Consider the following 65,586-nt stretch of genomic DNA (forward strand, 5'->3'; position numbering starts at 1 on the left):
TGACAACTAAAAATCTGGTATGATTACAGGTTTCAGAAGCGATAAGGCTTAAAATAGATGAAATTGTTGGGGGAGCCCTAGCCTCCCTTCCTCCACATCCTCTTTAGGTATCTAGGACCCGAAGTCTTATCAAAACAGGACCCTTATTACCTGCTAGTCACAACCTATCCATATGAACATATACATCGGCATGGGAAGTTTATCTGATTGTCAAACAAGATTGCTTTGCTAAAGACATTCTGAGTATCTGAAGGCAGGAGGGAGAGATAATTGTAAGACTTTGAGTGCCTCCAAAATCCTGCTAGACAGTTGTTGGCTTCAAAAAAGGGCACATAGCTTCTGAGGTCATATTATTCTATCAGTGGCATTGCTACAGCCTGCTAACTGATTTCACTGCCCACACGCTAACGTTTTGTTCTGCCATATCTGATGGGGATGGGTTGAGCCACCCAGGCATGGAGTGCTAGATGTCTTCTGCATGCCAGAAGAGTTCATTACTTAGTATTTTAATCCTTCATTTACCTAATTTGATTTATTTATTTATTTTTGAGACCGGGTCTCCTCTGCCACCCAGGCTGGAGTGCAGTGGTGCTATCTCGGCTCACTGCAACCTCTGCCTCCCGGGTTCAAGCGATTCTTCTGCCTCAGCCTCCCGAGTAGCTGGTATTACAGGCATGCACCATGATGCCCGCTAATTTTTGTATTTTTAGTAGAGATGGGGTTTCACCATGTTGGCAAGGCTGGTCTCAAAGTCCTGCCCTCAAGTGATCCACCCGCCTCAGCCTCCCAAAGTGCTGGGATTGCAGGCATGAGCCACAGCACCTGGCCTTTCATCCACCTTAGTCATCACTTCCTTTCTTCTCTTCCAGTTCAATGCAAGCACCATGGGAACCACATTTTGGATAGCTGGAAATTCAGCCTTTTTGTTCTCTCTACCCCGTTAAAGCATGGAATGGCTGATCTATCACAACCTACTTTTTGAGACGAAAGGATCATACACCTGTCTGATTTGGTTACCTCAAATCTAATCCTGTTGCCCAGTATTACCTTTTGTTCATATGTCCTTGTTTGGCTCTTCCCTAGAACTCTCTTCCCTGGGACTAAATTGTAGTGGGTTTTAGTTTAAGATACCACATTAAAATTTTTAAAATATTTTAAGTATTTGTGAGTGCATAGTAGGTGTATATTATTTACCTCTTTTATAAGAGATCAGGTAAATAATACATAGAGGAAGTAAGGAAGGAGAAAACAAAGGTGAGAGAAGAGAATAGATGGATCTCAATGCTTTATGATTAAGAATAACTTTTAGTACTTCTTTTCAGTTTACAAAGTGCTGTGTATATTACCTTTTGTGAAGCTCACATTTCCTTGAAATAGATGGGGTGGTGTCTTATCACCATTTTATAGACAGGGAGGCAAAATAAGGATAAGGCTGATCATGGCACACCTGAATCCAGGTTTACAGGATTTCCCGACATCTTGAGACTTGATGGTTCACGGTTGACTTTGTCTGGGTCCCTCAGAAGGTAATCAGGGCAGTAACAGTTTCAGAATTTTTGTACTGAAATGGGGGCTAGGGATTTGTCTTGAAGCTCTATTTGGATTGTATTTCAGATAAAATTGAAAAAAGAAATCTATTGTCTGATAAAATTTTAAAAAATTCAGACAAAATTGAATTCAGATAAAATGGAAATATTCAGATAAAAATGAAAAAAAATTCTATGGAGGTGCTGATGTTGGAGATCTGTGGAGAAGGCTCAAGTCTCTTGGTCCCTCCACTTCTTTTGAGTTTTACTATTGTCCTGAAGAGGCAGAGAGCTAGAAACTCAGAACCTCTGATTCCCTGTGGCACAGGCTGCTAGGTGTTGATCAGAATTGTTCCTCCTATGTCTGGGTACATGGACCACATTTCTCAGAATCACTTGCATTTTTTATGGCCATGGTGACCAAGTTTTAGCCAATGGGAAGTGAGCAGAAATGAAGAGTCCACTTTTGGGCCAGGTCACTGAAACTTTAATGCTTTTTCTTCCAATACACATGACGATCATGGGAACCATGTGGACATGATGGTAGATCCATGAGGTGTAAGGACCCTGGATCGCGGAATCACCAATTAATGGCATGATGTCTGCTGGTCAGGAAAACCTCCTCTGAACAAGAATGAGCATTGGTTTACTATAAAATTTTCAAATAATGCAATATTCTTTCCCATGGTTCAGTCTACATTTTGAGAGGTCTCTTCTTTAACTCTTTAATGTGTATTATTTTAAACATTTTCCCATGCTTTAGTATATTTCTCTCTATGTATACATTCTCGTACATACACGTATCTATAGGTTTTTAAGTGAATGAGAAAGCACAGTATCGGTATACTGTTTCCTCACTTCACATTTGATGAAAATTTTGCTTATGGTAATATTAGTTTATATGTTAACTGTACATTAATATCTAATTGGATGTTAATATACTAATAAAACTTATATTAAGAGTGGCATAATATTTCATTGTATATATTTGCAATGTTTTATTTAATAACCTCACTATTGATATTAGGTTATTTATCAATATTACAAATATTGCTTCTGCTTAAAATATATTTACATGTGTATATTTATGCATATGGGTATATTTCTGTAGGATATGTTCTTAGAATTGGAGTTGCTGCATCAAAAGGCATGCACATTTTATTTTTTGAGGCCAGACACAGTGGCTCATGCCTGTAATCCCAGCACTTTGGGAGACTGAGGAGGGAGGATCGCTTTAGCCCAGGAATTCAATACCAGCCTGAGCAATATAGTGAGACCCCATCTCTACTAAACAACCACAACAAAATTAGCCAGGCATGATGGCTTGCAGCTGTAGTTCCAGCTACTCGGGAGGCTGAGGTCAGAGGATACTTTGAGCTCACTGTACTCCAGCCTGGGCAACAGAGTGAAACCCTGTCTCTGAAAAATCAAAACAAACAATTCAGTTTTTGAAGAGACATGACCACATTTCCCCCAAATCTATTAAGACTGTGGGGAAATATCCCCTTGCCTGCATGCTTAGTGATGCTAGAAAATATCCGTCTTTTAATTTTTGTCCATCTAGTGGGCGAAAAATGGTATCTTGTGCTTTAAAATTTATTACTTACTAGAGGAGCTATACATCTTTCATTATATTTATTATTGTCTGTCACTTGTTCTACTGTAAATAGTTTGTCTCTGCTTGCATCTATGTATTTTTTCCAATAAAAAACTAGTTTGTATATTACTATTTTGCTTATTATATACATTGGGGACTACATTAACTATGTTTTTATCGTTTTCTTAAAGCTGATTTTCTTTTCTTTGTGTGTGGTAAAGATGGTGGACTTTTTAAACATTTTATTTTTTTTTGGCCGGGTGCAGTGGCTCATGCCTATAATCCCAGCACTTTGGGAGGCTGAGGCGGGTAGATCACCTGAGGTCAGGCATTCAAGACCAGCCTGGCCAACATGGTGAAACCCTGACTCTATTAAAAATGCAAAAAATTAGCCGGGCGTAGCGGTAGCCACCCGTAATTCCAGCTGCTCAGGAGCCTGAGGCAGGAGAATCGCTTGAATCGGGAGGTGGATGTTGCAGTGAGCCGAGATTGTGCCATTGCACTCCAGCCTGGGCGACAAGAGCAAAACTCCATCTCAAAAATAACTAAATAAATAAAATTAAGTAAAATGAAAGTTTTATTTTTTTAATTGACAAAATGGTATAGATTTACCATGTATAAAATGATGTTTCGAAATGTATGTACATTGTGAAATGGCTAAATTGGGCAAATTACCATATGAATTATCTAACATACTTGTCATTTTTGTGGTGAGAACACTTAAAATCTACTCTCTCAACATTTTTCACAATACAATGTATGTTATTTACTATCCTCACCAAGTTGTAGGATAGGTCTCAAGGCTGATTTTCTTGATCCTTACTTAACTGTTCACAGATATACATTCTCTAAGTCCAGGATAGAGGGAGGCCTATGGCCCAGTGGTTATGGAGTCAGGCTGACCTGGATTAGGGTCCAGGTTATGTCAGATACTTGCCGTGTGACCGTAGAAAAGTTTCTTACCATCTCTGTACCTCTATCTCTTCTTTTGTAAAAATAATAATAATAAAAGTACTAACTCACAGAATTGTTATGAAGTTGAGACAGGATAATGATGCATGTACCTTAGCACAATGCCTGGCATTTAATAAGCTCTCAACAAATACTAGCTCTTAAAAGTATATCTACAATGTGGGTAATATGGGTACAACACTAGACATTTATGTTTTAGTCTAGTTCCTAGAACCATTCCCAATAAAAGTTATTCCTAGTAATATTCTTTCCTTAAGGTGGGCATTTCATTAACTTTTAGCCAGTCTTACAAAATTTCTATTTCCCAGTGCACTAAAATCGTCAACTAATTAATTCCGTATATACTATTTTTTTTTTTTCCTTTTATGCGACAGAGTCTCCCTCTGTCGCCCAGGCTGGAGTGCAGTGGCATGATCTCGGCTCACTGCAACCTCTTCCTTCCAGGATCAAGCGATTCTCATGCCCCAGCCTCCCAAGTAGCTGGAATTACAAGCACATGCCACCATGCCTGGCTGATTTTTGTATTTTTAGTAGAGAAAATGTTCATCATATTCACTATGCTGGTCTCAAACTCCTGGCCTCAAGTGAACCTCCCGCCTCGGCCTCCCAAAATGCTGGGATTACAGGCACAAGCCATTGTGCCTGGCCAGTAGGTATTTTTGGGGTTCTATTATATTTAAGGTCTGAGAGATTCAGTTAGCCTCAGAAGTGCATTTCATTTTCTGTGTATGGAATTTGTTTTATACTCCTTTGACAAAAATGAAAATCCAAATTAATATGAAATGTGAAGAAACTAATAAAGACAGGGAATTAGAAAGCAAAAGGGGACCTTAAAGTTTGTCTAGTTAAGTTCTTTATTTTATAGGTGTGGAAATTGAAGCCCAGAGGAGTTAAGGTCACACAGTAAGTGGGGGAATTGCCGTGAGAGCCCAGACATTCTCATGCCTAGCCAGTATTCTGTTGACCAAATCATACTGTGTTCAAGGGTTCACTTCTTCTTTTGGCACAACATGATTTCAAAAATTAAAAACATAGAAACACAGGTTTGAAAAACACAGATAAAAATGAGCCAACGCTATTTAAAATTTATGAAGAAAGCAAGGGATGTAAGACACTTCTCTGCTGGTTGTGAAAACATCAGAACTGTGAAGTCCAGTGAGACAGGATTCCAAATGTCTTTCATTTTTGTCTATTCTCACGAACCTGTGTTTAACAATGATACTCTACACTCACAGCAGACAGCAAACACCAGTCCTACAGGTTGGCAGTTGGCAATCCCTGGTCTACATGCCAAAGATGCTGCAGGTGCCAATTTCAGGAGGCAAGGAAACTGACTACAACACACAAATTCCCATCCCTATCATTCCCAGTAGTTATTGCCTACAGTTGTCTCCACCCTCTTGCCAGAGTTTTCAAGAGCAGCACTCTAACATGACTTCCTGTGTAGCACCAGTACCATCCTGGCCTTCTGGAATCACAGGTTCAGTCATTTGGCACACTTGTGATAAGACAATGGCCATGGACTCCTATGATAAAATATAAATAGAATTCCCATCATTTTTAATAGTAAGTGCTAAATTTCAACCCTAAATTGTTTCTTCTCTGTCATCCTAGAGCAATAGGACGTTCTCGATTATTAATATCTACTGCATAAGAATATGCTAAAAGGATGAATTGGACAAATCAAATGCACAAGAGATTCAACTTTAAAAAAACAGGCCGGGCGCAGTGGCTCACGCCTGTAATCCCAGCACTTTGGGGGGGCCGAGGTGGGTGGATCACCTGAGGTCAGGAGTTTGAGACCAGCCTGACCAACATGGTGAAATGCCCTCTCCACTAAAAATACAAAATTAGCTGGTGTGGTGGCGCATGCCTGTAGTCCCAACTACTCGGGAGGCTGAGGCAGGAGAATCACTTAAACCTGGGAGACAGAAATTGCAGTGAGCCGAGATCGTGCCACTGCACTCCAGACTGGGCGACAGAGCAAGACTCCATCTCAAATAAATAAATAAATAAAAAGAATAAAGGGTAACTCATCCCTAGGCATATATGATGTGAGTAGAAATTTGAACACAATGACCACTCATTTGTTCATTTAGTCAGTTTATTGAGTGTCTACTATGAACAGGCCTGTTGCCAACCATTCAGCAGATGAGTATCAGGAGGTCCTCTACAAGAGAGTGGTTCAGAGTTTATTTGCAGCCAGACTGCCTGGTCTTGAGTCATGTTTCTACCACTGAATGATTTGGCAACCTTGCATACATTAATTAATTTCACTAAACTTTATTTTCCCCATGTAATGTTAGGATAGTATTAGTACCTACTCCACAGATTTGATGTAAGAATTATACTAAAGCATTTTATGCGGTGCTGACCACATAGTAAGTGCTCAGTAATCATCAGGTACAATTAAATTTCTACTGTACTATAACCTAAAATGAGAGGGATTTAAAGAAGGTTAGAAATCAGAAGATGGCTCAACACTGAAAATTTGGAAATGGGGTCAACGGACATAGTCAACAGATAGCTAAAGTGTCCTCTATGTATTCCTTATGTTTTTTGTGAGTACTCACTCTGTGCTAGGAATGTACAGATGTAAAGAGATGAACCAATGCTTGTCCTTCCCTTTGTGAAGAGATGAATGAAACATAATCAAGACATATACTGTAAATCCCAGGTTGAGGATTACAAAAAGTTGGAAACCAAAACCAAAATCTGAATTCCTTGACTTTGGGAGAAGTTTCCTGTTTTTTCCAAGTGAATGGGCTGGGACCAGATTCAAAGAGAGAGAGGCTGCCCGGGAGTCTTTGCCAGCTGACTCACAGAGGTTCCCTGAGTCTGGGCCGCAGCTCCTGCTCCTGGTCTGGCTGTGCCCTCCAAGACCAAGTGGCCTTCTGTGCCTCTAGGGGAGACATGGGGAAGCCAGGCGTAGGTGACCTACCAGCACCAATGCTCTTCCTGTTTAAAGAGAAATTTTGGTTCCAGATCAGAAAGTTTAGCAACCCTGACAGGATTAAAATAACTTCTGACAGCATGGTAATAATAACAGTTTATCTTATGTTCACATAGCACTTTTAAGACTTCAAAAAAAAAATGTGTCCATTTGCATCTTGCTTTTGGTTTTCAGTGGCACTCTGGGGTGTCCTAAACAGCTTCCATATGCATAATTTTCAGATGAAGGACTGAAGCTCAGGCAGTTTAAGGGAGTTCTCTGCAAAAAAACACAGCTAGCAAATGATACAACTGGAACTAGAACCAGGGCCTCTGGTACGCACCTTGTGTATTTAAGGGGTAGGCAGTATTGTGGGCTTCCTGGATGCCTGGGCCAATCCTAAGAGAGGACTGCACACACAGAACTTAGGGTCCGCACAGGCAACTGCCTGAGCATGGTTTCTGCACATCGTGATTTCCTGCCGTTCCTCTGTTACCAGGGGAGCATTCATCCCTTGAAACCTATCCCTGGTATTAGAGCTCTTCATCTTCGTCCTGCCACTTGAATGTATCCCTTCCCAGTATTGGTTCCATCACAATACGCAACATCTGCCATGAAACTAAACAACTGTTTAAAAACTGTTCGGCAGCAGTGGAATTACAAATGGTATATCCAGTTTGGGTAATTTTTTAAAAATTAATTATTTTATTATCATTATTATTATTATTATTATTATTATTATTATTGGAGACAAGGTCTCACTCTGTCACCCAGGTTGGAATGCAGTGGTGCGATTGTGACTCACTGAAGCCTCAAAATCCTGGGCTCAAGTGATCCTCTTACTTCAGCCTCCCAAATAGCTGGGGCTACAGGCACATGTTGCCATGCCCGGCTAGATAATTTACAAAAACACTTTCTAATGTTCTTCAATTGATGAGCCGTCAACTTAAAACTGCAATGTCAACCTCATTTATCCATTGTTTTTGGTTTCACCATCCTGACCGTCAACAAGCTCCTCCTCCATCTCTGACCCTTGGAGTCACAGTCCCTTCTTGCTACCTCATCTCGTTTCATGCACCAGTATAAAAAAAGCTGGTGTGTTTGTTTGTTTGTTTGTTTGTTTTTTCCAGCTTTAAGTACTTTTCTGTCTGGAGCCTAATGCCTATCTTTGGCTAGAGATTGAAAATTGCTTTTCATCTCTCCTCCTCTTCATCTTTGGAAATTTCATGATCTCTTTGATTTGTGCGGTGGTACTTACTAACTTCCTCTAAGTGAAGAGCATTTGCTTATTCAGAGAGAATCATAGACAGTCCCCCGGAGGAGGTGAGAAGTGTAGAAACAAATGACCATCACAATCTCAGGGCAGGTTGGAAAGTGGATTTTGTTGTGTAATTGCTTATATAATGGTTATGATTATGGGTTCAGCAGTCATATTGCCTAAGTTTGATTCTGGACTAGGTACTTATTAGCTGGGAGAATTGGTTAGATTATATAATCTCTCTGTAGCTCTGTTTTCTCACCTAAAAACAGTAGTAATAGTCTCTACCTCAGGGTTTTTATGAGGACGTAAAGAGCTCTTACTTGTAAGGTTCTTGGAATAGTGCTTCACCAAGCACTCTGTGTGTGTGTGTGTGTGTGTATGTGTGTGTGCGTGTGCATTTGCGTGAGCATGTGAGTGTTGTATGTGAACTAGAGATGTCTTTGTTCTGGATCTCACCACCCAGAACCAAGTACAGTTCTAAACTAACTCTCTAATCTCATTGAGAACAGCCTCCACTCCCAACCACTCTGTGTTCTGTGTTCCTCTGAATCTCGTAACCTCTTTTGCAGCCATGGCCATAGGACTCGTCAAACAGGATAAGAAGACTTCCATAAATAATCTCTGACTCTCCTGGCCTCATCATGGCACATTCTAGACGGAGAAGAAACCCACATTCACCTAACATATCCTATATGAGGTATGTTGCTAATAAAGTCCTACATTGTCCTGGTTAAGTAGAGAAGGCTTGGGAGCCAGATTGTTTGGGTTTGAGTCTAACATCTTCCATCTGCTTAAAGTTTGCATCTATAAAATGGGACAATAATGGGAAATGGATTGACTATAATGATAAACTGAGGTTATCTCTATAAAGTACCTATCAAATGTGCAGTGGATGGCACAGAGTAATTTATAATAATGCTAAATATTAATGTTATTATTAAAACCCTTTTTTCCATTGAATTGTCTCTGTGTGGGGCTTTCCATTCATCCCCAGCAGTGAAAAGTTGTGTGGTGGTACTTACTAACTTCCTCTAAGTGAAGAGCATTTGCTTATTCAGAGAGAATCATAGACAGTCCCCTGGAGGAGGTGAGAAGAGTAGAAACAAATGACCATCACAATCTCAGGGCAGGTTGGAAAGTGGATTTTGTTGTGTAATTGCTTCATATTGCCAGCTGAATGTTTATGGATTCACTCTCTCTGACAACAAAAATTGTCAGACACTTTGTAGGATTTTATAAAAATCAATTTCCTTCCAAGCTGAAGTAGGCTTTTAGGTACATTTACTACTTAGAGAGGAAGTACAATTGAGGGGAAACATCCAAATAAAGATGAAAATGGACAGAGGTATCAGTGGGTTCTGGAGTCTCTGCCTGTGGCTGTATTTTAAAAAACTTTTTATAGGTATGACTCTGTCTGGTAATAACTGCTATTCCACTACTACGGAGCATACCTGACTAAGTCATGGGTGGGGTGTCTGTTTTAAACTTCTGGACTCATAGCAGTGTACAAAATAAATCTTTCCCCAACATTCTCAACTCAATAAGCAGTTAAATTAAAAAATGTTAAGTATAACAAATGCATCAAAAACTAAATACTTCCCAGGCAGGAAAAAGGAATGCTTTGCAGAGTCGCTTGGTTCATTCAGTTTCAGATATAAAGAGTAGTGAACTTAGGTGGTATTTGGTACCAATATTCCAGGAGATGACTGAGGCTGGAGATTCAAATGTCACACCAGTTGGAAATGACTTTCCTTGCACAATGCTCTCCTCAGGGCACCCTTGACCTCTGCGTTCCTCAGGCTGTAAATCAGGGGATTCAGTGTTGGGTTGAAAAAACTGTAAAATAGAAAAAGTACCTTCTGCAGCTCCTCAGGGTGGCGGGACTTGGGGGCCATGTACATGATGATGGCGCTGCCAAAGAAGAGCCCCACCACGCAGAGGTGGGAGGAGCAGGTAGAGAAGGCCTTTCTGCGGCCCTCCCCAGACTGGATCCTCAGGATGGCCGTCAGGATGTGCAAGTAGGAGACCAGCACCAGGCAGAGTGGCCCCACCAGGAAGAACACACAGGCTGCAAAGATGACCACCTGATTGAGCCAGGTGTCAGCACAGGCCAGCCTGAGGACAGACAGGATTTCACAGAAGAAGTGGTTGATTTCATAAGGCCCACAGAAGGGCAGTCTTAGGATGAGAACCACATGGACCAGAGCCAGAAGGGAGCCACATGTCCAAGAAGTGATGGCCAGGGTGATGCAGACTCTCCAGGTCACGATGATGGAATATCGGAGAGGGTGGCAGATGGCCACATAACGATCGTAGGACATCACCACCAACAGGAGACATTCGCTATGTCCACAAGTCAAACAGAGAAAGGTCTGCATCATGCAGCCCGCAAAGGAGATGGGCTTGGCTGGATGCAGGAGGTTCACCAGCATCTGGGGCACCATGTTGCAAGCATAAGTGATGTCGACAACAGCCAGGTGTGAGAGGAAGAAGTACATGGGGGTGTGGAGTCTGGAGTCCAGTGAGATGAGCCCCAGGATGGCCCCGTTCCCCAGCAGGGTGAAGACATGGAACAGGGACAAGAGGCCAAAGAGGAGCATCTGAATCCTTGGGTCCAGGAGAAATCCCAGTAGGAGGAACTCTGTGACCATTGTCTGATTTTCCCCCATTTCCCTGTGAAAAAGAAAAAGATCGCTTAGGACCAGATTGTCAAAAACACCTAGAGATTATTTTATGAATTTAGTCATTTTTAAAAGATAAACTTTTAACATGAGTGATTTAGCTACACGTTAAGTTAATTACCGATTGTAAATATCCAGCGTTATGGAAGGCATTGTGTCACAAATGATAGGATACATAGAGCCATTGACACATCATGGGAAGAAAGAGTGTCGTAGCAAAAGTGGAAGTAAAATGACCATGTAATAAGGATTGTCTTGAAGCTGCACATATAAAAATTACTAAGAGAATTCCTGAAGTGTAGAAATAATCAGTAATGGAAGAACTCCAAATATGGAAATTAGAGTGGTCCTAGAAAAAAAGATGATGTAATCCCAATTTCTCAGTAGAAATATCAACTGTTTTGCTTTCAACATCTGAAATCCACCTTTGTACTCTGGAGCAGTTTATATAATAACAGAAGAAGCAGAAAGATAAAAAGCAACTTTAATGACATTGTGATTGTTTGGGTTCCTGAGAAGGAACTAATGGATGTGCTACAAATGTGTTCTAATTGCAATCTTTATTTTACAATGAGTCATAAATAGGAACCGATAATTGGCGATTTGGCAGTTAATCTACTGATTGATGGACAGTTACTGATTTACCGAAAACTGGTTTTGAATAACAACTCATACAATTTGTAGATATTAGATTTTTCAGGGCTAGTTTGTACAAACATATCATTTAAAACATTCACAATGCCTGAATGTTATGTTTGCCACTGGGTTATATATCATTTCTTTTTTGGTCTCTCCTTTCAGTTTTGCCAACCCTTTGGTACATTTAATCCATTTGAGTTTAAGTAAGATGTTCTTTTTACCATGTAGAATAAAAGAAACTATGGAGAAAAAATTAAAATGAAGTGTCTTTCAAAAACACCAGAAATGACCATTCATAAAAAATTAGCTGTGTTTCAGCAACATAAGAATTGCTAAATACTTTACAGGTGTCTGATTAAAACTACTTTTTTGCAAAGAGCTAATTTAGTGACTTCATTATTTTGCAGATTATTATAGCAATAAAATTGTCAGTCAGGTAATTGGTATTTGTGAATTGGTGATGTGCCAAATAACATTTGGGGTTTTATCCTTAAGTCCTAGATAACATTTTCCTCAGTATACCTTGTAGAAATCTAGTATTTTGTGGGTGCAAATTTTTTTTTAGTGCCTTTGCTAGGCAAAAGTAACCTGAGGCTGAGCCATTGAACCTGTACCTGCTTATCTCCGAAGAAAAAACTTCTCCGGATTAATGTAAGGAAATGTGCTGCTTTGGATGAGACCCTGGTCCAGCTGTCATTGGAGCAAAGACATGGAATCAACCTACATGTCCACCAACGATGGACTGGATAAAGAAAATGTGGTACATATACACCATGGCATACTATGCAGCCATAAAAAGGAATGAGCTTTTGTCCTTTGATGGACATAGATGGACCTGGAGACCATTATCCTTAGCAAACTAATGCAGGAACAGAAAACCAAATACCTAATGTTCTCACATATAAGCAGGAGCTAAATGATGAGAACACATGGACACATAGAGGGGAACAACACACACTGGGGCCTATCGGAGGGCAAAGGGTGGCAGGAGGAAGAAGACCAGGAAAAATAACTAATGGGTACTAGGCTTAATATCTGGGTAATGAGATAATTTGTACAACAAGCCCCCCAAGACACAAATTTACCTATGTAACAAACTGCATTTGTACCCCTGAACTTAAAAGTTAAAGAAAGTTTAAAAAATCATCTAATTGGAACACTGCAGAACGTCCCCACTGGATTCTTTTCCAGTGGTAACAAATGATTGTATACTTATAAGCATTATCAATAAATCATTGATTATTATCAGCAAGGCACAAATAAATTCTAGTGAATATTGTAATTTCATAGCACATGACCAAGGCTTATATATTTTTTTCAGGATTCTATTAAAAAAAAATACTCCGCTAGGCCAACCTTCTACATTTAATTGGAAAATATGCAAAGCATATGAAAATATTTGGTTGTGAAATGCATTTGAATTTACACCTCATAAAAATCTTTATTTATTTATTTATTTATAAATAAATGTCACCTGCCCTGGAATGCAGTGGTCTGATTACGGCTCACTGGAGTTTTGACATCTCAGGCTCAAGCAATCCTCCCACCTCAGCCTCCCAAGTAGCTGAGATTACGGGTGCATGCCACCATACCTAGCTCATTTTTTTAAATAAATATTTTTTTAGAGACAATGTATTATTATGTTGCCCAGGCTGGTCTCAAACTGTTGGGTTCAAGTGCTACTCCCATCTTGGCCTCCCAAAGTGCTGGGATTGTAGGCATGAACCATGTACCCAGTCTACATCTTATAAAAATCTTAATTTCTTTATTAAGTCTTTCATTATTTCCTTTTGTAACTTCCCAAATGATTATACAAAGAAAAAAGTCCGCTATGCACAAGTATGAATTTCTTTGAAAGCTGGATGGAGAGTCAAGAAGAAAGGAGAGCTTAGTGAAGACCCTCAGCTTCTTTAAGGATAGTTGCCACGTGGGTTGAAACCCTGATTTCTTTTACAGGGACTGGGTTGTTAACACACTCCTCGTGAACAAGGACAAGGTGCTCTCACTTTTGTAATCTGACAGTAAATACTTATTGTGTGGATAAATCAATAAATACAAATGAATAAATGAATGAATGCATAAATAGCTTTTTTAACCATCCTTAGACTGAATCTGGAATGTCTACTATAATCTGAATACTTGAAAGACACTTATTTTCTTTTCCTCCCCCATAGTTTCTTTCATTCTGCATGATACAAAGAACATCTTACTTAAACTCAAATGGATTAAATTTACCAAAGGGTTGGCAAAAGTGAAAGGAGAGGCTAAAAAAAATAAACAAATATAACCCAGTTGCAAACATAACATTCAGGCATTGTGTATACTTTCAGCGGTGTCCAATCTTTTGGCTTCCCTGGGCCACGTTGAAAGAAGAATTGTCTTGAGTCACACATAAAATACACTGACACTAATGATGGCTGGCGAACTTAAATTATATAATGTTTTAAGAAAATTTATGAATTTGTGTTGGGCCACATTCAAAGCTGCCTATGGGCCACAGGTTGGAAAAGCTTGCTTTAAATGATATATGTACAAGTTAGCCATTTAAAAGCTTGGCAAATTATTTGACGACTAATAAATTAACCAATGTCTCCATGGTTTCTAAATGTAAGACTGAAATCATTTCTTTACACATGACCAAACCTGTCTACTTCAAAAGGTAAAACTTAAGATCTGATGAGCTGACAAACTCCTTTCTAATGAGTCACACAACATTCTTAAAATGAAAACTACTTTTAAATCTTCAGGTCAGGCAAAGTATCAGATGGTTTATTTCCAAGCATCAGAAATATTTGAGGCCAGGTGTGGTGGCTTATGCCTGTAATCCCAGCACTTTGGGAGGCTGAGGCAGGAGGATTGCTTGAAGCCAGTGGTTTAATACCAGCCTGGGCAACGTAGTGAAACTCTGTCTCTAAAAACAAAAAAAAAAGTAAAACAGAAACAAAAAAAGTAGCTGGGTATTGTGGCAAAAGCCTGTAGTTCTAGCTGCTTGGGAGACTGAGGCAGGAGGTTGCTTGAGCTCAGGAGTTTGAGGTTGCAGTGAGCTATGTTAGAGCCATTGCTCTTCAGCCTGGGCAATAGAGTGAGACCCTGTCTCAAAAAAAAGAAAAAGAAAAAGAAAAAAAAAATATTTGTTACAACTAATACACTCATAACCCCCCTTTGTCATTGTCATTTTTTTTTTGCGACAGGGTCTCGTCCTGTCACTTAGGCTGGAGTGCAGTGGCGTAATCATGGTTCATTGCAACCTCAACGTCCCTAGGCTCAGGTGATCCTCCCACCTAGCCTCCCCAGTAGCTGGGATTACAGGTGTGCTGTACCATGTCTGGCTACCTTTTTTAAAAAAACATTTTTTTTAGAGATAGGGTCTCACTGTGTTGTCCAGGCTGGTCTCAAACTACTGGCCTCAAGCAGTCCTCCTGCCTTAGTCTCCCAAAGTGCTGGGATTACAGACATGAGCCACTGCACCTGGCCTCAAATATTCTTATTACTTGGAAGTAAACCATCTAATACTTTGTTTGACCTGAGGATTTAAAAATAGCTTTCATTTAAAGAATATGATGTGACTCATTAGGAGCGTGTCGGCTCATCAGATCTTAAGTTTTACTTTTTGAAGTAGACAGGTTTGGTCATGTGCAAAGAAATGATTTCAGTCTTACATATTTACATAGAAATCATGGCGATGTTGGATAATTTGTTAGTCATAAAATAATTTGCCAAATGTTTAAATGGCTAACTTGTACATATATATCATTTAAAACATATACAATGCCTGAATGTTATGTTTGCAACTGGGTTATATTTAATTTTATTTTTAGTATATTCTTTCACTTTTTCCACAAATGAGATTTTCTTTGTATCACATAGAATGAAAGAAACGATGGGATGGGGGAAGGGGTGGAGAAATAGAAGTGTCTTTCAAGTATGCCAATTATAGTAGGCAAGATTTAAGCAAGCCAGAAATTCCAGATTCAGTCCAAGGATGGTAACAAACAAACAACAAAAAAACCCAAAAAATGATATTTAGGCATTCATTCATTCATTTGATCTATTGATCTAGTAAGTAACTAAAAAGGTGAAATACATTTGACTCTATATTGTGCCTGGAATATGGTAGGTGTTCAATAATTATTTATTGACTAACTAGATATCAATTTGATTAAATATGAGAAAGCAAAACATTAATGAGCTCTCCACATTCTGCTGTGAATCAGGTTCTCAGGCAGAGTAAACACTGAAAGAAACAAACAAACAAAAAAAGCAATTAAAGAGCCATGGGCTTAGATGCACATTTATTAGTTATATGACCTTGAGTGTATATCTTAGCCTCTCCAAGCTTGTTTCCTTTTTTTAAAAAAGGAGAAAAGTGATAGTAACGATTTTATGAGGTGGTTGTGAGGATTAATTGAGATGATATGAGTTATACATTGAACACATTCCTGGTGTGCAGTGAACACTCAATAGCTGAGATCAATTATCATCAGTCTTTAACAATTTCTTGAGTAGCCTGAAGATTGTATGAACCTGACAAGCATTGCCTCTTCAAGGTTCACAATAGTCCCTTAAAACCATGATCCTCTAAAGCTTTCATAGTCTTGATTATAGCAGTGGAAATCAACATGTTAATTTTATGAGTGATGTATTCTTTTTTTATTTAAATCTGGCATCAATGTTTATAGCTTTGTTGCTTTCATGCAGTTACTTCTCCATCATATAAAACAAAATTAGCTTAATTCTCTATATACTTACATTATTTGTGATAATATGTTCAAAGAAGTTAGCATGAACTTTCCCTCAAACTATCCCCATTACAGAAAAATAATCAGCACATATTTAGAGAGGAGTGAATTTCCTTACCAATGTTTGTAGTGGATGTGAGAGTTAACCAAGAGTAGGAGCTAGACAACATGTCTAGGAGGAATTCATGGTAAAGTAAAGAAAGGCAGCCTGGTTAGCTCCCACATTTGGACTCAAGGATCTCAGAAGAGTGAAGCACCTGAAGGTTTCTGGGAGTTTCTGTGGGAGCTGCAGAATCTTTGCTTCTGTTTCTGATTGAAAATATATGAGAATCCTCAGAAAAGGAGGTGTTATTCTCTGATGGGTTCAGCCTGGTTGACAGCTGAGGGATCACTGGAGGAGCTGGGCCATGAAATCTTGTGCATGCTCACCTCCTTGGGGAAGGAGAGATAAGACAATTGTCTTTTTCTATTTCTGTTCTTAACCCCAGCAGGATGCACAATTAAGAAACCCAGACAGCCACAGAGCACACCTCTGAGACAACATCTCTCATTACAGTCCCGGAATGCTTGGATTTCATGAATCCCAGCACTGCCCTTGTTCCCCAATCTCCAGATGGTTCAAGTGAACCTGTCAGGAAGCAGGAACAGTGTGACAATGAATAAGCTCCTGGCGGGAACCTCTGGAGCTCAGCCTCTCCCTGATGTAATCTGGGTTCCTTGTGTTGCAGCAGAACTGGGAAGAAAGAAGCCTGAAAAGTTAGCTGATTCCAAGTGACCCTCTGAGGTGTGGAGATGCTTTGGGGAGCTGGTGAGGGAGGCACGGAGCAGATTGGGGAGTCCACGGAGGGGCCAAGGTGTCCCAGTGGGGCTTATTAGAACCTTCTTGAAGGGAGGGTCTCCTAAAACACAAACCACCACTGTAGGTCATATATTAGAATTATTCTCTAATCTTTATTCTGAAGGGGGAAGAGTGCTGGATTCAGAGCCCATCTCAGGGGAAGACAGGACCCTCTCCACGGTGGCTTGCCTAGAAACTACTACCTCTCCTTGGAGGGTGGAGATATTTGCTGGTCAAAGGTATTCTCATGTTTATTTCTGTTTCTTTATTCTACTGGACATAGGAGGATTATGAATTTTACATTAAGCAATTATGCAATTTACAAACTAATGACTTTATTACAATGTGGTCTTTGACCTGCTGGGGTTATGGAATAAACTCAAGGAAAATCTTGCACAGGTAATCACGGTGTGAGAACATGCTCACCTGTGTTCCAGCTGTATATGTCCACAGTGAATTGCTTTGGGGACACACAAAAATGCTCCTGATCATATGAAAAGTGTAGTGCCTAGTGGGCCATCCATGAACATTAGTCTTTTCTTCTTTAGTTTTGTTTCCATACCCTGGTGAAATGCAACTGATATAAATGACAGCAAGCCTATGAAAACAATAATTTTAGAACTTTTTGCTGTATTCCTCATCATGTGAACATCAGTTAGAAAAAGTCATTTTAAGGTAGAAAACAGAAAATGTGAACTAAAACAAGTTAAATATAAGGTTTTTATGATGCCGAACAAATTTAGGAAACGCATCACCTCAAATTACATGTTTTATCACATATCAAGTTGAAGCAGCTTTAACTTCTAAAAATGGTCAGAGTAAACATATACAAAATAAAAGTATACAAATGAAAATAACACAGACAGAACAGTCCCATCTTAGTAGAAATGGATATGCTTACAGATGTTTGCATGATACGCCAGTATGCAGAAATCAGGAAACTGCCTTTTGGGAGCAAGTAGTCAACTGAAAGTTCTGTGAATAATAGCTTTAGAGAATTCATTTCTATATAACCAAAACCTTAGGAACATTGGTTATGAACACACATTTGAGGGTATAAAAATTAAAAAGATAGAAAATAATTAGTAAGTATAACATTTGGGAATGTCACACAAACAAAAACTTAGCAAAACCCTTTAGGAACATGAATATCAATCGCTATAACTCAAAATTGTCCATATTCTGTTAAAATTGAACTGAAATAGCTTATCTTGAAGAGAGTAAAAATGACACAAAAGTGTATGAAAGAACTCAGCACACGAATGGAAACATTTACATGATCTGCCAGCATTGGGCATTTGATTTCACTGGACATTTATAACTTCTATGCTTAAAGTACTTGCAGAATTTGACCACAGAGTTCATTTGAGACTAATACAGACAAAAGCTAACATAAGATGGGTGAATTTAGCCACCTTGCAGAGTAAATTATCATAAGAGATATTTTATAAAAGAGCAGCTAATAATGTTGGGAGAAACAGCCAAGACATAGGTAAATATGTCTTCAGGATGGCATGACAGAAATGGAATGAGGAGAGAGTGAAAATGCTAATGTTCTCAATTATATGTCATGAATAATTGTGAGTTAAAAGGGCAGAAGTTCATTTGAAATCCTTAGAAACAGGGAACAAAAGAGAAATAATTGTAAGAACTTACTTTTAGGGTTTATTTGTTTCAGCTGCTAGTGTTACCTTAACTAAGACAAATTCCTTAAAAGATGTGGGGTCTTCTTCCCTTGCACGATTGTCTCTGGACTTAACTGCCAGTATGGGACTGCATTTCCCAACCCTTTTACATTTAGGTGGGGGTCATGTTCTTATCAAAGGTATACAAACGGAAGAGACCTGTGCAGCTTCCCGGGCTGCAGTGGGAGGAGGGCATGCATGGAGGAAGAGGGTATGCCTCCTCCATGTTTGACCTTCCCATCACTGGCTGGAAGTGAAGACCCACAAGGCCCTAGGATGGTGGTACCATGCGATAGAAGGTGCCTGGGTCCCTGCATCACTACGTGGAAGGCTGTCTCTCATACCTGCCTAGCACTTGTTAAATCACTGTGATTTGGGAGTTTACCTGTTACTGTTTATCCTACCTAATACATATTTAACATTATTATGACAATGAGAGGAATGAGGAAGGGCCGGTAACTCTGAAGCTAAAGTATTAGGAGCTCTCGAGATCAATTCATATTATAAAAAGCATCCACATATGGCATGAAATATTGACTTTTTGCTTATGTCATGCAGTTATCTTAGAGTCTGAGGAATCATGGTTTATTTTGTGTGCTATTTGGTTTCTCATGCAAATTATTTTAATTAATAATATAGGTTGACTTACTTAAACATAGCCTAATATTGAATAATAATATGTGATAAAAAATGACATTTTTGAGGAAACACTTTGATACAATTTAGCACAATCCAGCAAAATTCTAAACTGCTTTTAATAATTGCTTAATTTTGGCTTTTTCTAAAATATATGAGAAATGTGCACTGTTTTGAGCACTTAAGGGCCAGAAGTTTTTTGAGAAAAGGCTTTTTAAAAATTCTAACAGTAATACATGTTTCGTGTAATATTAGTGAAAAAACATAGAAGTGTTTATTTCTCATAGCTCATTCCTCTTCCTAAAGCAACTTCTGTTGACTGCTTAATGTGCATCATTCCTGATCATGAAATTAAATACAGATATGTGTAAACACACGTGCGTACATGTGTACTCACATGCACATATACAGGTGTATGAATTTATGTATAGCTAGGAGACTTCCCTGCACAAATCAGACAGTGTGATAAACATGTTACTTGCTTTCTTCATTTAGCTATATTTGATGAACTATTTTCATTGCAGCTCATTTTAGATAATACTTGTTGTACTTAATAGCTGTGTAACATATTTTTCATAATTTAGTAATTTCAAAATTAATTAACACTTGATCTTTTGAATTTTTGAAATCAGTTTAATACCAAATCCATGTACACATTTCTTTGTGCAGTTACATATGTAAGTATTTGGTAGAATGGATTCTTAGAATTAGTATGCGTGTTTTAAATGTTGGGTAAATAATTTCAGTTTTTTAAATCCAAAATGTGTGCCAATTTATACCTCCACCAACAATGTGTTTAGTGTCGTCAACATCACATGTAACACCTTTTTCCCCTCACAATCTGTTGGGTAAAAAAATGATATCTCATTTTAAAGTAGACTTCCTGATTGAGGTAGATGACATTGTCATATTTATTGGTATGTTGTGTTTATTCTGTTGTCTGTATCTACATATTTTTGTCCATTTTTCTCATGGATTTGTGTATTACCCTTTTGGCTTTTTCATATATGTTAAAATATATTAGCTGCATTACTATCCTCTTTCTTAGGATGAAATTTCAGGCCAGTCAAAAATTCAGGCTCATTTTACTCAAGCATTAGTTAATCATGGGTAGAAAAGACTCCATAGGTCCAGGCTGGAGGAGACTGGTATAACTTAGTATAATAGTTACAGACATAGTCTCTGGCCTTTGGAACACCTAGAGAAAAGTCCTCCTGTGCTACCTACTAGCTGTGTGAGGTGTACTTAACATCTCTGTGCCTTGATTTTTTTCATGTAAAAATTGCATATGGTAGTAATACTTCCCTCTGGCAATTGTTATGAAGATTAGATTAGGCATGAATGCATATGTGTAAAACACTGTTTGTTATGAAACAAGTACTCAATAAATGCCAGGAATTAATCTTATTATATCATTTGTGCAATGCCACCACAAATGTACAGATCTGGGAAACTTTGTAAGTAAAAGTTATTCTTAATCTTTTTCAAATAGGGTAATGAAACTGTTTTTACTTCCTTAGAGAGGACAGTTAATGTGAAACTTCTTTTGCCTTATTCTCCAAGTCTTATGCCATTCACAGTTCTTACAGCATAAGTATATTGAAATCATTAATTAATTTTGTGGTTACTCTTGAATTCCTACTATTTGTGAGGCTCAGGAGTTCGTTATATTCAATTATTCTCAAAAATTCCATTGAACTTTGTCTCTTATGTAAAAGAAAAACAACATACATTCTAGGAAGTTAATAAAAAGACATAGCATTTGAGAACTAAAAGAAACTTAACAATCGTCTAGTCCAACATTTCATTTTATATGTGGGGAAACCAATGTGCAGAGGAATTAAGTGACTTCTCTGAGGTCATGCAGTGAGTAAGTTGTAAATTGGGAGAGAAATCCATAATTTTGTGAAGTATATATTTGGTCTTTGTCCCCATTTCCTGGCATACAGTTTCTAAAACTCGAGGAATCCCCAGAGTGATAAGAGTATCTTTTGTATGTCCTGTGGTTTGAATGTGTTCCCCAAAGTTCATGAGCTGGAAACTTAATCCCAAGTGTGACAGTGTTGAAAGGTGGGACCTCTAAGAGGTGATTAGGTCATGAAAGCTCTGACTTAACGAATGGGTTAATGGTGTTGTCTCAGGAGTGGATTTGTTATGTGGAGATTGGGTTAGTTACAAAAGCAAGTTTGTCCCTCTCTCCTCCTCTCACCTTTCACCATGCGGCAAGAAGGCCCTCTGCAGATGCTGACACCTTGATATTGGACTTCCCAGATTCCATAACTCTGAGAAATAGATTTCGATTTTAAATAAATTACCCAGTCTGTGACATTCTGTTATAGCAACGCAAAATGGACTGAGACGGTATGCTAATGAGATGACTGCTGGCAGGGAGCTCCGAAATAACTTGAGGATAGGGGCTGGTTACCACAAAAACAAAGGCGTGTTTAGTGGGTTGGGACTCTCAGCCTATACCCCAACCTCTAGGGAGGGGAGAGGGCCTGAAGTTTGAGTTGATCACTAATGGCCAATGATGTAATCAATCATGCCTGTGTGATGGAGGCTTTACAGAAAACCAAACAGGGTTTGCAGACTTTCTGGACTGCTGACCACATGGAGGTTCCTGGAGGGCGGTGTGCCCAGAGGGTGGTGTGCCCAGAGGGTGGTGTGTCCAGAGAGGACACGGAGCCCCATGCCCCCTCTCCCATACCTCACCAGATGCATCTCTCTCATCTGGATATTCATCTATATCCTTTTTAATATCCTTTGTAGTAAACGGTCAAACATAAGTAAAGTGTTTCCCTGAGTTCTATGAGCCACCTTAGCAAATTCATGGAACCTAAGGAGGCGGGGGCATGAGAATCCCAATGTATAGCCAGTTGATCAGAAGCACAGGTCGCAACCTGAGGCTTGCAATTGCCATCTGAAGTGTTGGGTGGGGGAACAGGCTTGTGGGATCTGACACTGTCTTCCAGTAGATAGTGTCAGAATTGAACTGATTTTTAGGGCATGCAGTCGGTGTCCACTGCAGATTGCTAGGTGTGTGGGGAAAGACCTCAACATATCTGTTGTTAGAAGTGAATTGTTGAGTGACTATGTGAGTATAAGCAAAAGAGTAGGAAAAACGCCTTTGGTTTTTTTCAATATTTTAGAGAATCCAGATGTCCTGGCTCTGAGCCAGTCATCTGAGGACCAAACCAGGCTGTGCCTAGTAGTGAACCTCTTCTCTTGACCCAACAGGATTACAAAACTTAAAAACAAAGAAATAAACAGAGACAGGTAAAAAAAGAAACAAAAACCAAAACAGCAAATCAAATGGAAGCGGGGCTCTTAATCAAAGTTCATCGAGAAGGCAAGAAAAATAGATATGGTCCGGGAAAACATCAGAACTCTGAGACAGCATTCCAAGTCTTGTTTTTCTCCAACTTTTTTCTTTTTTCTTTTCTTTCTTCCTTTTTTTTCCCCCCTGTTGATACAGGGTCTTACTCTGTCACCTAGGGTGGAGTGCAGTGGCGCAACCATGGCTCACTGCAAACTCAACCTCCTAGGCTCAAGCAATTTTCCCATCTCAGCTTTTGAAAAGCAACTGGAACCACAGGCGTGTGCCACCTCACCTGGCTAATTTTTTTTTATGTTTGAAGTTTTTTGTAGAGACAGAGTTTCACTATGTTGCCCAGGCTGGTCTCAAACTCCTGGGCTCAAGCAGTCCTCCTGCCTCAGCCTCCCGAAGTGCTGGACTACAGATGTAAGCCATTGTGCCTGACCTTCACTTTTTCTTAGGAACCATAGATTTAACAATGAGTCTCTATATGATTAATATTCAAAGTGTGGTCTGTGGATCCGCAGCATCAGCAAGGTATGAGAGATGATAAGAAATGCAAATCTCCGCCTATTTCATTTGGACCTGTTGAATCAGAACCTGTACTTTTGCAAGATCCCTGAATGATTAACATACACATTGACATGTGAGAAACACCGGTCTACATTATCTAGCAAAGAGTAAAGAATAGTCCTACAGGTCAGTGATGGCAGTGCTCACTCTGCATACCAAGGACACCATGGGGGCCAATTTAAGGTGGCGCATGAACTGACTTCCACTCCCAGAGTGTCATCTGTATCATTTTCAGTAATTACAGCATCTAATACTTACTCTTTTGCAAGAGAGAGGAGGGGAACACTCTCTCCATGGCTACTGTGTCAGCACAATCACGTTGTGTCATACTATAACCATAGGGTTTGGCAATTTGGGACACTCTTTTTGAAAGACCTATAACCTTTGTTCTATATAATAGGAACAAATATTTATCATCCTAGTTTTATATTAGCCTCAAAATATCCTCTCTGAATGTGTTTACAGTTTCTCTGTGGCCACTGACAGATGAGATGTAGTTTAAATATTCATCTCAGAAGAAACTTTTGCAAAAGCTGAATATATCTGGAGCTAGAAGTGATTACGTTGACTGCCACTGTATTTAATTACATATTTTATGGAGATCCTTTTTTAAAAATATGGAAGTGTGGACTACATGATTACTCATTTATTTATTTAGTCAACATTTATTGAGTAACTACTATGAAACTGGCCTGGTCTAGCCACTGAAGATACAAATATCAATAGGCCCTTTCCAAAAGAATGATTCTCAGTTAATGTAGAGTAGATTGACTGGACTACAGTTCTGTTTCTACCACTTGATATTTCTGTGACACTGAGTAAATTAATTAATTCTCTAAACCTGAATTTCCCCTCTATAAATGAGAATATCATTAGTACTGAATTCACAGTGTTGATGTGAGGATTATATAAAAAATATGTAACATATTGTCTCATACGCAACTGCTAAATAATTTTTAAGCTACAATTACTTTCTACAATTCTGTGTTCTTCAAATAAAATTATTTTTATTTCTATTTCTATTTTATTTTATTTTATTTTATTTTATTCTTTTCCGAAATGGAACCTTGCTCTGTTGCCCAGGCTGGAGTGCAGTGGTGTGATCTCGGCTCACTGCAACCTTCGCCTCCTGGGTTCAAGCAATTCTTCTGCCTCAGGCTCCTGAGTAGCTGGGATTACAGGTACATGCTACCATGCCTGGCTAATTTTTGTATTCCTAGTAGAGATGGGGTTTCTCCATGTTGGTCAGGCTGGTCTCGAACTCTTGACCTCATGATCCGCCTGCCTCGGCCTTCCAAAGTGCTGGGATTACAGGCGTGAGCCACCGCACCCTGCCTAAGAATTTTTAAAATATAGAAATCAGAAGACAGTTTAACACTGATGATTGTATCTAAGTACTCAGCAGATGGTTAAAGGTGCATGAATTGGTACAACTAGTGCTTAGTGAGTGTCTACTAGTGCTAGGCAAAATGCTTGTGTTACTGATAAATGAATGAACAGATTCCATTTCCTACTGTTACAGAGCTCCCCATCTTAGGTGTGAAATTTGATACCTACCTGAGCAATGTTGTCAGGTAAACTTTCAGGTAAATACTACCCAAAAGATTATAACCATTTTAATATCAATAATGAAACTGAATTCCTTTGTCTTGGGGCTGTTTTTAGATAAAATACTATAAAACATCCATTTTAATTCTCATCAGTTGGTAAGGCACTGTTGTAACACTGCAGTGTTCATCTTCTCTTTCAGTGTTGTCTGTTTCACTCTCCAGCTCAACCCCAGAGTCCTCCCGCCATGCATCCCTGACCCTTGGAGTCACAGTTCTTTCTTGTGGCCACTCTCCCACTTTTTTCACATCTCTGTTTAGAGTCAAGCTGCTTCCTTGAGAAGATGTATACCCCTCTCTATCCAAAGCTGAATATCCATAGTTTAGTCTTAATTATGTGTTTTGTTTCACCGTCACGAGTTCTCTGATCTTTATCCTCAGATATGCTCTATAGAGTCCATGCTGTATAGTGGTTATGGCTGTAGGGTCAGGGATCAGATTGTCTTAGTTCAATCCTGGACTGGGTACTTGTTAGCTGTGAGGTACTGGGTAAGTTGCTTAATCTCTCTGTGCCTCAGTTTCTTTATATGTAAGGTGGTGTATTGATTATCTTCTGACTCAAAGTGTTATTTTGAGGATTAATTGAGGTAATACATGTAAAATTCTTAGAGCAGTGACTGGTACAAAGTAAATAAGCTCTCAGTGTGTGTGTGTGTGTGTGAGAGAGAGAGAGAGAGAGAGAGACTGACTATGGGTGTCTTGGTTCTGGGTCTTAGCTGAACTAAATAGTCAGTCTCAGTGAGAACAACCTTTAATCTCATCTTCTTCATGTTCTGCATTTGTCTAGAAGTCCAATGCTTTCATGTGACTCAGCACATAGGAGTCACCATCCAGGACAAGCAGCCTCTCCTGCATGATCTCTGGTCCTCCATGCCTTAGAGAGAACAGATCAGCTCCCTGTGGCATACATCAGATTGTACAGAAACCTTCCTTCTTTTAACACTTCTGCCTTGGGATACATTTACCTTATCCTTTATTTGATAACATAGATATTAAAATTCTACATTGATGTGCTATGTACAGAGGCTGGGAGCCAGACTGTCTCGGGAAAAGTCTGACACTTGCTGCTTTCTGGTTTGTGCAGACATAAAATAGTGACAATAGGACCTTCTTCCTGGATTTGTTATGACTAAATGAAGTGACCCATGTAAGTGCTCTTAATATGTAGCATATGCCATTGAGTGGTGAGTCAAAATGTTAGCTATTATTATGAAAACTCATTTTGTTTTTTCATTTAATAAGTTCTACCTGGGTATCTTCAGTCACAGGGAATAATGAAGAGTTGGGTGGAGTACTTGTTAACCCCTAAGTGAAAGGCATACATTTATTTTTCTGAAAAATTTTACAGACTCTCATATAGTAAAATTGAGAAAGACCCTGGAAGCAAGTGGCATCCTAATCTTAGGGAAGGTTAGAAAGTAGAATTTACAGGTGACACTTTGGGAAGCCACCTAAAATGCATGGGGACCCATCTCTAACCATTAGATTTGTAGTGAAGATTTGTTAAAGAAAATTAGAATGGAAACCAGACATGGAGAATCACTTAGATGATTCAGGCTGGGTTAGGTCACTTATGGAATCACTTTTCCTGGAGCAGGGAAAGCCAGTTAGGCCTCATAAGTGACCTAACCCAGATTGATTTGCAAACACAAGTGAAAATTAACTTGAACTATTTCTTATAAATACTTGTATTAAAGCAAAATGAAATTTAAGATTAACCTATCAGAAGCTGCCAACTAAATTATATAACTAGAGACTTTCCAGCAGTATAGGCCAATTAAGGCAATTGTATAAAGGTAACCAATCGAATATTTGCTTTAGTTCTGTGGTTGCCCTGTGAAAGCCCTCCCCTTGTATTCCCTTGGTGGAGCCCACGGACCACTTACAGTTTGGAGCTGTCTGATTCATGAATTGCTATTTGCTCAAGTAAACGCTTTAAAATTTTATTGTACCTCAGTTTACCTTTTAACAGGACAATAGATTGGATCAGCAAAAATAACTTTACCACCATGGTTGAAGAGCTAGCTAGATACCTACACTGTCTGGTGAAATTTCCTTTTTCAGGGGTAAGACATTCTAATGAGGGAAATGATCCGCAACTGGACTAACCAAGGTGGAAGAGCTGATGAAAAGACACTGGAGAATCATACTTAGAGATAGATGTGCATATGTACAATACACAGCTCAACACTCAGTATTTTCTGAAGAAGCCATAAACAACCTAAATAGTTTTCTTGGTTGCTCATTTTCAGCCTTTTCAACAGGAATGCCCAGTTTTGCCTCTTTGCCAGCTATTAGCTACTGAGTTTACCCTGAACTTTGTAAACACTGTTCACTGTTCCCACACGATCTGTAGGGTTCTTTTGCTTCTCTTCTCTCTTTTACCCTATATATCTTCTTTTTCTTTTCCTTTTTTGTTTTCTTTTTTGAGACAGTGTCTCCCCCAGTCCCCCAGGCTGGAGTGCAGTGGCGCAGTCTTGGCTCACTGCAACCTCTGCCTCCCAGGTTCAAGCAATTCTCATTCTTCAGCCACCAGAATAGTTGGGATTATAGGCATGCACCACCGTGCCCAGCTAATTTTTGTATTTTTAGTAGAGATCCAGTTTTGCCATGTAGGCCAGGCTGGTCTCAAACTCCTGGCCTCAAGTGATCTAACCACCTCAGCCTCCCAAAGTGCTGGGGTTATAGACATGAGCCACCGTGCCTGACTTATCTCTTCTTTTACGTTTGTTGCTTCACTCGGCCTACTAGTTAACTCCTGTACGTGAGTTAATAATTTTTACACAAAATTTCTCAGTGCATGCATCACAACTAACTAAGTACCTCTGAATTGTTATTTAACAGGGAAAGTGCAATTGTGTGAGAATGGACAAGTGTGCTGCTGGGTTTTGGGAATCACTTCTTTAGCTGAACCTTTTTATTTTCTTTTAAATCTTATGACATATGCTATTAGTAAGTTTATATAGTTCGGTGTATTAGTCCACTTTCACACTGCCATAAAGAACTACCCGAGACTGGATAATTTATAAAGAAAAGAGGTGTGATTGACTCACAGTTCCACATGGCTGGAGAGGCCTCAGGAAACTTACAATCATGGTGGAAGCCAAAGGGGAAGCAAGGCACGTCTTACCATGGCAGCAGGAGAGAGAGAGAGAGAGCAAAGAGGGGAGTGCTGCACTTTTAAACCATCAGATTTTGTGAGAACTCATTCACTATAAGGACAACAGCAAGGGGGAAATCCCTCCCCATGATCCAATCACCTCTCACCAGGCCCCTCCCCTGACATGTGGGGATTACAGGGATTACAATTTGACATGAGATTTGGGTGGGGACACAGAGCCAAACTGTATCATTTGGTTAAAGAAGTAAGTGGCCTGCATTTAACTTTTGGGACTGGGATAATGAATTAAAATAATTTTTTAGTTTACAGATATTAAAGTAATTGTGAAATAAAAGAAAAAATCATCTGATAAAACCACGTCTCATAGAAACCCAATGAATGCAACATATCTAAAATTTTATCTGCAAAAAAACAGAAAAGGCTTGCCCTTTTGTCAGTAAAGCACAGATAAAAAGAAAGTAATAAACTTTTCTGGATCGATGCAATAATTGGGCATCAAGAGTGCAGGTGACAACGGAGGCTGGCAGTTCAAATGTCACACCCTGTTAGGAATGACTTTCCTTGCACAGTGCTCTTCTCAGGGCACCCTTGACCTCTATGTTCCTCAGGCTGTAAATCAGGGGGTTCAGCATTGGGTTGAAAAAACTGTAAAATAGAAAAAGTACCTTCTGCAGCTCCTCAGGATGGCGGGACTTGGGGGCCATGTACATGACGATGGCACTGCCAAAGAAGAGTCCCACCACACAGAGGTGGGAAGAGCAGGTGGAGAAGGCCTTTCTGCGGCCTTCCCCAGACTGGATCCTCAGGATGGCCACCAGAATGCACGAGTAGGAGACCAGCACCAGGCAGAGTGGCCCCACCAGGATGAACACACAGGCTGCAAAGATGACCACTTGGTTGAGCCAGGTGTCAGCACAGGCCAGCCTGAGGACAGACAGGATTTCACAGAAGAAGTGGTTGATTTCATGAGGCCCACAGAAGGGCAGTCTTAGGATGAGAACCACATGGACCAGAGCCAGAAGGGAGCCACATGTCCAAGAAGTGATGGCCAGGGTGATGCAGACTCTCCAGGTCATGATGACGGAATATTGGAGAGGGTGGCAAATGGCCACATAACGATCGTAGGACATCACCACCAGCAGGAGACATTCGCTATGTCCAAAACTCAAAAAGAGAAAGGTCTGCATCATGCAGCCAGCAAAAGAGATGGGCTTGGCTGGATGCAGGAGGTTCACCAGCATCTGAGGCACCGTGTTGCAGGCATAGGTGATGTTGACGACAGCCAGGTGTGAGAGGAAGAAGTACATGGGGGTGTGGAGTCTGGAGTCCAGTGAGATGAGCCCCAGGATAGTCCCATTCCCCAGTAGGGTGAAGACATAAAACAGGGAGAAGAGCCCAAAGAGGAGCATCTGAATCCTTGGGTCCAGGAGAAATCCCAGCAGGAGGAACTCTGTGACCATTGTCTGATTTTTCACCATTTCACTAGTGAAAAAAACAAACAAACACACAAACAAACAAACAAAAAAACAAGCAACTATGTGACACACTTTTTAAAAAGTCTATTTTATTTATTGTTTTATAAATTTTTAGTTTGTGGAAAATTGTTAGTAAATGTCTTCAATAACTCATTCAGTTATACATAAGTAAAGTTTTACTTGAAAACTTGCTGTTAATTCAGTCCTTCATATTTGTAACAATCGCTATACCTGAAATCCCAAATGCAAGAAATTAGTTTTCGAATAGAAAAAGGGTAGCTAACTTCAGCAACAAGAATTGCAATATACTGTGTAAGTAACCAACAGAAAGAAATTATTGACAAATCAGTAATTCAGTTTGGCACTTGACAAATGGCAGCATCAACGAATTCACAGTAAGATGCTTAGCCTGTGAATTGGTGGTGTGCTGAATTGATGAATTTGTCTTCTTCACCTTGAATCTTGGATCACAGTTTCCTTAACGAACTTCAACATGGTTTTTGGTGCAAACATTTGTCAGTGCCATTGCAATAACAAAATAACTCGAGGCTTATCTACTTTACTGAGATTAAAGTGAGGAAAGGCACTGTTTTTGGCCAGTGCCTAGTTTAATTGTTGTCAATACCAGTTGGGATATTAAGCAGTGTTTCCCAAGGATGTAAGAGACAGACCTGCACTCTGAGAAATAAATTTGTGAAACTCACATGTAACTGATGAGAATAACAATCTAGAGGTGAGAAACACTACACTTGCAGGAAACACGTGAGTGGAGAGTTTGAGGAGCTTCCAGAAGGCCACTGCCGGTGCTTTGATGAAATCTCTGGGAGGCAGAGCAGAAGAATGTGATTCATTCAGTGAGCCCAAGTGTAGTCAGTTGTATGGTGTGCCTGTCTGGAGAAAGACTGTAGGAAAAAGAAGGCAGGTAACCAATACGGAGTGTAGTCATCAGGCCAGAGGGGCAGCATTTGGCAATGCATCCTTAATGACATTCAGGGTAAGGAAAAAGGGGAACCAGCTGCCCCAGGATCCTAGTCACCTGGTGATTCTATGTCTACAGTCTGGATAGATGGTTTGGGTAAATAGCCCTAGCTAGTAAAATCTCTAATTAGCCCCTCTTGCTCTGATTTCATATTCATCAATTAACTGTTAGGTAATAATTTATCTTCTTGAGCAGTTATTTCTACAAAGAAGAAATGTGTTGAGTAGTAAAGTTCTTGGCTCCTTTTGCAGTCACATTTTGAAGTTTAAATAAACGAATGTTTAGGTATTCTGGCTTATGCATTTTCCTCTTTTGATTTTGGGTAGTGTGATGCAGTTCCTGAACAAAATTCCTAAAGCTGAATCTAAAATGTGAGGACCAGACTCTGGGTCAAGGAAACCTCATTGAAGCAAGAATTGCGGAAGGAGACAGATCCTTTCTGACAGCAACAGATGAGATATCTATTTTCTTATAAGCATTATTGATAGGTTATCAAGTTACCTTGACACAAAAATAATCTAAATAATATATTAAACATTCCTCACATGTGACCAGAACTTACTAAATTTTAGGTTGATAGTAAAAATTTCTCAGTAGGCGCTGTCACATGCACCTGTAGTTCCAGCTACTTGGGAGGCTGAAGCAGGAGGATAGCTTGAGCCCAGGAGTTCCAGGACAGCCTGGATAACATAGCAAGCCCTCGTCTCATAAAATAACATAAAATAAAAAATTCACGTGTTTATCAAACTTTCTAAATTTATTTTTTAAACTCATAAGGCATAGAAAAATATTTGACTGTGAAAGATGTATACAAACCTACCCACTTATAAAATAATAATTTCCTTTCTCAATTTTTCATTTCCCTCAAAAGAAAGACATAAAGGAAAAAAGAAACACAGTAAAAACCATGATTTTTTGAAGCCAACTGAAAGACAGGTGTAAAAGAAGGAAAATAAGGTACCTGATAGTCTGCGTATTCTTTCAGAACAGCAGTCCTGTTTGATTCAGTCTTGATTTCTTTTAAAGAAATGGAGGGGGCATGTTCATTTTTATATCCCTTTAATTGTGTATATTAATACACATTTGTCAAATGACATATACATAAATATAAGCAAATGAATTAATAACTAAGTATTGATGTCCTTATATTAGATCTGGTTTCTTTTATAGTATAGTCTCATATAATTATGCCAAGTTTAGCCCCTTCCTCCCAAAAGAAATAAAATGCTACAGTTCAGAAGAATTTCATCCCTAATGATCTGAATTAAAATGAAATTTTAAAAATGTGTCAAGAACAACGGGAGGATTCATAAAGTGTTTAAACACTTGAATTTTGAATCACCTCTCTTTTATCTTTTTTAAATTTTATTTGATACCTATGTGATATACTTAATGTTAATTAAAGACCATCAAGAGGAAACCAAACAGAGTAGATTTCTAGGGAGTTGGAAGGAATGGACTGGGTGATTTTGCTCTACCTTGACACACCTTCTAATTCCAAATGTAGCTTTCAGGCACAGAGATGTACATTATATATGTACAATTTCAGAATTTAAAAAATGACAGATTATCTGGTTAATACATGGTAAGGAAACTAGAATTTTAAAGTAAGTATCTAAGAAGGCATTTGCTTCTTATATAAGCAAAACAACATAACTTTATGGAACCCGCATTTTAAAAAGCAAATCTCAAAATTTAATGATCTGTCAGGTTCTTTTCTAACATTTTGGGCATGGGTAAAGCAGAATCGCTAAAGTGATTACCTATAGTTAATCTGTAGCTCATCTGAGCTGCAGGGCTATTTACTTGTAAGTAACAAGCGAGAAATGAAAACTGACTTATCTTATTGCTTACATAGTTATGAGCCAAGACTTCGCAAAGTTGTCTTATGGAGTCATAGTTGATAATCTAAGTAAGTTTTCTGGATATAAGAACTATTGTGGGCCATGAAGAACTGAGTGTCAGTTTCATGTAACTACTGTCTATTCAATAATCTGGTAAAGGCTGATAACAATTGATCCTACTCTTGAGTGCTTCCTGTGAACTGGGCGCTGGAGGAGCACAGTGTAGCAAGTTGATGGTTCTGAGCTTGTGAAGATTTCATTGTGAAGATGTGCCTTGGGAGGAAAAGCAGAAATACATAAAAAAGTATACATTAAACAAAAATCCTATAAAAAGAAAACTTAAGGTATTATTAATTATTACATCATTTTCCTACTTTATTACACCACCCTTCTCACCTCAGTTCTTTTTCTGTACTCTTTCCATGTGCACCACAAAAACTTATCCTCCAGTCTATGGAAAATCTAATATTTATACATATTTATTTAGTACATTCCAGGTGCCTTATGCCCTCTTTAGTGCCATGCTCAATTTAAGATAAGACACTGATTTAGCATCATTTGGGTTTATATTCATTGCACTAAATACATTCTCATAGATTAGCATGTATTGTGACCGTACTGACAATAATTAAATGCATAAAACAGCTGACATGTATTAATTTTCCTGAGATGTAACATCCCTCCATAATATACTGTGCTATACTTTCCTTTGGCTGGGAATATTATTTCGTACATTTTAGCGAAATCTAGGAAACAGCAATTTCTGACTTCTTTTGTGAGTGTCATCTTTCCCAAATAAATCTCTATCACATAGATATTTCTTCACCAAAGAAACATATATAGCCAAGTCCTAAACACTTTTACATAATTTGCACATCAAATGTGCATCTATTTTTTCCCTGGAACCATTAATATATAATATGAATGATGACCATATATGTTTAGCCGTAAAAGAAATAATTTACTTCCCTTCTCAATACTTCATAAAAAGCGTCAGTAACAGAGTGAGAGTTAACCAAAGCCTAGGAGCTGCAACATGTCTAAGAGGAATTCATGGTAAAGCAAAGAAAGGCAATCTGATTAGCTCCCACATTTGGACTCAAGGATCTCAGAAGGGTGAAGCACCTGAAGGTTTCTGGGAGTTTCAGTGGGAGCTGCAGAATCTTTGCTTCTGTTTCTGATTGAAAATGTATGAGAATCCTCAGCAAAGGAGGTGTTATTCTCTGATGGGCTCAGTCTGGTTGGCAGTTCAGGGCTCTCTGTAGGGACTGGCCTATGAAACCTCCTGCATGCTCACCTCCTGAGGGAAGGAGAGGCAAGACAATTGTCATTTTCTATTTCTGTTCTTAACCCCAGCAGGATGCACAATTAAGAAACCCAGACAGCCACAGAGCACACCTCTGAGACAACATCTCTCATTACCATCCCGGAATGCTTGGCATTATTTGAATTTCATGAATACCCAGATTGCCCTTGTTCCCCAATCTCCAGATGGTTCAAGTGAACCTGTCAGGAAGCAGGAACAGCGTGGCAATGAGTAAGCTCCTGGTGTGAACCTCTGGAGCTCAGCTTCTCTCTGATGTAATCTGGGTTCCTTGTGTGGCAGCAGAAATGGGAAGAGAGGACCTGAAATATGAGTTGATTCCAAGTGACCCTCTAAGGTTAGAGAGGCAGAGAGCAGACAAGGAAATCCAAAGTGTCCCAATGGGGCTTATTAGAACCTACCCGAAGGAAACGTTTTTCTAGGGGACAAAACACCAGTGCAAATCCACTGCTGGAAATGTTTCCTCTAATGTCTATTATGAAATGGAGAGATTTTGAGTTCAGCTCCTCTCGGGAGGGGAGGAAAGAATCCTCTCCAAGGTAGCTTCCTCTAGCAGTTTCCTGCCTCTTGTGGGATGAGAAGATTTCCTGTCTAAGATATTGTCATATTTATTTGTATTTTGCTGAGTTCTTTTCCTGGATGTGAGGCAGTCAAAATGTTATTTGGAAATCTCCTATCAGTCAGTCATGCAATTTAGAAAGAAGTTAGTTCCATAGTGTGGTCTCTGACTTCCTAAGGTTTAGAATAAACTCAGAGGACAATCTGGCACAGTTATTAAGGTTTGGGAGTATGCCCATCTGTGCTCTGACTACACATCCACCGCGAGAAGAAACATACATGTAAGGACACCAAAAATACTATATGGAAATCTTGTTGCACAGTAGGCCACCCATCATTATTACAACTTTCCTTTTTCTTTTTATGTTGGAGGTGACCTGCAGAAAATATAGAAATCAGGAAACTGACATACAAAAGAAAAAGTTAGTAGCAAATGGAAACAACAGTTATAAAAATATAATATGGTATATAGTATAAAAATTATACTATAGTCTACTTTTAACCTATTTTATGAAAAGTATGCCATAGTATAATTTTTAAACTATTTTTATACTATATAAATAGTATAAAAAGTATAAAATAGGCCAGACAGGATGGCTCATGTCTGTAATCCCAGCATTTTGGGAGGCCGAGGCGGGTGAATCAGCTGAGGTCAGGAGTTCGAGACCAGCCTGGCCAACATGGTGAAACCCTGTCTCTATTAAAAATACAAAAATTAGCTATGCATGGTTTCACGCCCCTGTAGTCCCAGCTACTCAGGAGGCTGATGCAGGAGAATTGCTTGAACCTGGGAGACAGAGGTTGCAGTGAGCTGAGATCGTACCACTGCACTCCAGCCTGGGCGATAGAGCAAGACTCCGTCTCAAACAAAACCAAACAAAACCAAACAAACAAACAAATAAACAAAAAAAACCAGTATAAAATAGTTTTGGGACATAGTTTTATATCTAAATGATATGACACTCACTTATTGTGTAAAAATCTATTTTACGATACAAAAGTAAATTCATCGAACTAAGACAATAAGAAATTAAATATAAATGTTTAAGACCAAACTTAAACCTAGAAAAAACATCATCTCAAAATGACATGTTTCCCATGGCACAGGAAGCTGCTACGACTTTTAAGTGTGTAGGTGGTGGATTTTGAAATCTTTCTACATTTTTCTTTTTTGAGAAATTTGGGTTTATCTTGAAAACCCTGAGTTAGAAAAATTAGATTGATTTCATTCAGTGGCAAATACAGGAAGATGTATACTGAATTATATTTTTTAAAAATTTCAAACTTAGAAGATTGTGAGGTTGAATGAGGTCACCTCCTGAAGCTTCTATACTAGGAACGCTGATCCATGATGGACAGGGTTCGATTTATTTTTTTTAGATGATCCACCGTTGAACAGTAGAGACAGGGTCCCTCACGGTCTGTATCCAAACAGAGCCCAGATTTTTACAGACTGATCGAGGCATAATGCTCAGACCTACATCTCTTTAGAGGCTCACTTTGCAAGGAAAAAAAAATCATTCTGCCCTGGAAGGGGGCTGTAGGAAGTATTCACAACGAGTCCATTAATATCAGGATCTCCTGTTCCAGGAAACTCTTACTAAGTATTACAAAGGAAATTTTGTGTGCTCACATAAGTTTAGAAAACACTGGCTTAAAGCTGGAATAGAATTAGTCTTTCCTAGAGAAGTTTTTACAGCGTTCACTGTGCTAATATGAATTGTGATCCCTAGACAGAGGCATCTGATGGGAAGTAAGTCTCAAACTTCTTTGACCACAGAACTTATTTTTAAAGTTCTCTGAAGGGACCAGTGTTTTGAGGAAAACATTCTGGGAGCTATGGGACTGGATCAAAAGCTAATGAGGATATTGTAAGGGGTATTGTCCTGGTGTGGAGAAGCTGCAGCACGATCTGAAGAGATAAATTTCTAGAATTCATCCCACATCTGCTGAATCAGTCATTCAAAGATAGGGCAGGAGATAGCTCTGTTTTAAATGAATGTCTCAGATAATTCTCATGTCCACTGAGGGCAGAGGTCACACCAGTACAGAGTTGGGTCAAGAACTGCCCAACGATGTAACTAACTTCCTAGGTCACTGTCAATCACAATGCCATAATCCTCTTCATAAAGCCCTTTCTACTCCCAGCAGTCTCTTCAAAGTATTCTTCACTTCTGAGTTCCTAAGACTATAGATAAGGGGATTGAGCATGGGATTGAAGAGGCTGTGAAACAGCAGGAGATATTTCTTCTGCTCCTTGGGGTTCCCATATCTGGGTCCAACATACATGATAATGGCTGTGCCATAAAAGAGTCCAACTACACAGAGGTGGGAGAAGCAGGTGGAGAAGGCTTTCCTCTGACCTTCCCTTGATTGGATCTGAAGGATAGCACAGAGGATGCACATATATGAAACTACAATTGTGGACAAGGGTCCCACCAGCCCAGAAATTGCTCCGGCCAAGACCATGTTCTCATTGATGTGGGTATCGGCACAGGCAAGTTTGAGAACAGCCAAGATTTCACAAAAAAAGTGATTAATTTTCTGGGGCCTACAGAAGCGTAAAGGTAGAAGTAACACAAGATGAATCAAGGATAAAACGACTCCAGTGGCCCAGGAAGTCGCCGCTAGGGTGATACAGACTCTCCAGGTCATGATGGCCAAATATCGGAGGGGGTGGCAGATGGCCACGTACCGATCATAGGACATAACCACCAGGAGGAGACATTCTGTGACAGCAAAAGTGGAAAAGAGAAAGGTCTGCGTCATGCAGCCCACAAAGGAGATGGGCTTGGCTGGATGCAGCAGGTTCACCAGCATCTGGGGCACTGTGTTGCAGGCATAGGCGATGTCGACGACCGCCAGGTGTGAGAGGAAGAAGTACATGGGGGTGTGCAGTCTGGAGTCCAGTGAGATGAGCCCCAGAATAGTCCCATTCCCCAGCAGGGTGAAGACATAGAACGGGGAGAAGAGCCCAAAGAGGAGCATCTGAATCCTTGGGCCAACGGGAAATCCCAGCAGGAGGAACTCTGTGATGGATGTTAGATTGTCTCCCATATCCCTGTGACAGAGGAAAAGTTGATGCTCATGGTTTAGGAGAAGTGTTTAAAAACAGATTCATTTTAACTTGTTTGGCACTCTTTGGTGAATTAGAAAAGGGTTCACAGGCAGCCGCAGTGAGTTTTTTTGTTTTTAAATGAATGCTTAAAGACCATTTGGTAATGCTAATAGAAATGTTTAAAAAATATATGCAGGCCGGGTGCAGTGGCTCACACTTGTAATCCCAGCACTTTGGGAGGCCCAGGCGGGCGTATTGCCTGAGCTCAGGAATTCAAGACCACCATTGACAAGACGGTGAAACCCCATTTCTACTAAAAATACAAAAAATTAGCTGGGCGCGGCGGTTGCACCTGTAGTCCCAGCTACTCGGGAGGCTGAGGCAGGAGAATTGCTTTATCCCGGGAGGTGGGGCTTGCAGTGAGCCAAGATTGCACCACTGCATTCCAGCCTGGGCGACAGAGCGAGACTCTGGCTCCAAAAAAAAAAAAGAAAAGAAAAACAAATGCACGCACACACATACATAGGTTTCTTTTTTATTATTTTAACTTTTTAATAAAGTCTAAAATTTCAAAATAAACATGTCACATATTAATATATTCTTTTGTTCTTTTTTTTTTTTTTAATGGCTCAGTCCTCTCAGGGATGAATATCACATGTTAATCTAATACACAGTTTTTGTTGGATCTAGTGAACTATCTCATATCCTTCAAATAAATTCTTCTTTTCCTTGGTCCTATTATTCAGAGTTTTTCTCTACTGTGTTTCAGAAACAATGAACACTGACTGATACACATGTCAAAGTCTTCAAACCGCATTAAGTTTAATCTTAAATTGGAAGGTTTAATTAAGGGCAGGCTGTACTAAGGTTAGACAACCATCAGCCAAATACACCAGTGGTCATTCACCTCTTACACTTTCCACTCTTGCACTGATCGTCACCTCCACAGCAAATATCTCACAAAATCTTTTCATATCCAAGTGTTAAGACTTATTTTTTAGCCCAGAATCTAATTTTTTGTTATTTAGTTTTCCACAATATTTAGATGAGCTTTTATGTGAATGACTGAATAGATTTGCACTGTGTCATTATCTAAACACGAAAACAGAATCACTACGTTTTGTTGGATTTGGGCTTACTATTGATAAACCCTCTGGCATACATAGTTTTAAGCATTGTCTATGCAGGCGATAGGCAATAGTTAGATGAATTTATGAGGAATGCTGCAGAAACAGTCTCTGAATTCTCTGATTGAACTTAGGCTTCCTTGATCCCACAATTAAAATGTTAGCATAAGCATGCTATTGTCATTTTTGCTTAAATTTTATTCTCATTTTTAATGTAAAATTATATCGTCTTGGAGATAGCAAGGATGAACAATAATCCTCCATTTAAGTGTCCATAAGATTATAAATTTAATCCTGCAAAACCAACTAAAAAGTATTTCATTTGCATTGGACTTTTCCTACCACCATTCCAAGGATAAGTGTCATGCTTATGCTGAAGAAAATAAAATAATTTGCAGTTATTTATTGATTTCTTCTCATTTATTTCATGTTATCCTGAGATTGGATCTAAACTTTGAGCTCCTAATCATTGCTCAGATTGTGCGGCCTCATAAGATTGTGTATAATAAGTAAACAAGCATCTGTACACTTGTTAACCTGACGAGTATGTGACACTTTAAGCCTTTTTAAAAATAAAGTGCTGGGCTATGCTTGGTGGCTCATGCCTGTAATCTAAGCACTTTGGGAGGCTGAGGCAGGAGGTTCGCTGGAACCCAGAAGGTCGAAATCAGCCTGGGAAACATAGAGACCTCATCTCTTTCAAAAAATTTAAGAAACAGTAATTATATGAAAAAAACTTTTAAAGAAAAAAAGTGCGGGTCTTTTTTGTTAATGTCAAACATTTACCAGAGCCACTTGCACACAGGTATTTCTTCAACTTAAAAAAAGCTACCAGTCAAAATACCATGAACATATTGATTCCTTTAATATATTAACATACTGATTGATAATATGCTGATATCTATTAATATATTTTACTCATATTATCCTGTTATCTAAAACTATTGGTGAGCAAAATTTGAGCGCTAAGAGAGTAAAAATGTACTTTTGCATGATATTAAAGTGTGACGTAAAAGCAAACAAACAATGAAAACGACATTAAATTATATTTGACCAGAACTCACAAAGGCAGTTAGGAAATCCAGGTGTCTAGAGATGACTGCTGTGTAAGAACGTAGATAATCTTCATACAGAAAAGGCAACCATTTCTACAATGTGGCTGAGTTTACTGATGGTGCTGGGAACTTTGCTGCCCATCTGAGAACTGCCAAAGAAGGCTCCTGCCTCTTCAAGTGCTTTTGAGAAGGGAAGGTTTTATTAATCATCACCTCCGCAGAGGACCTTCCAATTGTCATGAGAGCTTTGTGTAACACATGAGAAAATAAAGGCTTCACTTACACCAGCATGATTTCCATAGAGACATGAAGAACCCGACCACTGTTATTCTTCTAGGGGCAGAGAACTGAGCCTCTGTCTCACTCTGTCTCTGAGGAAGCCACAGTGATAAAGAGATTGAGATTAAGGCAAGAACAGAAAATGTCTTTGTAACTGAAAGGATACATATGTTATCTAAAGTAATATCGTGGGACCATGTGGTTATCACAGCTACCACAATATGTGAATTTCTTAGAGTTTCATGAATATTTATGCTATTCCTTCCCCAAACATTCAGAAAGCACTTGCGAGATGCAAAGATCCATGCCTAGGTTTGTTTGGTGGTAAAATAAAATCTTGACATGAATTCCTGCAGTCGTTTCTTTTAGTGTAGTCTGCTTTCCCAAATACCCAGAAGCTGGTGGGAGAATAAACTTGAATTCCAGGGTTTTAATCATTAGATCTTTTTAGATAGAAACTCAGACCCTTTATTTTTGAGCACCAATCTGTAGATGTTGGAGATTCGTTTTAAATAATCTCTGGGGCTCATTGACCTGTCTAGAAGAAGAATGGATAAGGCATAAGGATTGAGCAAAATTTACTTTTCAAAATTTTCCTTTTTTTTTTAACAATGTCTGATCCTGCCCTTATGGGAAGGATAAAGCTCTGTAAAATCACAGGGCCAGCTCCTGTTTTCTGAACCCTTTCTATGGATGGGGATGAATCTATGTATTCCACTTATCAGAGTAGGTTTACCCTCATGGATTACATTTGAGGTCCCGCATCTGAGTGGTTGACAAATTGTGCCAATATAGCTAGCCGAAGTGTCCTTGTATTAGGCCTGGCTTGTTTACAAAGTTATCAGCTGGTTGGAAGGACCTAGGAGACTGTATATATCAGCTGAGAGAGAGGCATCAGTGATACAGGGATCTGTGCCAACTGTTCATTCAGCCTACTTTTGTCTTTTGCATTTTCTCTTGCCCTAAAACATATTGCATCCATTATAGGATAGATGGTTGCTGTGACCATTCAGTCTTACGACTTGGTAGGTCCAATAGCACTTCAGCTCAAGCTGGACAACTCTGGATTTATACTTACTTGACATGCCTTTCTCACTAAGCTTAATAATTTCTAGGTTTCATTTAATGACTTTTGCTTGAATGTTTAGAGGACACTGTACAGTGTTTAATTGGCTTAATTTCAATTTTGTTGTGTGTCAGGGACTAGGGAGGCCAGAAGAGGAAGAGAGAGAGGGAAATGACCTGTCGGTGGAGCAATGAGAACACACGCAACATTTATCAATTAAGTTTGCTGTCTTATGTGGACGTGCTCATGCTGCCCTAAAACAATTACAATAGTAACATCAAAGATCACTGATCACAGATCACCATAACAGACATAATAATAACAAACCAATTTTAAATACTGTACAAATCATTAAAATTTGACCTAGGACACAAAATGAGAACATGCTGTTGGAAAAATGGTGCAGATAGACTTGCTTGAGGCAGGTTAGCCACAAAATTTTAGCCCAGTGGAAATGCAGTATCTATGAAGCACAATAAATTGCAGAACGATAAAATGAGTTATGTCTGTATATAGAAATAGAATTAATTTGATTGTGTTTATGTTAAATTGTGTGACCTTAATGGACTCACTGCTTAATTTTAGGAGGTTTCTAAAATAGATTTGTTTGGATTTCTATGTAGACAGTCATGTCTGTTGTAAGTAGGAACTGTTCTGTTTTTTCCATCCTGACCTGTATGTCCTTTATTTTCTTGTCTTATTGCACAGTGTGTAACTTCCAGCACTGTTTTGCATAAGGGTGATAAAAGCAGATATAGTTCCTTTATTCTTGATTTTAGAGAGAAACCATTCAGTTTTTCACCACTAAATATGATGTTAGTATAGCTATGTCCTCCATAACACTTTGGTCAGTGATGGACTGCATATATGACAGGGTCCCACAAGATTATAATGGGGGTGTAAAACTCATATTGCCAAGTGATGTCTTAGCCATGATAATGTTGTAGCACAATGCATTACTTACATGTTTGTGGGATTGCTGCTGTAAACAATCCTACTGCACTCCCAGTGTGATACAAAAGCAAACAACTATGCGTTTTACTATGCATTTACAACATTCTACTAAACTTTTTGTCGTTATTTTATTTTATTTTATTTTATTTTGGAGATGGAGTCTTGCTGTGTTGCCCAGGCTGGAGTGCAGTGGTGCAATCTCAGCTCACTGCAACCTCTGCCTCCTGGGTTCAAGTGATTCTTGTGTCTCAGCCTCACAAGTAGCTGAGATTACAGGTGTGCAGCACCATGCTTGGCCAATTTTTTATATTTTTGGTAGAGATGGGGTTTCACCAGTTTGGTCAGGCTTTTCTTGAACTCCTGACTGCAAATGATGTGCCTACCTCAGCCTCCCAAAGTACTGAGATTACAGGTGTGAGACACTGTGCCTGACCTTTGTCATTATTTTAGAGTGTACTCCTTTTGCCTATAAAAATGTTAAGTTCTGGCCGGGCGCGGTGGCTCAAGCCTGTAACCCCAGCACTTTGGGAGGCTGAGACGGGCGGATCACGAGGTCAGGAGATCGAGACCATCCTGGGTAACCTGGTGAAACCCCGTCTCTACTAGAAAATACAAAAAACTAGCCATGCGATTTGGCGGGCGCCTGTAGTCCCAGCTACTGGGGAGGCTGAGGCAGGAGAATGGCATAAACCCAGGAGGCGGAGCTTGCAGTGAGCTGGGATCTGGCCACTACACTCCAGCCTGGGCGACAGAGCGAGACTCCGTCTCAAAAAAAAAAAAAAAAAAAAGAAGTTAAGTCCTAAACAGTCTCAGGCAAGTGCATCAAGAGGTATTCTAGAAGAAGGCATTACTATCAGAGGAGACGACATCTTCATGCTTGCTCTTACCTGTGAAGACCTTTCAGTGGGACAAGATGTGCAGGTGGAAGACTGATATAGATGATCTAGATACTAGGTAGACTTAGGCTGATGTGTGTATTTGTGTCTTAGTTTTCAATAACAAATTTTTAAAAAGTAAATAATTAAAATAAACAGTTTCACAAGTAGAAAAATGTTTGTAGAATAAAGATATAAAAAAAGAAAACCTTTTGTGCAGCTTCCTAATATTTGTGTTTTAAGTGGTGTTATTACAAAGTAGAATCAAATTATTATTAAAAATTAAAAAGTTTATAAAGTAAAAGTTATAGTAAGCTAAGGTTAATTTATTGTTGAAGAAAGAAAAATGTTTTAATGAATTCAGTGTAGCCTAAGTGTACAGTGTTTATAAAGTCTACAGTATCGTACGGTAATGTCCTAGGGCTTCATATTCACTCACTACTCACTCATTCACTCACCCAGGCAACTTCCAGTCCTGTAAGCTCCATTTATGGTAAATGCCGTATACAGATGTACCATTTAAAAAATCTTTCATGTTATATTTTTTTTACTGTGCGTTTTATGTATTTAGATATGCTTAGATACATAAATACCATAGTTGGTGAGTTTTACCAAATTGTTACCATAAATGTAACACTTAACTGTATTATAATAGCCTATAGTATTCAGTACTGTAATACATTGTATAGGTTTGTCACCTAGGAGTGATGGGCTATTCCATATAGCCTAGGTGTATAGTGGCTATTATATACCCCATCTAGATCTGTGTAAGAACACTCTAGGACGTTCCCACAGTGACAAAATCACTTGACAGCACATTTTTCAGAATGTATCCGCATCGTTAAACAACACATGACTCTATAATGTTAGGTTTTTGTAGATGCTTTCTATCAAGTGGATAAAGTTTCCTCTATTCTCGCTTTATAGAGTGTTTTTATCATGAATGGATGTCGAAATGTGTTAAATATTTATTATGTATCAGCTGATATAATGTAACTTTCCTTCTTTTGTTTGTTAACATGGTGGATTATTTTGATTGACTTTGTGAGATTTAATCAGGCTTGTTTTTCTGGAAACAATCCCCCACTGGACGTGGGTCAATTTTGAAAAATATAGTGTAGAAGTCTATTTGTTAAGTAAATTGAACACATCTTTTTATATATATATATATGTATCTAGGTGTGTATGTATATATACACACACACTCTCTCCTGGTTTTGGTATCAGTGTAATAATAGCTTCAAAATATAAATTGGGAAATGTTCTTTTACTATTTTCTGGAAAAGGTAGTGTAGAATTGGTGTTTACTTTTTTTAAAACACGTCAGAATTCTCCAATGAAACCATCTAAACACAGAGATTTCTTTTTTGGTAGTTTTAAAATTATGAATTCTATTTTCTTAATGGTTATAGAGTTCTTCAAATGGTCTATTCCTGCATGGTGAGTTGAGTTAGTTTGTGTTGCAGCAGGAACACTGCATTTTGTCTCTTTTGTCTAAGTTGTCTAATTTATGTGTGTGGAGTGGTTTGTAATATTCCTTGATTGTCCTTTGTGATGTGTGGTGTCTGTAATGATATCGCCTGTTTCATTATGATATTTAAAATTTGTGTCTTTTCCTTTTAATTTCTGCTTGAGTTTGCTAAATTTTATTAATCTCTTAACGGAGCTATCTCTTTGTTTCATTGATTTAACTATTGTTTTTCTCTTTTAAATGTAAGTGTTTTCTGTTCTTATCTTCATTAATCCCCACCCTCTACTTGCTTTCAGTTTATTCTGCTCTTCTCTTTGTAAGTTCCTGAGGCGGAAATCTATTGCTCACTTGAGACTTTTCCTCTTTCCTAATGCATGCATTTATTGCTATAAGTTTGCTTCTCAGCACTTTGATATGTCACAGTTTCATGTTTATCCAGTCCAATGTATTTTTAAAATTTTCCTTGAGACTTCTTCTTTGACCAATAGATTATTTAGAAGTGTGTTTTTACATTTCCAAGTGTTTGAGACTTTTCATATCTCTCTCATGCTGATTTCCAATTGGATTCCCTACAATGATTTCTGGTTTTCACCTGGTCTGGATGATTACTATCTCTTAAATTTGCTGTGGCGAGTTTTAGGGCCTGGGATATCTGTATCTTGCCATGTGTTTTGTCAGCACTCGCAAAAATACGTGTATTCTGCTGTTGTGTGGCATATTCTGTAAATGCCAAATAGATTCTTTTGGTTAATGGTATTTTGAGTTGTTTTATATTCTTGCTGATTTTTCCCCTCTTTTTAAAAATATGAAATGCCTCGCAAAATTTTGTGTAATCTATATGCAGGAGCCGTGTTAATCTTGTCCGCGTCATTCTAATTTTAGAAAGTGCTGCCAAAGCCAACACTCCTTGCTGATTTTCTGTCTAGTTCTATCAATTATTGAAAAGGGCATGAGGAAGTTTCTAACTATAATTGTGGATTCATCTATATCTCCTTTCAGTTCTGGCAGTTTCTTTTTTAAAAAAATCAACTAAAATGTATTTAATTAAGCATACAGTTACTTTCTCATTTATCTACAAGCACAGTGAATACAGTTCTTGGCATGAAGACACAGCCTTTAGAATTTAAAGCCTCACCACCTGCGAGATTACATATATAAAACTCCCACTGTTGTTTCTATAGTAATGGATTAGTTCCCGAGATTAAAATTTATACGATTAGAAATAATAAAATGGAAATGATTTACTCATAGATTTGTATTTAAATCATCTTTATTTACAAACTACTATACTAAGAACTATAATTCCTTAAACTTCAATTTGAGAAAAGTGTAATCACTTGGCACACGTTACTTAAACTGAAAAATGAGACTGGGGGCTCCAAATTACTTTGGAAGAGAGCAAAATATTCTCTGTGTTTCTGCTGTGGTTCTGGTTGTTCAGTAGCAGGCTCCTTGAAGGCGGAATCAACCCCTGAAGGGAACTCAGCTTCTACCTTCAGAATGTGGGGTTGGGGTAAATCCAGGTCTTGGGTGAAGGTAAGGGAGGAAACCCCTCGGTGGATAGATGTTTTCACTGCAAATGGAGCACGTGGTGGACCTGGGAAATCCTTGGTACAGTAACTCGAGACACTCCAAACATGGTTCCTGAGGAGGTGGGGGGAAAGGAGGTCTTCTCTCATGAACGTCCCCTCGTGACTACAGGGCCAAATGGACCCTGATTTGGTTTCAGAGGTGATGGAACAAAGCCGGCAATTGAAGTTGCTTCCATTTTAGCAGGGAGAGATGAATCAGGCACATTTAAATTACCAGGATGATCTTTGGCATCATTTCTACTGATTCCATTTCTGAAGGCATTGGACCCATCCATTTTATCCAAAAGAAGGCGATTAAAACTTCTGAGTTCCCAAGGGCCCAGACAGCCCATCAGAATTAGAATAAAATCTGTCTTCCCTTTTGTGGAGGAAGCTGAATCAGGGATTTGATTGTCCTGCGGGAGTAAAATGTCATCCTACGGTCCTGTTCCCACGGAGATGACAGGGGACCCAGTGTCAGGAGGAGCCCCAGAGGATCGGGTTAACATATCGCAGGCTGTCTCCTTCCCTGGTAATCTGGATGGTCCAGAGGATTCCTGGGCCTCTTGGGCCTCTTCCTCTCCTCGGAAGCACAGGAGAGGGTTCTCACCTGGTCCTCCAAATGCAGCTGAGGAGAGAGAAAGTGCCTGTTTCAGATGAAGGCTGACCCAATGTGAGGGACCACATGGGAATGCTCTCTCTGCCAAATGCTGTATTTGAAACATCAGGTGCACGAGGATCCTTCGTAAAAGTTCAAATTTAAACTCTGTTTCAGTTAATTTTGTCTGTTGTGAGCATTTTCTTTCCTTAAACTTCATTGAGGTTTCTTTCAGCAGTCTGGAGCTGCCGAACCAGTTATCATGTCCTTTTTCTCTTACAGGAAATAACCTGCCTTTGATAAAAATTAATAGTTCTCTTCAATTCTTCTCTCAAGATCTTGGCTAGCTTTCTCCGATAGTTCCCAGCCTCCAGTGTACATGACTTTTTCCACTTTGTGCTCTCTTCTCTCCGTATCCGGGAATTTTCCTCTCACGGGGTCAATTTCCTGTGAGTTTCCCTTTTCATTTTTGATAATTCAGTCATTATTTTAAGTTTCTTGCTGGCTTCTGATTCTCACTTTCAAATACATGTTTTCTGACTGCAAAGATGCTTGTTGAGTCTCGAAGATTTTACCATGTCTAAGCCCCTTTCCTTTGTTTTGTCAACTTCAGATAACTGAAATACTAAATGGTTTCTTTCCTCTCCTCCGAGGTTTTCAGAAGAAATATTTAACTTAGCAGCGTGAACTGTTTCTTCAGAGTCTCTGTTGAGGATCATCTACACCCATTTTCCTCACTCCACTGTTCACTTTCTAATTCCCAAGTTATCATCATCCGTTATGTCCTCTCCAAGCACAGCAGCCCCATCTTTCACCTTTTAGCAAGCGTCCATCAGAGTCTTGATGTGATTTTTCTTTTATCATTTAGCACTTGTTCTTATGTGGTGTTTTATCTCTAAATGTTATTTTCTTGTTTATTGTCTACTCACTTGTTTTTTTTCCATACTTCAGCTTCTGTAAAGCCGCTTCTGGCTTTCCAGAAGTTGAGGAATTTTCATTCAAAAGCATCTTATTACATATTCGCCGTTTCTTTCACTTCATGTTAAAGATCTTGCAGATCATTTTGGCTTCAGCCATTTGCTATTTCAGGGATTTTGACTCATCTTCTAGAGACTGTATCCTTTATGAAATATCCGCATCAATCTCATCTTGTTGAGAATGTTTAGATTTCCTCTTCTTGAACTTCTTTTTCTAGGCACAGAGGATTTCATCCTCGTTCAGAATTGACCTGTTCAGCTTTCACAGGTTGCCCTGCAACTGCTCTGCTGCCACCTTCTCAAAGCTGGCATCCTCTAAAGATGACTCTGCTTTTATAGGGTTTCTGTGACTTTTTTGAATAAGGCTAAATTTTCAAGTAGTTTACATTTTTCTTCACTCAGTCCAGAAAGCGCTAAGCAAGTTGTTTTTCTTCCCACATAAAGCCGACGCCAAAGGATCTAAAAGCTTCCACAGAAAAAGGGGGAACAGCAAAAAATCCAACAACGGCTGCACATACCACCAGTTCCCATGGAAAACCATGAGGATTTGAATATGGTCTCCTACTTTCAGGCAGTGCTGCCACAACCCTGCGTAGCTCCTCCAGGACCAGCCCCAGATAGGGCTGAGGGGTAGCGCCGGGCTCCTCCATAGCGCCGAGGCTGCTCTGGGGTCTCCGCAGTAACACTGGCCACAACAAGCGGTGGAGAACACGCAGCCTGGGGTCTGGAATCCGAATCCGCACGCGGCCACCAAGCGGAGCGGACCACTGCGGAGCCAGCTGCGGGGGGAGCTTGGGAACGCGGGCACCGCACAGGCCTCACAGGCCCATGCTGCTGTCCCCTCATCCCCCCGGCCCCCTTGTTACACTTTACATCCTAAGGCAGCGCAGGTCCCAGCCTGACCCGCCTTACTTCTGGCAGTTTTCACATCACGTATTTTGCAGCTCTGTTAAGTTTGGTGAGTACCCTTTTAAAATCGCCGTTTTCTTCATGGATTAAACCTTTGATCATTATATAATCTCTCTGTTTCTGGTAATTTTCTTTGCTTTATCTGATATACATACAGGCACTCTTGCTTTCCTTGCATTAATGTTTGTGTAATGTATCTTTTTTCATCCTTTTAATTTGGCCTGCCCTGTATTGGTAAATTTCAAGTGAGTTTCTTGTACACAGCATACAAGAAATATATACGAAAGAGTCATTCTTTTAAATACACTCTTCTATTATCTGCGTCTTGGTAGACCATTCATAATTAATCTAATTATGGATATTTTAGCGCATAAGCCTGACTTTTTTTTTCCTATATCAATTCTTGTTTGTCTGTTTATTTTTGATGACTTCCTGTAGGTTATTTGAATATTTGTTTTAGAATTCCATTTTGTTATTCATAGTATTTATAGCATGTCTTCTTTTTAATAGTTGTTTAGGTTGCATTTTATAGCTTAGTATATATTCCTTTATATATACATTATCACACTAAATGGGTGTCATCTGTATTCCAGTTTGAGTGAAGTATAGCAACCCTCTGTCATATTATGCCTCTTTGCCCTCTCAAATTTGTAGTATAATTGTCTTACATACATTTAGAATAACACTAGGCAATGCTATGATTTTTGCTTGAAACATCAAACATAATTTAGGAAATTAGATTCTGTGAAAATAAAGTGAGCATTTCAGAGCTGCCAGAAAGAAATCTGACACAACCTGTTTTGTCTTTCATTTTTTCTTTCTTTCCTTTATATTGATCATAGATAATATGAGGCTCTATCTATTAACTCCAATATCTGGATTCTCTATGAATTTGTTTTTAATAACTGATTTATTTCTCATCAGTCTTCTTTTCTTGCTTTTTTGTATATTTGGTATTTTTTTAAAGTATGCTGAATTTATGGCTAATATAATATTGAAATACTCAAGAATTTTGAATTTTTTATCTGGGCAGAAGTTGTAATTACTTGTAGATCATCTTGCTGCTCTCAAGACATAGTTTTAAGCTGTATTATGGTAATGATATTTTATTTTCCTCTTAGAACATATGCCTCACTCCTAGGATACTGCACCTCTCCTAAGATAATTCTTAGAGTCCAAGTGAGTTTCTCAGTTGTTTACCAACATTTCCCCATCTGGCTGGATCTGAACTCCAGTAGCTTTCCAGTAAATTTTCAGTCCCTGATGATCTCTTCTGCTTTCTGTATGCCAGCCGTTGTTTTCTACTAGGTCTCCTCTCTTCTTAACCAGCTATCACATAGCTAAGAAGTCACAGAAGGACCAAAATGGCATCTACACACCCATTTCTAGGTTCTTTCTCTCTCCCATATGGTACATTGACCCCCAATTCCAAACCAATTTAGCAGCTTTGAACTCTATTCATTGCTTCTTTTGGTTCCCAAGACCACTAACCCCTGGTTGGGTTGCATTTTCCTGTACCAACGTCAGGAAGGTGCCTTTCTGGAAAATCCTGGCAAATGTGGTACAAATCTCATGTGCTTCACCTTTCTTAAAGATCTCATACCTGACTTGCTGCAACAATGTTCTTCAGTGCCTGCTGATATGGTTTGGCTGTGACCCTACCCAGATCCCATCTTGAATTGTGGCTCCTATAATTCCCACATGTAGCCTGCCCACCTGAACCATGCTTAGGACCTGGTGAGAGGTAATTGAATCATGGGGGCGAGTCTTTCCCGTGCTGTTCTTGTGGTAGTGAATAAGTCTCCCGAGATCTGATGGTTTTACAAAGGGGAGCTCCCCTGCACGTGCCCTCTCTCTTGTCTGCCATGTAAGATGTGCCTTTGCTTTTCCTTTGCCTTCCATCATAATTGTGAGGTCTCCCCAGCCATGTGGAACTGTGAGTCCACTAAACTTCTTTCTTTTATAAATTACCCAGTCTTGGGTATGTCTTTATTAGCAGCATGAGAACAGACTAATGCACCTGCCAAGAATTTTTTTCTATATTTTGTCCAGATTGTATAGTTTTTTATGGTGGGAGGGTGAATCTGACACAAGCTAGTTGGTGTCAAGTAGCCAAGTCACATAATAATTTATTTTTAATGTAAAGCTATACAATCTTCTTTCTATACCTAAATTTTTAATTAAAATATAATAATTAAAATGTTACTAAAAATTTCTTAATGATTTTATTTCATGGGGAAGAGACTCAGTCAGGAATGTGAAGTATGGCCTACAAGTATTTCTCATTTTGCAGGACACTGCCTGGGTGTCCCTCTCCCATGGATGATCATTAGTGTGGTTTATCTTTATGTTTTGAGGAAACAAGTCTGGAGTATGTTACTATATTCTACTATATAAAGATACTCTTCAACTTATGATAGGATTATGTTCCAATAAACCCATCAGAAGTTGATAATATTGTAAGCTGATGCTTTTTTAAAAAAAATATAGACTCTTGTCATGTTGCCCAGGCTGGAGTGCAGTGGCTATTCTCAGGTGTGCTCGTAGTGCACTATATTCTCAAACTCCTTGAGCTCAAACAATCCTCCTGCCTCAGTTTCCTGAGCAGCTGGGTCTTTAGGCACACACCCCTATACCTGACTTGAACATATGTTTAATAAACCTAACCTACCAAACATCATAGCTTATCCTAGCCCACCTTAACCATGCTCAGAACACTAACATTAGCCTACAGTTGGGCAGAATAATCTTACACAAAGCCTATATTATAGAAAACTGTTGAATATTTTATGTAATTTACTGAATACTGTACTGAAAATGAAAAGATAATGGTTGCATGAGTATTTGAAATATGGTTTCTACTGAATACATATCACTTTCCCACTATTGTACAGTTGAAAATCTTAAGTGAAACCACTGTAAGTTGGTGACTCTCTACATTTGTTTATTTTACTACTTTCCCTTTTTCTTTTAATAATTGAAAGGCATAATAAGGTAAAATATTATTGCCTAAAAATACTCTGCTGCTCTGGAAAATAAAAAAAGCAGAAGTTTCAAAGAAATCTTTCAAGAGATATAAAACTCATATGAAAATGAGATAATTAAAGAATAAATCTGTAATTATGCATGTTGTAAAATACAAATGGGAGGCCGGAAGAGAGACTGTAGATGCGCCGTGAAAATGAAAGCAGAAATAAAGTAGGAGTGGAAACATTTATATAGGAGTTGTGAGATATAGTATCCTATTTTTGTTCAACACTAAATAGTTTTCATGTCTAGCAGAGGACTTCGAAATTATAAGCTACTCAACAGTGAATCTGAGTTTTCTTCATTCATCTCACAGTTAGTGTTATATACATATACAGCTCTGTAATGATTATATGTATCAATTTTTTTTCCAGTCAAGGAGTTTTCTTCCTCATGTTCATTTTTTCTGAAAAAATACCACTTGGTACTACATGATGTGAATGGCTATGATTGAACTGGTTACTTACAGTAATAGGCTAACATGTTGTTTTGGCAATTAAACAATAAAAAAGATGTTCTTTATTAAGATATGAATCTATTTCTTAAAGAAATGGGTTCCATAGATTTCTATAGCATTAACCATGTTGGTAATTCAAATGACTCATCACTGAACAAAAGTGCTCAACCTCAGAGACTATCCTTGCACATAAAAATTTTTCTTATTTTCAATTGAGTATTGGCCAACTCATATCAAACATTGTTGATAGATTTGTTTTTTCAAGATGGCAATTAGAGGCTTTTAGCATGCCACAGTCGCTTGGAAATAGCAAGGCAGTGCATAAAGATAAATTCTGTGAGCTTTAATTCAAGAAGGAAAACAGAGATCCACTGGAATTGTGGAGAACACTGCAGATCCGGAGGAGGAGAATGCTGGCAAACAGCCACCATAATGCTGTCCAGCTGATAAAAGTGAATGAAGTCCCAGCACATGAGAGGTAGAAGCTTCCCTCTGTGACTCACGTTTCCACTGGGGATCTGAGCAACCCAGGCTGAGAGAGAGCACTTTGTTTCTCTCAAATCCTGGAGCTAACTTCGCGAGAGGCTTGGAGACACTGACAGAGACGGATACTGGGAAAAGCTACAGGTGTTTTCCCAGCCCCAGGACAGAGAACAGGACACCATTTTTAATTTGTGTGCATCTAAAGTCAGCCGTTCTTTGGCAACCCAGCAGCGTGGCCATGCAGGCATTTTAGTATTGGGACAGAGACTGGAGCACCTGCTCTGGATCAGGGTAGGGTCCTCCACAGACAGAATCATGGAAAACATCTCAACAGTAGGCACTGGAATTGTGCTTTCCCCAGTCACAGACCTTGGGCGGGAGGAGAGCTGCTACGGCTGTGGTTTCTCCTGGGCAATGAGACTTTCAGGCAGGGCCAGCTTGATGAACTAGAACTGGTCTGTGTGTGTTATTGCTGGGTGTCCCAGCCTACTTTCCTGAGACTGTGGTGTAGCAGGGCCTTCTCCATTCTACACATAAGCAGATCTCCAAGCATTTAAAGCACTTGCTCGCATGGGCTAGCAGCCTGGGTTGCCCCATCCTTCCTGTGCAGAGATCCTTGTGCAAGGGGGCCATCTCCACTCCATGCCCAGGCAGATATCCAGGGATTCAGAGTGCCATTAGCATGAATCAGCAGTCGGAGCTGCTCCATTCTTCTGGTGCAGAGAAGAATTGCAGTGCAGTGGGACCCTCTCTGCTCCACAGATTTCCAGGTATTTGGAGCACCTCCTCGCCTGGAGTAGTAGCCTGAGCCACCCCATCCTTCCTGTGCAGGGATATTTGTGCAAGGAGACCCTCTCCACTCCACAATGAGGCAGATCTCCAGGCATTTGGAGCAGCCACTCTCCTGGATTAAGAGATTAGGCTGCCTCTGGCACCCCTATGCAGAGAACTTGGGCCAAGTTCCATGCTAAGGCATGCCTCTGGATACTTGGTGGCTGCCCACTGGACTCTCCCTCAGAGCTGGTGCTAGTGCCTATCACTGGGGCACCTGTAGATGGACTTGCTGGGTCTAACCCCACGCAGTGTTTTCCTGGTAAACAAGAATCAAGTGTATACCCAGCCCCATTGGCTGCAACCTGCTGTTACCCATAAGTGCTATCTACTGTCTTGTAGGTCAAAGTACCCAGCCCAATGTAAAACTTGAGGACAGAAGTGCATATGGTTGTGGAAGCAAAGCCAAAAGACCCTACCCAGCATTATCCTCAGTCACATCCTCTAGGGAGAGGAGGAAAAGGAAAGGGAAAGAAAAAGAAAAATATATATAGGGAAAGGAAGAAAAATAAAAAATCCTACGTACACAAAAATAATTATAAAAATTAGAAGTGTTAGTATCTTCAGATAAGAATGAATCAGTGTAGGAATGCTGGCACCATGAAAGATCTGAATCTACATTCACATCATGCTGACTCTCCATCAATGGTCCTTAACCAAAATGGAAACTCGTAATTGACAGATAAGGAATTCAAGGCATGAACTGCAAAGAAGTTCAATGAGATCCAAGAAAAGGTTGGAAATTGATGCAAAGAAGCTTCTAAAGCAATCTAGAAAATGAAGAAGCAGATAATAATGTTAAAAAGACATCAATCAGAGTTTCTGAAATTGAAAAACTCAAGGAATTTCAAAATATAATTGAAAGGATTATTAATAGCTGGGCCAAGCAGGAGAAAGAATTTCAGAGCTTGAATTTAAGTCTTTTGAACTAACCCAGTCAGAGAAAAATAAATCTAAAATAATTTTAAAAAATGAACAAAGTTTTTGAGAAATATGACATTATGTAAAGTGACCAAAACTATGAATTATTGACATTCCTTAGAGAGAGGGAGAAAGGTAAACAACCTGAAACACTTATTTGATAGAATAATTCAAGAAAATTTTCCTAATCTTGCCAGAAACTTAGACAGCAAGATAGAAAAAATCCAGAAAACACCTGCGAGATACTATACAAAGTGAACATCACCAACACATATAGTCATCAGAGTGTCCAAGGTCAAAGCTAAAGAAAAAAAATCTTAAAGGCAACTACAGAAAAAGGTCAGATTACACACAAAGGCAACCGCATCAGGCTGACAGAGAACTTCTCAGCACAAACTCTACAAGCCAGAAAGATTAGATAATTATTTTCAGCATTCTTAAAGCAATTCCAACCAAGAATTTCATATCCTGTCAAACTAAGCTTCATAAATGAAGGAAAGATAAAATCTTTCCCAGACAAGCAAGTGCTAAGGGAATGTGTTACCACTAGACCAGGGTTACAAGAGACCCTTGAGGGAGCTCTAAACATGGAAACAAAAGAATGATGTATTCTACTACAAAAACACACTTAAGTACATAGCCCACGGATTCTATAAAGCAACCACACAATAGAAACCACAAAGCAACCAGTTAACATCTTCATGATAGGATCAAATCCTCACATACCAATATTACCTGTGGATGTAAATAGTCTAAATGCCTGCTTAAATGGCACAGAGTGGTAAGTTGGATTTAAAAAATAGGACCCGTCTGTCTACCATCTTCAGGAGACTCATCTCACACATAACAACACCCATAGGCTCAAAGTAAAGGGTTGGAGAAGGATCTAGCAGATTGCCATTTATCTATTACAGGACATCATTGCCTAAATTAGGCACTCTGTGTGAGCAAAAGCCAAGTACGAAAATATCTGCTTTATCCATAGAACAAAGTTTTGTTTTGTTTTGTTTTGTTTTTCTGGTTCATTTGGTTCACCTGCCTCTTTGGAACATTGTTGGAAGCATAATACATGTGATTGATGGCCAGGTGTGAGAGGAAAATGTATACGGGAGTGTATAGTCTGTCATCTCTGTCATCCAGATAGGTGAGCCCCATGTTCATGCCATTCCTCAGTAGACGGAAGGCATAAAATCGCGAGAAGATGCAAGAGAGAAACATCTCCATCTCTGCACAGAGCTGGAATCCCATCAGGATGAATTCCGTGACCCAGGGTTGGTTGCATCCCATTCCTTAATAACAGTTCGTCAAGGACTGAAGTATGAATGAAAAGGTCACAACTGGAGAATCAATAAAAATGGAAGTTATTTAATTCAAACTAATTTAGAGGAAACATATGGTAGTCTATGGTAGTCTCTACTATGTTTAAGTTATTTTCAGTCCTAATCTGGCAATTATTTAAAAACCACATTTAGAGAGGATGGTCATCCTATTTAGCATAGAATTAAAATAGTGTCATGGGATAATAGATTCCTAAAATCAATTTTATTCTAGAGTACCTATATTGATTTCTGACTCTTCTAAAGACGCTAATAGATTTCACTAATTTAACAGTATTTACATTATCTGGTGGTTTATTTTTAGGGTAAACAACTTATAATTCCTAGACCTTTATGTTAGTTATTAATTTAATACATTTATTTACTTTTCTTTGCATATGAGGAATTTTCTGACACCTGACAATTTTAGATCACAGGTCAAAGTTTCAAAAAGCTGATTCATAGTGGGACTAAAAAGGTTCATGTGTTACTTGAGAATATGACATTCATTTTCCTACTTCTTTTTGAAAATTAAAAAAATGAAACATCATGTAAATGACTAAGAAATTAAAAGCTAAAGGTAAGCATTTTAATTATGTTAACATGTGAATATCTAGCCATTTTCATGTTCATATGTTGACCTACAATATATTAGAAATAAAAAGTGATAAGAAGTAAACATTATACCTACCCATGGTTTTCATCTGGCAATAATAGTCATGAATATTTCCCATGTCAAAAATCTTCTTCTAAGACGTTTATTTGACCGTTGAGTGTTTTTTTCACTGTATAGTTGTATTTAAACCTAGTAAATCTCATTTTCTGACAATTGGATTATAGATCGTATCCATTTTATTTACTATAGTGTATTGTGGGGCTGTATATCTACTTTCATGTGTGTAATATGTATGTAATTATATATCTATATAAGTACATATACATTATGTATATAAAATACACACAGACACACACATAAAATCAGATATTTTAAATTAAAAGCTTAGGATACATTCCTAGGAGTGGAATTTCTAAGTGAAAGAGCACTCTTCATTTGCTTGTTAAATAAGAAATAAAGTCACATAAAAGCAGTTGATCTTTTTTCTTTTTTTTTTTCCCCCAGAGAGAGTCTTACTCTGTCACCCAGGCTGGAGTGCAATAGTGTGACCTCAGCCCACTGCAACCTCTGCCTCCCAGGTTCAAGTGATTCTCGTGCCTCAGCCTCCCGAGTAGCTGGGATTACAGGTGCGTGCCACCACGCTTGGCTAATTTTTGTATTTTTAGTAGAGATAGGGTTTCACCATGTTGGCCAGGCTGATCTCAAACTGCTGCAATTACAGGTGTGAGCCACCGCATCTGGCCCAGTTGATTTTTTGTTGTTGTTGTTGTTTTGAGACGGAGTCCCACTTTTGTTGTCCAGGCTGGAGTGCAGTGGCGCTCCACTTGGCTAATTTTTATACTTTTAGTAGAGACAGGGTTTCGCCATGTTGGCCAGGCTGGTCTCGAACTCCTGACCTCAGGTGATCCGCCAGCCCCAGCCTCCCAAAGTGCTGAGATTACAGGTGTGAGCCACCGCGCCGGGTCCAGTTGATCTTTTAAACCTCACCTTGGGGAAGAAACCTTCAGTGGGAAAGCGTGGCTGACTCAGCAGTTTTGCCCTTGTGAACCTAGATTCCTTTGTATTTGTCCTACCTTGATGGGTACTTCTATTGTTCTGGTTCCTGAGAGCTTCCTCTTTAAATCTCTGACTCAAATTGGAAATCATCTGCTACCTTTTGCTTCTTCTTACCATTACTTGATAAGTGGTAAATGAGAAAACAACAACAAAAAAGAAAAACACAGGCTACTCAGACTTGAATTCAACCTGTGACTTCAGGAAGCTGTGACTTCAGGGAGGTCTGCTTTGCCCCAGCTGCTCGCAGCCAGCCTCCAGCTATCAGCTCCTTCAGGGTTTGCCTCAGGCCCAGAGAAGCCTCATCCTAGTGCATGTGCTTCTGGTGTGGCCCACGTCCAAAGACTGATTGGGGTGGGGATATAAAGGCCCAGGCATTCTGGCTCAACGTGGGAAAACTGATGGGCCATAGGTGTTTCAGAGCTGCCTGTGGGGTTGAATGAGTCTTTGTTGCAGTTACGTTGTAGGTTTTCTGTCTCTTCCTCCCTTCCACAAGCGTTTATCCCTTATAAACATCCTGCCTGTCAGACTCCACCTTGGTGGCCACTTCTGGAGAATTCAGCCTGGGACAGACTGAGAGACCTTCATCTTTCCCTGATTACCAGCCTGAAGAATTTGCCTCATCCTACCCTCTGGAGATCACATACCTCACTCTTTAGAATCTCCTCCCTGATACTCATCTGCCACAAGAGACACACCCCGGGCCTTAGTGCATTTATACTGCAATGATTTATTTAAATTCACACAAAGTCAGATGTGGGACAAGCACCCCTTTCTCATCTTGTAGTTATGTCTTATGAACACAGATTCTTAGTGGATCACAACAGTGAGACTGACACTTATTTCTCACAGTGCTGGAGGCTGGAAGTCCAAGATCAAGGTGCTGGCAGATTCAGTGTGTGATGAGGGCCAACTTTCTGGTTCATAGATGGTACTTTCTAATTGTGTCCTCATGTGGTGTCTTAGTCCGTTTTTGCACTGCTATAAAGAAATAACTAAGACTGCGTAATTTATAAAGGAAAGAGATTTAATTAACTCACAGTTCCCTATGACTGGGGAGGCCTCAGGAAACACAATCATGGCAGGAGGGGAAGCAGGCACCTTCTTCACAAGGCAGCAGTAGCAAGAGGAGCAAGCAAAGGAGGAGCTTGCCAAACACATAAAATAATCAGATCTCGCGAGAACTCCCTCACTATCCTGAGAACAGCATGGGGGAAACCCCCCCCATGATCCAATCATCTCCCACTAGGTTCCTCCCTCAACACCTGGGGATTACAATTCAAAATGAGATTATGGTTCCAGATTGCAAAGCCAAATTATATCATGTAGCATAGAAGTAAGGAACCTCTCTGGTATCTGTTTGTAAGGGTGCTAATCCCATTCATGAGGGCTCTATGTTTTGGCCTAATCACATCCTAAAAGCCCTACTTCCTCCTACTATCACATTGGCGATTAGGTTTCAGTGAATTTTGAGGGGGACACAAACATTCACACCGTAGTAATAATATTAAATTTAGCTCCAAAAAATTGACAAGAGTTCAGAACTGGGAAGAAACATCAATAACGCATACATCTTTTCAGACCTTATTAGAAACAGTCAACAATAATGAAAACACATTTCATATCTAAACAGAAAGGTTAACAATGTATGTCATGATAACCTATTTCCATAAAGTAGGAATATTTACATCTTAGACATCATCTTGCTTCCCAGATTATCTCACTTTTAATTGTGGTTATTTCTGATTTTAAATTAAGAAATACTTTGATTCTCATCTCAGTTGCCATCGTATACATTTTGTATCTAAAAACTGAGCAAATAACTGGGCGTGGTGGCGCACGTCTGTTATCCAAGCTATTCGGGAGGCTGAGGCAGGTGAATCTCTTGAACCCAGGAGGTGGAGGTTGCAGTGAACCAAGATCACACCATTGCACTCCAGCCTGGGCGACAGAGGGAGAATCTGTCTTTAAAAAAAAAAAAGAAAAGAAAAGAAAAAGAAAACTGAGCAAAATCTAAAAATAGAAGTTAAGATGTCACAGAATAGTGATAAGCTATTACAGCACTGAAAGAGAGAAGAAAACGTGAAGGTAATTGATGGTTGAATGACAACCTCAACTTGTCGAAAGAAATGATGAAAATGAGCATCAGTTAATTGAAATAAATGGTGTAGCCAGTATGAACATTTCTTTGGGCAGTGGTTTCCATTGAACATACACTATAAAAATCTTTGAAAAGTATTTCTTCAGCTATTTTTATTTATTTATTTTTTGAGACAGGGTCTCACTCTGACACCCAGGCTGGAGTGCAGTGGCACGGTCATGGCTCACTGCAGCCCCAGCTTCCTGGTGTCAAGGGATCCTTCCACCTCAGCTGCCTGAGTAGCTGGAACCATAGGCAGGCAGCATCAAGCTCAGCTAATTTTGAATATTTTTGTGGAACTGGGATCTTGCTATGTTGCCCAGGATGGTTTCAAATTCTTGGGCTCAGGTGATCCTCCTGCCTCAGCTTCCCAAAGTGCTGGAATTCCAGGCATGGGCCAGTGCACCTGGCCTGTTTCTTCAGCTAAAGAAGATACTATATTTCTTCATCTCAATGGTATTTTCAGAAAACAGCCAGCAGCATTGTCATTCATCCTACCAACTCTAGGACCAGAATTATTTTTCCTAAAAGACAAATCTAGCAAAGTATACTATCTGTCAACACTGATAGACAAAATGGGAGACTATCAAACAGAAATAACTATAAGTCAACATCAACCTGACTGTTTCAGAAAAGTGAATACAAGGTTACTGGCAGGCACTGTCACTAGGACTTTTTGCTTGTTTTGAGGGCTATTGACACTTGCTCAGTATTATCAAGATTCATAGCAAATGTTATGGTAAAAATTTTACTGGAGAAGTTATCCAGAAACATATATTACTATCCTTATCCTGCCATTACGTGATTTTCAGTAAGTCAGCTAATATCTCGGACATCAGTACTTTCATCCAGGGGTGTGAAGTCCTTTCATCTCTGTGAGAGCCTCTTGCAGAGGCCGTGAGGCACAGGGAGTCTCTCATTTATTCCTCTCCTACTCATTTTTACATTTGTGCCAATTTTTTCTTTTTGCCTTTGTCTCTGATCACTTTCACTGGGAGTGACATGGAGAATGATACCAAGGGGAGTCAGGAGACCCATGCTCGTGCTCCATCTAGGATAAGCTTCTTGTGGGAACACCTTTTTCTGCCAACCCAGCTGCTTTGAGCACAAACTGACTCAGTAAGACTATGTTATTTAATCCTGTAAATTGGTTAATACCATTAACCCACACTGCACGCATGGATTACGAAGTTAGGGAAATGAAAAAAAAATTTCGACAGTCTAACGACCACCAGCACAATGAATGATTTATATACACAGACGCTACATTTTCTGTTTCTAACTACTGAACTCATTTTCAAATGATCTTAAAGTGCTCTCTCAGAAAGCCTTCCCATGCTTACCCACTCTCACCCATCCTCTGTAGCCCTCTAGAATTTCTGCTCATGTTCCCCTGGATACAACTCATCACCTCAAAAGAGAAGAACTTCTCTTTCTGTCTCTTGCTCTAAGATTTTTTAGATTACATTGTATGACTCTAATCTCAATAATTTCTTCAAAATGTCTTTACTGTCTAGTAGTTTTAAAATTGATGCTCACGTGCTGCTCCATTGGACAGATGACATAAGAAGGCACTGACATTATTTTTCATTTGTCCTAGCACATTTAAATCCATATAAAGCTTACACATTAATATTTAAGACATGCAAATTAGTTCTTTCAAATATACTTTACCAGTGGAAAGCAGAAGCAGTAAATTAAGTGACTTGATAGCTGATATGAAATAGATGAACCAGATGTATAGAATTACTGTGAAACTCTAGCACATTACCTTCTAGAAATTATTTTGTAATGATAACCAAATGAGACAACATATTGTATAATTTATCCTTTTCTTCATACATTCCCTAATTTAGTCTCTAGCAGTATTCAGTCCTTATTAGTTTCTTATTCAATTCAATATGTATATATTAGTTTTCTATTCTTAATATTCTGTTAGAATAATAAATATATTCATGCTTATGTTCTCCTTTAATGACCTTATGATCCCAGTGGTCATATAAAATTTACATGCATTACCTAGTTGAGAAGAAATATAAAGCAATGATTAAATGCTAAAATAATGAGTAAAAATTAGAAATGGGATGTGATTTCATGGAGAGGGAAATCAGTGTAAGCAGGTTGGAAGAGCATGCTAGAATTTCATAAGGAAAGATGAGTGAAATTTGCATGGAAAGTTTACATCCCTCTTTCCCCAACATAGACCCAAGTGATAATATCTTATGAATGTTTTTCCTCTTTTGACAATCAGGAGGTATCTGTGTTCCTCTCATTTTTTGCTCCTTATTTTCAATTACAGATTTTTATTTCTTCATGTATGGATTGTCAAACCTGCTAAGTTCTCCTGAATCATGTATCTTACTTGCTGTATCATGACCCTTGTGTACTGCCAATAGTATAATTTTCCTTACATGCCGTATTAGTTCACTTTCACACTGCTGATGAGGACATACCCGAGACTGGGCAATTTATAAAAGAAAGAGGTTTATTGGACTTACAGTTCCACATGACTGGGGTGGCCTGACAATCATGGCGGAAGGTGAAAGGCATGATTCACATGGTGGCAGACAGGAGAAGTAAGTTTGTTCAGGGAAACTCCCCCTTATAGAACCATGAGATCTCATGAGACTTATTCACTATCACAAGAACAGCACACGAAAGGTCTGCCTCCATGATTCAATTACCTCCCACTGGGTCCCTCCAACAACATGTGGGAATTCAAGATGAGATTTGGGTGGGGACACAGACAACCCATATTATTCTACCCCTGACCCCTCCCAAATCTCATCCTCACATTTCAAAACCAATCATGCCCTCCCAACAGTCCACCAAAGCCTTATCTCAGCATTAACTCAAAAGTCCACGTCCAAAGTCTCATCTGAGACAAGGCAAGTGCCTTCTGCCTATGAGCCTGTATAATCAAAAGCAAGTTAGTTACTTCCTAGATAGAATGAGGTACAGGCATTGAGTAAATATAGCTGTTCAAAATGGGAGAAACTGGTCAAAACAAAGGGGCTCCAAGCCCTGTGCAAGTCCGAAATCCAGCAGGGCAGTCAAATCTTAAAGCTTGAAAATGATCTCCAGGTCACGCTGATGCAAGAGATGCGTTCTAATGGTATTGGGCAGCTCCGCTCCTGTGGTTTTGCAAGGCACAGCCTCCCTCCAGCTGCATTCATGGGTTGGCGTTGAGTGTCTGTGGCTTTTCCAGGTGCACAGTGCAGGCTGACAGTGGATCTACCATTCTGTGTTCAGGAGGGTGGTGGCCCTCTTCTCACAGCTCCACTAGGTTGTGCCCCAGTAGAGACTCTGTGGGGGCTCCAACCCCACATTTCCCTTCTGCACCACCCTAGCAGAGGTTCTCCATGAGAGCCCCACCCCTGCAGCAAGCTTCTGCCTGGACATTCGGGCATTTTCATACATCCTTTGAAATCTAGGCAGAGACTTCCAAACCCCAGTTCTTGACTTCTGTGCACTGGCAGGCTTAACACCACATAGAAGTTGCCAAGGCTTGAGGGTTGCACACTCTGAAGCCATGGCCTGAGCTATACATTGGCCCCTTTCAGCTACAGCTGGAGTGGCTGGGACGCAGGGCACCAAGGCCCTGGACTGCACACAGCATGGGAACCCTGGGCCCAGCCCACAAAACCACTTTTTCCTCCTAGGCCTCCAGACTTGTGATGGGAGGGGCTGCCATGAAGACCTCTGACATGCCCTGGAGACATTTTCCTCATTATCTTGGCAATTAACATTCAGCTCCTCATTACTTATGCAAATTTCTACAGCTGGCTTGGATTTCTCAGAAAATGGGATTTTCTTTTCTATTGCATTGTCAGGCTGCACATTTTCCAAACTTTTATGCTTTGCTTCCCTCATAAACTGAATGCCTTTAACAGCACCCAAGTCACCTCTTGAATGCTTTGCTGCTTAGAAATTTCTTCCACCATATACCCTAAATCATCTCTCTCAAGTTCAAAGTTCCACAAATCTCTACGGCAGGGGCAAAATGCGGCCAGTCTCTCTGCTAAAACATAACAAGTGTCATCTTTGCTCCAGTTGCCAATAAGTTCCTCATCTCCATCTGAGACCACCTCAGCCTGGATTTCACTGTCCATATCATTATCAGCATTTTGATCAAAGCCATTCAACAAGTCTCTATGGAGTTTCAAACTTTCCTACATTTTCCTGTCTTCTTCTGAGCCCTACCAAACTGTTCCACCCTCTGCTTGCTACCCAGTTCCAAAGTCGCTTCCACATTTTTGGTTATCTTTTCAGCAGTGCCGCACTCCTGCTACCAATTTACTGTGTTAGTTTGTTTTCATGCTGCTGATAAAGACATACCTGAGACTGGGCAATTTACAAAAGAAAGGTTTATTGGACTTACAGTGCCATGTTGCTGGGGAGGCCTCATAATCATGGCAGAAGGTGAAAGGGACATCTCACATGGTGGCAGACAAGATAAGAGAAATCTTTTGCAGGGAAAATCCCTCTTGTAGAACCCTCAGATCTTGTGAGACTTATTCACTATCACAAGAACAGCACAGGAAAGACCTGCCCACATGATTCAATTGCCTCCCACCGGATCCCTCCCACAACATATGGGAATTCAAATGAGATTTGGGTGGGGACACAGCCAAACCATATCATATGCAATTATTTATTTATATTTACTTATCTTTTTTATTCCAACTTTTATTTTAGATTCGGGGAATACATGTGCAGGTTTGCTACCTGGGTATATTACACAATGCTGAGGTTTGATATATGAATGATCTTGTCACCCACCTATGAGCATAGTATCCAATAGTTAAATTCTCCCCTCTCTAGTAGTCCCCAGCTTCTATTGTTGCCATCTTTGTGTCCATGTGTATCCATTGTTTAGCTCCCACTTGTAAGTGAGAACATGTGGTATTTGGTTTTCTGTTCCTTCATTAATTTGCCTAGGATTAGGGCTCCAGCTGCATCTGTATTGCTGCAAAGGACACAAATTCATCCTTTTTATGAATACATAATATTCCATGGTGAATTTCTACCGCATTTGCTTTATCCCATCCACCGTCGATGGGCACTTAGATTGATTCTATGTCTTTGCTATTGTGAATAGTGCTCATGCAACCTTTTGCAATTGATCTTGTAAGAGACCTTTCAGCAGTACCTATTTTCTCAAAAATGTCCAGACCCTCGTAAATGAAGTTATGCGAGATAAAGCTCATGTAAACCTCAAACAACCTTCAACATATGTATTACATTTGTGTTTCACAAGTAAAGACAGTGAATAGATGATTAGCAGGGAGTTTAGTATAATGGAGGACACAAGATGAAGACAACTGAAGCATTCTTTATATCATATTACATCATATAAAGAGGTCGTATCAGTTCACATAAAATATTCCAAAGAATGATGCAACTAATAAAAACTTAATATAAGGAATCAACAATATTAGGAATCAATATAAGGAATCAACAGGGAAATTGGCTCTCAGTGCAAATGAGAAAAATAGTATGTTCACAACTTTGGCTCTAAGGAAATGATTCTGATTATGGGCTGAGAGAGAAGAATGAGACAAGCAAATTTGAACACTCAGGACACAATTATTAACCTAAGACTTTTTACCATGTTGCTGTACTACCAAGGACTAATTTCCCCAGGATTAACACACAGTTATCATACAGGGGAAAAAAAGCAGATTAAGGAAGAATGGCGAGAAACTTCTAGAAAGGGAAAAATGTTTTTATCAGGTATGTAAGATGGGTGGTGCTCTTCCCTTGCATAATATCCAAGCTGGCAGGATGTGCATAGGCAAGATGAGAAAGTATCTTTGGGAGTTCTAAGCTTGCTTCTCCTGTGCTTTTAGGATCATCTAGATCTGCCCCTCAGAAAATGCAGGGAATCATGATACTACTTTAGTGTTCTTAAAAATAAAATCAAAGCATCTTAAAAACTCTACAGGAATGATTATCTGAGGGAAACAGAAAACAACCAACAATGGCTTCTGCAAAATCCTAGGGCACATGTTATGGTCTAGGCAGATCGCCACATAACATTGCTTCAGTAAAATCTGTGAATCAAGAAATTTGTTGGCAATATGAGAGTTGATGGATTACAGCTTTCAGTTCATGTGCTCTACACTGAGAACTCATCTTCCTTTTCCTTTGTAAGTGTGTGTTACGTCTTCAGGTGTGACGTAACACTAAAGTCTGGGCTTCAACTGATCCCCTAATGTACTGTACAGTCAGGTAACCAGTAACCACAGTACATTATAAATTCATAGACCAAGATGATCAGAGATCTGTAAAAAAAAATTAAAAACAGTAATTGTTTTATAAAAGGTCTATCTAAACAAATATTTTAATAGACTATCATGAAATAAAAATAAAATAAATATACTAAATATCTATTGTATTACTTCCATTTGATAATGGAGTGCTTCTTTGCATGCCCCAATTTATGTTTTAACGGATCTGATAATTCTAGTTCCTTCTGGGAATCACAGGCTGCATG

At 39.3% G+C, this 65,586-nt stretch overlaps 3 protein-coding genes and 1 non-coding gene across 4 annotated transcripts; all 4 read right to left on the reverse strand.

The window, feature by feature from the left end:
• Positions 1-10,015: 10,015 nt before the first annotated feature.
• Positions 10,016-21,776, reverse strand: LOC101021469 (olfactory receptor 2A1/2A42). The gene is made up of 2 exons (XM_009204084.4): positions 21,716-21,776; positions 10,016-10,961 (listed from the first exon to the last, which is right to left on the reverse strand). The coding sequence occupies exon 2, from the start codon at positions 10,955-10,957 to the stop codon at positions 10,016-10,018; it is 942 nt and encodes a 313-aa protein (XP_009202348.3). The 5' UTR covers positions 10,958-10,961; positions 21,716-21,776.
• Positions 21,777-27,921: 6,145 nt separating this feature from the next.
• LOC103883318 (olfactory receptor 2A1/2A42-like) lies at positions 27,922-32,835 on the reverse strand. The gene has a single exon (XM_009204085.4). It carries the CDS (start codon positions 29,599-29,601, stop codon positions 28,669-28,671), a length of 933 nt encoding a protein of 310 aa, XP_009202349.2. The 5' UTR covers positions 29,602-32,835; the 3' UTR covers positions 27,922-28,668.
• A 2,816-nt stretch (positions 32,836-35,651) lies between these two features.
• Positions 35,652-37,445, reverse strand: LOC101019824 (olfactory receptor 2A7). The gene has a single exon (XM_003896786.5). It carries the CDS (start codon positions 37,358-37,360, stop codon positions 36,428-36,430), a length of 933 nt encoding a protein of 310 aa, XP_003896835.2. The 5' UTR covers positions 37,361-37,445; the 3' UTR covers positions 35,652-36,427.
• A 7,542-nt stretch (positions 37,446-44,987) lies between these two features.
• On the reverse strand, positions 44,988-45,090 carry LOC116274733. Its single transcript, XR_004183514.1, has one exon. It is a non-coding gene; the product is annotated as a U6 spliceosomal RNA (small nuclear RNA).
• Between the last annotated feature and the right edge of the window lie 20,496 nt (positions 45,091-65,586).

This window comes from Papio anubis, chromosome 4, assembly GCF_008728515.1.
Source record: "Papio anubis isolate 15944 chromosome 4, Panubis1.0, whole genome shotgun sequence".
Classification (NCBI taxonomy): domain Eukaryota; kingdom Metazoa; phylum Chordata; class Mammalia; order Primates; family Cercopithecidae; genus Papio; species Papio anubis.

What these genes read in the sequence shown, in the direction of transcription:
- LOC101021469 (XM_009204084.4), bottom strand. Translation starts at nt 10,957, where the DNA reads ATGGGGGAAAATCAGACAATGGTCACAGAGTTCCTCCTACTGGGATTT.
- LOC103883318 (XM_009204085.4), bottom strand. Translation starts at nt 29,601, where the DNA reads ATGGTGAAAAATCAGACAATGGTCACAGAGTTCCTCCTGCTGGGATTT.
- LOC101019824 (XM_003896786.5), bottom strand. Translation starts at nt 37,360, where the DNA reads ATGGGAGACAATCTAACATCCATCACAGAGTTCCTCCTGCTGGGATTT.